General features: G+C 51.2%; 2 protein-coding genes across 4 annotated transcripts; both read right to left on the bottom strand.

The window, feature by feature from the left end:
* Positions 1-421: 421 nt before the first annotated feature.
* On the bottom strand, positions 422-28,022 carry DNAJC18 (DnaJ heat shock protein family (Hsp40) member C18). 2 transcript variants are annotated; one of them, XM_075900120.1, is made up of 8 exons: positions 27,838-28,022; positions 22,004-22,187; positions 18,837-18,982; positions 17,248-17,433; positions 15,036-15,115; positions 13,398-13,507; positions 9,469-9,641; positions 422-5,711 (listed from the first exon to the last, which is right to left on the bottom strand). In XM_075900120.1, the coding sequence occupies exons 1-8, from the start codon at positions 27,872-27,874 to the stop codon at positions 5,587-5,589; spliced, it is 1,041 nt and encodes a 346-aa protein (XP_075756235.1). In that variant the 5' UTR covers positions 27,875-28,022; the 3' UTR covers positions 422-5,586. The 2 variants fall into 2 exon arrangements, with proteins under 2 accessions (XP_075756235.1, XP_075756234.1); XM_075900119.1 differs by having other exon boundaries at positions 15,036-15,148; positions 27,838-28,019.
* A 3,922-nt stretch (positions 28,023-31,944) lies between these two features.
* ECSCR (endothelial cell surface expressed chemotaxis and apoptosis regulator) lies at positions 31,945-59,242 on the bottom strand. Of its 2 annotated transcripts, none has more exons than XM_006110351.4 (7): positions 59,089-59,242; positions 41,704-41,820; positions 40,764-40,877; positions 38,896-38,994; positions 37,552-37,588; positions 35,385-35,481; positions 31,945-34,413 (listed from the first exon to the last, which is right to left on the bottom strand). In XM_006110351.4, the coding sequence occupies exons 1-7, from the start codon at positions 59,144-59,146 to the stop codon at positions 34,405-34,407; spliced, it is 531 nt and encodes a 176-aa protein (XP_006110413.2). In that variant the 5' UTR covers positions 59,147-59,242; the 3' UTR covers positions 31,945-34,404. The 2 variants fall into 2 exon arrangements, with proteins under 2 accessions (XP_006110413.2, XP_075756233.1); XM_075900118.1 differs by lacking the exon at positions 59,089-59,242 and adding an exon at positions 43,279-43,419.
* Positions 59,243-60,071: the final 829 nt, after the last annotated feature.

The following is a 60,071-nucleotide window of genomic DNA, read 5'->3' as shown; positions in this document are numbered from 1 at the left end:
GGAATTATTTTGGGGAAGTTCTGTGGTTTGTGTTACTTAGGAGATCAATCAGATGATCACAATGATCCTTTTGGCTTTGGAATCTATGCAAGCACAGACAGCCTTGGCTGCACCTAAGCAGTACAATGGGTTTGGCTGTTGCAGCACCTCACAAACTCCACAGGGATAGGGGGCAGAAACACACTGAGCACTTATTCAGCTGTTTGTTCCCTAGATCTGGTTTTAGCCTTGGCCTTAGCACCTCTTATTCAGATCTTACTTAGCTCAAGCCCAAAATTGATGGCATGGTAGCTTCACCTGCTACTTCCCACTGATGACTTCTGATGGCATTAGCTTTAGATGCAGCCTTGTTAAATCTTCTAACCCAAAGGAGTGCTTCAGGAAGCGCAGTAATACCTGTGATTAACTTGCCAAGATGAAGTGTGACTCCAATACATTTAATAAAAAAAAAACTTTATCTTTTGGTTAAAAGTACACAAGTCCAAACAAATGACGGTCTTAAGAACGGAACTCATTATTTAGACCTACTGATCAAGACAGAACGGATTTTTCCCGAATTCTTACTATAGTAAGGACTCAATAGCTTATTTTCTACTTGTCTAGTATAACAGTACGGCGAGAAAATATACACAAATATACAATGTATTAAATAGGAACTGTACAGTCAAGGTTCAATGGATTGATACACTATTACAGTATGGCCATTCCGAAAATAAATACTTTAGCATCTCCTGCTGAAATAAGTTAAATAAATAAGAATACTAAGGTTGCACACACTTTCCATTAAATAAAAGTTTGAAAACAACAAAATAAATACTACATATTTTGATGTGTCATGCATGCTTAGGTAAGAAATAATGTATAATAATATCACCAGGAAATGCAAATCTTTAGTTTACACTACCAGCTATATTCACCCAGAATCTCTTTAGTTTGACAGATATTCAAGAATATACAGAATTAGTCCAGACTATAAACCTGCATGTTCTAACATTACTGCAGTTTGCAACAAAGTGCAAAACTGCCTCATATATCAATGAAGTGATTACTGTGGGCTGCTCCTACCAAAATCTAGTGCATCAGAAAAGAAGATCACACAATAGAGCCATGTTTCCAAAGCGTAGGGGGGCCAAATTCTCCCTTTAGATACAAGCATGCAACTCCATTGGCTTTGATGATATTTGTGCCAATACATCTCAGGATGAAGTTTGTAACTTACACTGTCTGGGGAGGCTGGCAAGAGGAAGAGAGACAGGGAATTTAAATGGATTTAGATAGGACGACAGTGTAATGGCTTGGTCTGAAATGGTAATCTAGAATCTTCAAGGACAGCCTTCAAAAACTGCTTTGCTCTCTCTGCTTGGAGGAAAATGTAGGCTTTTCAAGGGGCAAGCCTGCCTTGCCTCCTCCCTTCCCCTCTACTCTGCTTAAGCGCCAAGAGAGTTCCACTTTCACAAGAAACTGATGTACCACTGCCTCAGGGTTATGGCTACCAGTGGGACAGTAATTCATTTTTCATTACACGTCTTTGGGGAAATCATCGCACATCACCAATTTCACATGATAAAGGCCAAAACTCCATAACCACGTCTCTGTTCATATTCAGTATCTTTTCTTCAGGGGGTGCACATAAATTAGAATGTCAAATTTTTCGTTGCTAAAAATATAATCCTATTCACAAATCTATTGGAATTCTCAAAGAAACATCCCAAGGGATGTAAAAAGTTTCAAGCATTCTATTAAAAGTAATAAATAACCTTACACAGCTCATATTTATACCATAGCAGGAAATATTAGAAGCCTAAATCAAAATGAACACATCCTACTTGCTGCTTTAATTAAGAAAAACATAGAAATTAGTGACCAGGCTCGTTAAGGAAAGCAGTTAATTTTAAGAGTTACTGTTACTTTGAGAAATCTTTGACTAGATAACATCAATTGTAACAGAACTAGTGACAAACATTAGCACAAGATATTTTATGTTGTTAATTGTCTTTACTCATATAACCTAGAATACTGACATTGAAATAGTCTTGGAGAAGGATTAATCTTTACTGTCATTGGCCATGATTCTGAATACAGAACATCTTACTGTTTTTTAAAACATCTTTTTACTTTTCAGTCTTGTTTTCCACTTACTCATCTCTTCTTTAGTCTCACAGAAGTCTCCTAAAATGATGGGGCTTCTTGTAGATCATGTCCTGCCTCTATAAAACACTGAGATCTTTGGATGAAAAGTACAATACACAGCAAATGCAAAATATTATGTAGCTATTCAAGTTATATATGGTACATGTTGTATATGTCTAATCAGATTGTAGCATTCAATTTTCCTACCCCATTTTTATAGTACTTGGAGTGTAAATTAGAAATTAATGGAGGATACTAAATACAGTGTAAACACTGATCTGCTAGTCACATAAAATCTATTGTGGCAGATATCAAATTACAGACACAATGCTATATTAAAAACTTTATAAAAACATCAAGAACAGCACTCAGATTAGGAAAATCAGAATTAAGGTTGCCTGGGAAATGTTAATTTGGCACCCTTACTGAGCAATGATACAATCTTGAATTGTATGATGACATAGTGTTTCTCCCGCCCTCCCCAGGATCCCTGCCTTATTCAGAACACAGAATGGACAGTGCTTGCTAAATAATCCGTTATTCAATATTTTGTATCTTCATTGAGCAATCTGTGGCTTCCATTCTGATTTATACTGCACACCAGCAAACCCTGCACAAATACAGAATTAATTCCCTTGTGGGTTTTATATAGAGCACTATAGTACTGAATGCTTCACAACCAGGAATGAATGTATCATCATTCATTCACGGTACTCCCATTTCACGTCTCGGGAGCTGAGGAAAAGTTTCCTGTCAAAAGTGCCCAACGTACTTATGATCTGACGTTTCAAAAAACATAGCATTTTATAGCACTTTATATGTTCAAAACACAGACATTAGCTACAGTTGTGAGTGCTCAACACTTCTGCAAATCAGTGTCCGGGTGCCTCAAATCAGGCATCCAGAAGATAAATAAACTAGTGGCCAACTGTGAAAAACGTTTGGCTTAGGTCTTGCCAAGGATCACACAAACTCTGTGGCGGAGGCAGGGTCAGAATCCAAGGTCTCCAGCGCGGCACTCAACTATCAAACCATCTTTTCTCTTACTGTCATCTCATTTTGCACCTCTCAATGTCCTACAGACAACTGTCCCCTCTACATTTTTCCTCAGCACTGTACATTCTGTACACTGACTGTTTTAAAACCAGCATGCAACCCTGTAATTACAAATTGCATCATAATGCATATACACAGAGGCTGCGTTGGAGCTGCAGGGACAATCTTAATCCTGACATTGCTTAACTTTGCAGCCCATGATTTCTAATCTTACTGTTATTCTAATGTGGCGTTTTCTATTTGGTCTGCTAGATTTAAAAACGAGAAGCGATCTGTGGCTACCGGCATGACCTACAGCGAAATTTTAAAACAGGTCGAGTATGGGATTGGTTCTTAGGGGAGAGGTGTCACCACCTTCAAAGAGTTACCACCCCAACTAGAAGGGCAGCAGGGAGAAGCCTGCATTGCCACTCCCTATAATGTACCTAGTCTGTGGGAAAAGAGAGAATTTCATCCTCAACAAATTCTGTCGAGGTACGAAAGAGAGAGAAGAATGACAAGGGGCTACCCCTGCCGCTGCTAAGTCAAATCAAAGATTAATACAACAGTCCAGGACCTGGCGTGCAGCTCAGCTGTAGAGTCCTGTTCAGGGAGTTTGCATAAGGAGTGGTTCAAAGCCCACCGTTGGGTGGTCTTGATCCTCCTGTGATTGCATCTAGGCTGCTCTCTTTGTCCTAGTCAAGTGCAAGGGATTCTCTAATTTACACCTGGCTGCAATCGTTACAGGGGGATTGCCACGTTGCAGAAGCATCTTGGGTCGTGCCCTCTTTTTCCTGCTATCCTGGCAGCAGGTTGTGTGGCATGAGCCTCTCCATCAGCTCTAGTCCAGTGGAGCATCAACCCTACACCGGTTCCTATGCCAGTTAAACTAGGTTACAATGGTAGCACCGCACGCAGTGGCTACCCTGCACTAGAGAAACACAGCCAGTAACCTGATTATTTATCGTACCGTTTTGTTCTCGGCTGCTTATTAATACATCTCATTCTCTGCCTTCCATTAAATGCCAGATTTTATAAAGGAGGATTATAAACCAAGAGAGTAATAAATTAGTATCACAAAGAAAAAACCCTCAAGCTCTAGTCTAGAGTGAAACATGCATGACAATCCAACATCTAAGCAAGAAAGTATTAAATTAGAACTAGACCAGAAATGGTATGCAGACTCTCTGTCAGAGCAAGAAGAGAGAGAAGGCTTGGAGATAAAAGTCAAACTAGACAATAAGCTTTAAAAATAAAAACAATATGCCACTAAATAGAATACATGACAAAAGTGTATCTTGCTGCATGCTCTTTCTCCAGTGGCTTGGCAGTCATAAGAACCCATCTAAGAGTTCTTTCCTACTGGAAATCTAACACACAAATTACCCTCTTATAAATGTCTCATTATAATGAAACTCTCAAAGTCTGAACTGATTCTATTAGTGGTGGGAAAGTTTCTCTTGCACACTGCAAGAGAGACAGGACACACCTTTGCTTCACTAGGTCTACTGGCATCCTTCAAATTCTGCTACAGAAGAGCTGTCATTTTCACAGCCAACGTTAGAATTAAAAGTTTTCCACACGAGAGAAAAGGTTGAATGGGTCGGTTCAAATGAGAACGTGGGAAGAGCAGGGATTCCAAGACATCCCAGGTGCACAGAAATGAAAGTTAGGAACTGAACAATACTATTGCAAGAACAAACCATTTCCAAGTTCCTACTTGCAATCTGGGTTAATGACATCGTTAATTATAAAAGAACAGTGCAGGCTTGGATCTCAATTCAGCAAAGTACTAAACATACTTAATTTTGGAGCATGTGCTTATATCACACTGACTTCAATGAGACCTAAATACATGATTAGTACTTAACTGAATCAGGGCCTAGATGAGTATTGGTACTGAGAACTGGCAAGTGGCATGGAGCAGGGAGTATATCTTCTCTCAGGTTCTTTTCACAAGCTTTTTTGGATCCAGGGACATTGACTCCAGATGACTATGGGAATGCCAGCATATAACGAAAGAGTAATTGCCTGAATGAATGAATGAATGAATGAATGAATGTCCATGTCCAAATAAAATACCAAGCATATGGGATACGATGCTTCCCAGGAAAGTATACATCTATTGCTTGGTTGCAGAAATAGTCTCTCAAAAGGAAGACAGGTACCAAGCTAAGCTACATTTTAGGGAGTTCTTTTATATTGAATACGACTGGTCCTTGGAACCAAACAGAACATACCATATACTAGAGCAAATCCTGGCTCTATGGCTCATGGTTGTCCAATTCTGTGCACATTACAAAGTTACCAATTATTAAGACTCTCTGTATTAAGCTTTGTTTCTTCTTTTAAAAATAAATATAAAAGGAACTAGAAACAAGTTAAAACAGCAATAAATAACCCAGAATGTGTGGAGCCCGGTCAGCCCCCCTTGTGCAGTCCAATAAGATTGGCGAGCTTTTCACAGTGCTCGAGTTTCAGTGACTCCGCTTTCTGTTTTAATCGCTCATCTCTGTATAATCTGGCCAAATTGGACAAGTCGGATTCTGAAAGATGAAAAAGTAACATTAGAAGAAAGCTAGTGAGCCCGATGTGGACAATATTTTTAGCACCTCATTTTCCTCGATACATTTTTGTACGATGAATAAAATCCTATCCTGTGGTTTTCTTTAGCAGTTATCTTTAGAAAGAGACCCTGTTCACTAACATTGGACTGGGCATTTGGGAAAGTAAAAACAAAATTTCCAGCATCATTTAAACATTTAACCATATCCAATAGGCTGTCTCCTGCAGCGTTTGCATAGGAACCAGAAAATGAAATGGGGTAGACATCAAAAATGAAACTGATTGTCTATTTTCATTGTACACAGAGAACAATGCAAAATGTAAACAAACAGCATGGTGCAGTGGTTTCTAGACTGTGGGATGTGCACCCCTTGCAGGCCATGGAGGAACAATGATGAGGGCAGGTGCATGGCAGGGAAAAGAAAAAGGGAACGACTATCCCACTAAAATCCTCTGAGTTTCCTGAAAATGATCTTTCAGACTTTCTGATTAGCTAAGAAGTTTCGCTAACGTAACATTCTCCTTTAAAATGTACCGCTTGAAAACAGTGTTAAACGTACATATGGAGAATGGGAAACATGAATTTCTGGACAAGGCAGAAAAATGTCCTTATGCACAATGTACCTCATGACATTGGCCACACATTCAACAGGCAGATTCAGAATGGGACGAATCTTGCAATGTCTACTCTGTCCCACTGAAATCTATGGGAGTTTTGCACAAATAGGGACTATAGCGCTTTGTATTTACAGAATGACGCTATAGACTGACAAAGCATCAAGGATTTTTATTTTGAGTCAAGAATCCATTCCTCCATTCCCTAACCCGGAAAATACCATCCTGCGCACAACACGCACCTGACAGACACTCGCCGATTTGCAGCAGGCACGTGTATCAGAACATGTTTTCAGATGTTTGACAAGACCAGGCTAGTCTCAGCACAATGGGACTCCTTGCTGGTATGAACATCATGTAAATTTCCTATTCTTTATAGGATTCTTAATGCTGATTTGTCCTTAATTTTTAATAGCCAGTTACTTTTTATAAAGGAAAATAATGTAATATGGTATTCACATAGGTAATGTCCTATTTGAACCCTCTATTTTCAACGGCCTTTATTCAGTGTTCTTTGATTACTGAAGTTAACAAAATTCAGAATGTGTAGAAATTGCCCTACCCAAGGAACCAACTGTCCATCCAAACCTGTATCCTTCCTCTGCATTGGCCTAAAGCAGATGTTTTAAAGGAAGACAAAAAGCCACAGCACCCGCCGCCTAATGTGCAATACTAAGCCACAAGAGGAGAAATGCTCTCTGCAGCTGCCAATAAATCTTTTTAAATAGACAAGAGTCACTAAAAAAGTAACAAGTGGAGCTGTGTAATTGAGTGGACTAGAAGGCTGCTGAATGACTAATTTACAGACTCCAGTAATGAGATAGGCAGACACAAGACAAAACTTTTCAGTTGTCAGATCAAAGACATGCAATATCTATTGTTCCTATAGTTTTAACTCTGCAAAATTGCGTATACCTATATCCATCATCAACAAAACCTCCATTAAGTAAAAAGTTCCCTACTACCAATAATTACTCATTTAACAAAATGCATGGCCCAAAGGAGGCTAAATATCTGAGCAAAAAGGAATTAATGGACCAAAGTTACAAAATAGCTGATTAAAGGTCTCCAGAGAACTTTTCACTGTGACTGTGTTTTGCATTCAACAGAGTTTATTTTTAGTCTTGGATGTACTAAAGTTAGCACAGTCTCAGCTGTATTCATTATGGGCACACCGGACCAGATGATAATCATTCTTAAACGGTTTTTAATTACGGTGATACCCTCAGGCAACTGCTAATCTGAAACACTGTAAATATATTTGCAGATGTGTTTTTAACCTATACCTGGCTAACTGTGGGAGCATGTTTTCACTCTGTAATTAATGAAATGGCAAAACAGTAACGTTTTCCTTTGTTGGACATCTCTCTCTCAGATTAACACTGTATGTTGATTTTAAAGAGAATGTCAAATTCAGCTTTAAACTTGCAGACCCTCAACTGCAGTAGATCTGCACTGAAATCAGCAGATCTCCACAATTTACAGTAGCTGAGGATCTGTTTCCTATCACAAACATATGTTATCAAAGAGAAGGGTATAGAGTGATTCGATGACAGTCTATGAGAACTGACCTGGGGAACAGAAACGTTACAATAAATGGTTCACAATCTAGCAGGCAAATATATAATGGTTGGGAGTTGAAGAGGGAAAATTCAGACTCACGATAAGGCAGACATTTTTAACAGTGAGAGGCCTTAGCCACTGGAGCAATTAACAAGGTTGTGGTGGATTCTGTGTCACTTGCAAAGTTAAAATCAGAAGGTTTGTAAAAGACAGCTGTGGCTGGACTAGAGCATGTTGGACTGAAGCAGGAATTCACCTAGGGAAGTGCTACCTCCTACGTCATGCAGGACATCAATTCAGCAAATCTTTTTATGGCAAAGGAAAAGATCCAAAGCCATATTCAAGTATACAGCTGAAGTAATTTGCAATGCCCTTTAAAATGCCACAGGTGCCTAAAGGCAATGCTGGACCAGGCCAAGGTAGGCCACCCTCAAAGCTGCTGAAAGCCAGTAACAGCCTATCGGGCAGCAGTTTTCAAACTGTGGGTCATGACCCCATTTTAATGGGGTCACCAGGGCCAGCATCAGACTTTCTGGGATGCAGGGCTGAAGCTGAAGCTTTAGCTCTCCCCCTACTGGGAGCAGTGGGGCTCTAGCTCTGGTCTCTTCTCTCCCCAGCCAGGGCAGCAGGGTTCAGGCTCTGGCCCGATCCCCAGGGTCACGTAGTAATTGTGGTGTCAGCCGTGGGTTGCAGATTTCATGTTTAGAACATTGCTGATCTGAGTTATCCAAGGGTAAAAGAAAGCACCTAGAAACATCTGTCTTCTGCTGAAAAACATTTCACACTCATCTCTTACCATCAGCCAAAGCAAATGAGGCCATGCTTCCAACAACAAATTTACCAGCTGACAAAAGAGAGCAAGGGTGGCATAAGCTGGTGCAAAGGTAACTCAGGCTGAGAACTACTGCTCTAAACAGTGGCCACGGTAGGCCCCGCATGCAGATCTCTCTCTTACGCGAGCTGCATCTGTACAATACCTACTCTACCTGCATGGCCCAAGGACGTCGCATGGGCCGCAGCTCTGTTCTGCCTCGGCTGCAAGTTGAGAACCAATGGTTTAGACCAGGGCACCTCGACTTTGGAAGCCCTGGGGGCCACAACGAAACTCACAGCACATGCCAAGGGCCACAACTTAAGTGTGGTTGCGTATACATGCAAATACATATGCAAATATACGCAAATAGCTTCTTTCACACTGACGGGCATGAATACAAAGCACTTCCCACAAAGCCCCGACACTCCTCCCTGGGGACTAATAACACCGACACCCTGTACCCATTGGCTCCGGACAGCCTGTCCACTTGTGTCTTTCAATGCTCACCCCGCCTGGAAGATGCCTGCCGTTGTAGAGCGTGTTCCCGGTGGAGGCCATGTTCAAAGGATCCACCCACGGGCCGCATGTTGAGCCCCATGTAAATCCAGGTTGAGTAGCCCTGGTTTAGATGGTTACTTATTCCTGTAAGCTAGGGCTTAATAATGGAAGTACCTTCCAAAGCAAAGCCACGCTCTGACTTTATGTGATGTGAACCAACACACTTCTAAGGAACAAAGATTACTTACTTTGTTGTTTCTCCTTCCAGCAGCTGGTCTGGATATAGTCTATATAATCCTTTTCAACAGCTTTCTCTAGCTCTTGAAGTTCTGCTCCTTTATAATTATGTTCAAAGTATTTATCAACATAATAAGGCACCTGCAGGTTTTGTGTTTCTCTAGGAACAGTGTGGCCTATGGACCTGTGAAAACAGCACAGAGACACATTTTTAAGGCAGCTTGGACATATCAAGGCATGTTAAAAAGAGCAAAGAGAGATGTGCTCCTTCTTTCTAATACTGGCAGCAGGAAATGCCTATAGCTTCTTCACAGCAGCTGTTGTAGAGCTACAGCGCCCTCACCCATTCACTAAAGAAAGTACACATCACTATTTACACCCTCTGAACAGAGGGGATGAAATAAACACGACTGGCTAGAAAAACACCGCAACGACACAATAGCTAGAGATTTAAAATGAAAAAGGAAATAAAAAGGAGCAGCCTCCGAACAGACAATGCCCAAACTCAAGTGCAGTGTGCATTCATGACACGCTACATTGTTCTGAGGCATTCTTGGTAACAAAGCCAAGTCACTTCCAAGACAGAAGAACAAATATAAAGGGGTCAAAACATCCCTTTGTTTTGGGTTTGCCTGCACTTTCCAGCAGCCCCTGCCCACGTCAGCGTGAAATGACTGGACAAACTTGAAAGGACAGCAGTCTTCAGGCTACACACAGGGCGCAGGGCCAAGTTTCTGAGGCTGCCATGTGACTGTAATCATACAGACCATTATTCCATGCAGCTTTTTCCCACATTACGTCATGTTCTTTAGCCACTCGCAGGCAAACGATGGAATCCTGTGGAACGCTGCCTAAGCCAGGGTAATCGGGGTTCCACACCCTGCTAGTGTTTTGAAATTGCCTGCAGTCAGGAGAGCTGCATGGAGCCGGCCTCTCTGCCTTGCCCACAGCTTTAAACCACGTTTTTCTTTCTAATCGTCTCGATTTGTCTCCTCGCATCGTCAGAATTGTTGCCCTGGACGAGGCTCAAGCAGCCATGAAGGGAGAGTCACTCTGACCTGCCTCTCCCTCCTTCCATAGCGCAGCTTGTCCCTTCCTTCTCGGGTTATTAAAAACCCTCATCTCTTCCCCCTCGCCAGAACTGAGGGGGTTCTTCTCTGCATTAACAATGGAGTTGGAAGGATTCCTAAAGCTCAGGATTAGAGGCAGGGTGTGCGTGCCTATCTTCAGGGCTAAAGCGTGAGTCTCCTGCCCCCAAGGGCCAGAGGCGTAGGGGGACTGCCTAGTCTGGAAGCAGCCAGGGTGCTTCAGTTGGGGTAGGATTGGCACAACTCCAAAGACTGGCTGAGGGAATCTCTTGCTGTCTGCCCGACATGCGAGCTGACACCCAGTGGCTGCAGTGATAAGAATGCTGGGGCAGCTGGAAGAACAAGGCCTTGTGAAAATGGGCCGAAAGCGAGCCTCAGTTCAAGCTCCCCCCAACAGGACATCCGTGAGGCTGGGAGGGCAATTCTTGTGAATGCCCCCCACCAGTTCTCCAGCCCAAACTGGCCTACTCTTCTTGGGTAACATTTCTCCTTGAGCTGGGTGAATGGGTAAGTGGGTTTTCCCCAACCCCTTGTGAAGTGCCTCAGGCCCTGCTGCCGCTAAAGGAAGCATGCGACTGAGGACAGGCAGAGGCAGAAAGCAAAGCCCCTCCTTCAGCATCACTGTCCCTCCCTAGTGCTGGGGAAGGGGCGAGGAGGAATCCTCCTCCTGGGCTCCTGACCTCTGGGCCTGCGAGTACCTTGCAGCAGGGGCCATCTGCAGCTGGCACAGCCCGTGGGGTGGGCACAGAGTAGCCTGGCTGCCAGGCATCTGCCCTGCTGAAGGGAACATGCTAGGACGAGCCGCATGGGAGTGGGGGCTGGGAAAGGCAGGCAGCAAATCCCTCAGAAATTCACTGAAAAGCCTGGAAACGCCAAGCCACGCAGCAGGACAGGGAGCAAGCTGCCCACAAGGGGGCCCTGGTGAAACCCTATCCTGCCGGTTGCCTCTGAGCTGCCCAGGAAGGCTGTCTCTGCCAAGAGGATGGAGGCGGATACAAAACTGACAGTAGCCTAGTGGCCCGGGGATATTGTATTCGTGTCGTGGTCTCTGACGGAGCCCCTCGATCTCAGCGCTCACCTCTGTGCCAGCAGGTGAGCCGCTTGCAGTGACTGGATTCATCTCTCTACTTCACTGGCCCCTAAATCCCGCTTTCATCTATGTGCGTTCCCTTCAGTGACAGAGGCCAGACAGCTGACTCCTCCCTTGCAGCTTGCCAAGAAACGGAGCACAAAGCAAAGGCGCAGCCTCAAGCTTTTCCCCTCTCTCCACCTCCAGTTACTTTATCATTAGACCTTCACTTTAGTTATCTTGTCACACAGCAACAGAAGTTCATGATTTTTGGTCCCATTTTTCAAATGAAAGCAAAATATGTTTTAAATCAAGGGCTCCAGAGAGACGGTGGGTTTTGTTGTTGGACTCTTGTCCTAAGCCAGGAAGGTACCAGGCTGAAAAGAAGGTCTTAAAAAGTATGGTGTGATCACTGAATGTCATGCCTTTAGAGTTTCAAAATAAAAGACAGATGATCCTGTACAATCGTTTCAGAGAGATCTGGCTGCTGTGTGAAATGCACGGCTACCTGTGCCAAGACTAAAAGACTGACACGTCAATGTGTGGGATCAGTAATATTTTGCTACATGTTTCCTGTGTGTTCTGAACTTAGCTGCTTTATAAGCTTGAAAGTTAGGTTGTATTTGGTACGGGTCCTAGGCACAGATTCCTTTAGTTTGGTACTGTAGAAAGCCTATATACATTGTTAACAATGATACAGGAAATAAACACAACAAACACTCCTGACACAGAGAGATTTTTATCCTTAAAAAAAAAAATCCAAGAGCTGCCAGGCACTTAAGCAGTCCTTGGATTCCTGCAAGAAGTCCCTTCCTGCATCCCCTTGAAATGGCCCCCCATCCTATAAGAACGGCCAAACTGGGTCAGACCAAAGGTCCATCTAGCCCAGTGTCCTGTCTGCCCACAGTGGCCAATGCCAGATGCCCCGGAGGGAGGGAACACAACAGGTAATCCTCATGTGATCCCTCCCCTGTCACCCATTTCAACTATTCATTCAACTGAAAGATACCTGCAGGCAGGCCATCAACCTCACCAGCCCAAGCCCAGACATATCTAACTTACACTGGCCGTATCAATCAGCCATGCACATCCTTCCTACCATTCAAATCAGCAATACCCTCACAAAACCTCTGCATAGTCCTTTGTTGCTCCCATCTCTGCCATCCTAAGCATATAGGAGTTCTCATGCTTCATTGTTCCAACCAGGCACCACCCAGAAAGAGAACTAGTGGATCTGGGTGACTCTACTCTTCCCACAGTGAAAATTCCCCCTCCCCTCCACCAGTTCTCCAGCCCAAACTGGCTTACTCTTCTTGGGTAACATTTCTCCTTGAGCTGGGTGAATGGGCAAGTGGGTTTTCCCCAACCCTGCCTAGAACAATGCTAGGCATTCCTCACACCTTCCAGGGCTAACCAGGTTGCTCTGTAATGCTCCAGATCGGCTGGCATAGAAGGTGCTAAATAGTATTAGATCACCTTATGAAAGTGTTTTAAATCAGATGGTGAGCTCTCTGGGGTAGGGACAGTCTTCTGTTACCTGTCTCTATGTAGACTGTCACCATAGGGCCCTGCTCTTGGATGGTTTTGTATTAAGGTAGTGCCTAGGAAAACCAGCCAATAAAAGGGGAAAATCACCCCAGTCCCTTCATTACACAATAATAATGCTTTCTGCAGAGAGTGGGTGGAAAAAGTTAGTGAATTCTCTGCTATGTTCAACATCCCTCTACCTCCCTACCCGAAATAACCTGAACCAGAACAACAACTTTTCAGTAATTGGACTTACGATTTGTAGAACAGGCTGTATGGTGGATTAGTGGCCATCAGCTGAGTTATAACTGACACAACTACGATCACCAAAACTGGCAGCAACTGAATAAATGCAGAGTATGTGTTCTGAAAAGGACAACCATAGTTAGTGGATGAGGATGCGGTCTGTAAGTAAAAGGCATAAAAGGCAAGATGCAGTCTGTAGATACACAATGTATCAGATGGTTAGACAACAAGGACAGAGACGCCGCTTGAATTTACAGATGAAATATGACATTTCAATTTCAAACTAGTTACATTTCAAAATTACCTTTACTAGAAAAACATTTTAATAGAGAAAATTATTTATTGGAAATTTAAGTTAAGTCACATGTTCGTAAAGTGTCTTTAATGCACAGTTCCATCCAGTTGTCTAAGACATGGTCTCTCAGAAAGTAAGTGCACACTGCGCTGCTAGAAGGTAATGCAAGGCCAGGACTTCCCTGCTTGGATACAGTTGTCATCTACAGATTCCCTGCAGTTTCTAAAATTGACAATGTTTATTTCTCAAATCCCATAAAATGCCTAAGATTTATTTTCTACCCACTGACGAAAACTCTTAAGAACGTCACAGGCTAATAAGCAACACATAGTGCACTCTGGCACTAGGTAGGTGTATTTTCTTTTATTGATTTGAATATGTTTTTCAAAGAAAAGTGAACTTAGTGCAGGTGAAACAGTGATAGCTCAAGGGACAAAATTCTTCTGCTACTCCATAAAACAAACAGCATGGGCAGTAAAAGCCTAATTTTCTTTTTACACTGTTCTGCCCACCTGCCTCAACCTTCTCCCTTAGAGGGAAGAGCAGAAAGCAATCTGTAGCTAGGCAGTCGTTGGTGTCTGGCTCAAGATTACCAATAAGAATGCTCAGTGCAACAGTATGTGATGTGTTCACTTGTCTGTCCACACCACAAATGCATTTCCCATTAGGCTACACAACCGACACTGGATTGTAATGACTTTCAGCCCCTACTGGGCCATTTCAACTGATGAGAAGACATTGCTCTTTTCTGAGTCCACCACGGTAAGATACATTTTGAAAGGAGAAAATAAAGTGTCAAATGCACTTTTTAAAGTGTCCCACATAAAAAGTCCATTCTGACTGTAAACCTATTACTGGTTCTAGAGGCATTCCCCATTTGAAGTTCACTAGAAACTCAGAATTATGAACACCTCTGGAATGGAGGTTATTTGTAACACTGACAGGTCAAACTGTGAACAAAATGTTCTGGCTGTTCTGTCAAAAGTTTACAACTGAACAGTGACTTAATACAGCTTTGAAACTTTATTAAGTGGAAGAAAAATGCTTCTTCTACGCATTTTAATTTAAATGCAACAAGCACAGAAACAGTAGCTTGTTACATCTTTTTTTTCTTTTAAAAGTGTACCTGTAACCCAGTACTGTACTGTATTTGTTTTTTGACCCCGCTGCTGCCTGATTGTGCAGTTCTGATTCCAAATGACGCATGTGGTTGACTGAGCAGTTTGTAACACTGGTATTCATAACTCTCAGGTTCTACTGTACTGGGAATGCTGTTGACACCAAGATGAACTTCAAGTGTGCCCACTGAACTTGTGAACAATAGTCAAAGCTAACAGCTCCCTCCTATGGTACCTGAGGCCTGTTTTCTTCCTCTTCTTTCTCCTGCGTCCATGCTCTCTCATTTCGGTGTCGTCGTCGATAATAGTGGGCATCTGGAGTTATATTTGAAAACATATGAATATTTCCTGTTAAAAACAAAAAAAGATGTGAACTAGCTATTTTCATTCAACTGCAGACTCCTCAGAGATTCTAGTTAGCTAATCCAACCTTATAGTAAATGAGTTACCAGGCACAGTCATCAGAGGTCAGATTATAAACCTCACATAACACACCTCAGAACTGAGATTTCAAAACAGCACCTGGGAGCTAGCCAGTATGCAGCATCTTGGGGCACTGGTGCGGCAGGAGAAAGGGAATGTTAAAAAAAAAAAAAGAAGCAGAGCAAAACTTGATGTAAAACTCTCTCATTTAATTAAAAAAACCAGAGATCCATTAGGGTTTTAGTACTGCAGCTCCTGCTTTTACATCAGTTTTAACATGTCATTTTGAGAGCCTCATTGCATGGGAACCTGGGGCTCTAAATATAAGTAATAGGTTTTGTCCATCCAATTAGGATTTTGTAATGAGGGAAGAAACTACAGAGAACTACCTCTTTGATAAAGGGTGCAATTCAGGGTTTCCTTTCTTTGTAAGCTAAAGAGAGACACTATATGTAGTTGATTTACTTTAGAACTTCTAAGATGGGGGAAGAAAGCAGCACAGACTGGTGTTAACAAGCTCTACCAATTTTGAAAGCCATGGATTTTACATCACATGAACACTGGAATAATGATGCTCTCTCTATTAATTCAGAGCTCTTTTGTAGTATGAGCACGTCATGGCTGGCCATGCAGTATATCACAAGCACCCAATCTGAGCAGGAATGAGAGGTGTCTGACCTGCTGCGTGCCATGAAAAGAAACCACCTCAGATTACTTTTACATTCACGGAGCAGCTGCACACAGTGGACAGTTGCTTTTGGGCTCAGGAAATGAGCCCTGAGTGGTGAGGTCACCTCATTACACAGTTCTGGGGTGATTAATAGTGACTGCACAACTTTCAGATGCAGAAAGTCACCTTCTGGAACTGTGTACAGAGCTTGCCCCAAAATGTACAGAGCTTACAATAAAGTGAGAGCTGCCCTCTTGGTGGAGACGCACATGTGGATTGCTGTGGGGAAGTTGGTATCTCCAGACTGCTCCCAGTCAGTTGAAAATCAGCTGGGATCAGGAAGTTCACTGGTGGGGCTGCATTAACGCAAGTGTGCAGGGCCATTAACTACATCCCGCTACGAAGGACCAACACACTTAGCAAAGGGCGTGAAATCCTGAATGGCTAAGCGGCAATGGAATACTTCAATTTCAGTGGGGCGGAGGTGGTATGCATATTCCAGTTGTGGCCCTCAACCGTCTTACGATAGAGTATAGTATTGGGAGTCGCTTGTGAATAACAGCGGGCACTTCACTGACATCAACATGGGGTGGTCCTTCAGCTGGCATCACTAACATCTAAATTCCTCCTGCAGTTTGAAATGCTGTTCCACTTCCCAACCGAAACTGCTGTGTAATGTTGCTGTGTGCTGTTGAATAGCTGCCACATGCCAGAAGTGGTTGTATTTTATGACTGGGGTAAGCAGGTGTAACTTCCAGCAAAGTCAATGGGAATGATGCCAGTTTATGCCATGAGGCATTTGGCTCAGAGTTTGTAAATTTGCTGGTAACATTTGTAAAGGACGTTGCTCTACAATGAAGGAAATGAAGGATGCTATAACAAATGTAGCTCCCTCCTCTGCTAGAGGTATTAGTGATTACGGTGATGTCTGTTTGACACTACACAGGTGCTAAACATTGTGACATCAAGAGAGGTCTGAATTCCAGCATTACAAAGGAGAACATCTTTTACCCAGTGCATCTTCAAAATGCATGATTTTTTAGCCAAAAACGGAAGAGTAGCCAGGTGGCGCAAGGGGCTGGGTTGCCTTTTTGGCTGGTTAGACCAGAATGAAGAAAATATTTCCATGGTCAGAGCAGCCAATTATGAAGATGGCTTTATTACATCAGCACAGCAAGAGAATTAAATCGGTTAGAGAAGCATTGCAATGTGTATACCTCCACAGTATGGTTGACGTAAGCTGCCTGTATCCATTTAGCTGTGTAATGTAGACTTGGAGTTACATTCCTGAGCAGTATCAAAGCTAACTTTCCAACACTTGACACTTTACAGACACTATAGACAGAACACTGACCTGTAGGGAAATGCCCACCAAAAAACATGTTGAATATTTCTTCTGGTGTGATGTCTGCTTCAAATTCCCTGTAATAATCATAATTCCTGGCCCGGGGACTGCTAAAAGTGTCTTGCTCATCTCCAAACTGATCATATCGTAATCGTTTTTCTGGGTTGCTCAGAACGGCAAAAGCATTACCTATTGCTACAGAATAAAAGAGAACAATTTTACACATGTACTTCACACAATCTTTTTAAGTCAACATGCCTTTCATAAGCTGAATTAGCTATAAGTTGATAGAGGCTCATTTTCTGCTGGACAAAATGTAAAACCCAATCCTCTGGACAGAGAGCCTAGATATCCATTGGAGGGGTCATTCTTAAAAGCAAAGTGAGTGTTCCTTTCAACTTATTCTTGTGGATATTGCATTAGCACTGATGAAAGTCGCTGACTCATTTTGGATAGAAGTGGGAAGTTAAAACATCTCCTACAGCATATGGAAGGACTGAAAATACTCAAACTTAGTGGGGAAGAGGCCAATCTGGGAATCCGTTAAATGGCTGAGTGATAATACAAATTTTTACCAAGTCTAAAACCAGTTAGTGACATGGTAGGCTTTAGATAAAACACGTGCCCTCACACCTTTGTATTAATAAGCAGAAGCTTTCAAAATTGCCCAATTTGCTTTTTAAGGCCAAAGACAATCCATTAGCCATATTATGTTGAGCACTGAAATGGTGTTGGAGAATGAAACCTTTCTTCATATATGAAGTACATCACAGGCAAAACTTTAAAAACAACAAATAGTCCTTCAGCACGTTAGAGACTAACAAAAATGTAGGCGGTAATGTGAGTTTTCGTGGGCATAACCCACTTCTTCAGATGAAACTGGCAGTTACTGTTTTCCACATGCCTCAACTCCAACCTACAAGAGCCACCATTAGGGCAGGTTTGATGTCCATGATGCCTCTTCAATCTGTAGCCACTTCATTGAGACGGAAAATAAAGGTACAAACTGATACACTTGGGTGTCTACCAGGACCTGAAATATGAGAGTGGTTTCACATTGGTCACCATGCAGGTAGCCACCCAAGCTGGCTCTAAACTAGTGCCCCAAAGAGGAAAGACCCCATATTTTATTACTGAACTCTTCAGCCACTATGTCTCCCAAAACACACCAACATCTTCAGATACTAATTTCTGAAGGTCAAGTAGCTGTACAGGTTGAACCTCTCTAGTCCGGTACTCTTAGGTCCAGCAACATCCGTGGTCTGGCATCATTGGCACATGTCCACTTACCATGGGTGCAGCCATGTTTCCTCATAGCCCCATGAAGTTTGTTTATAGCCAACAGTCCTGGCTCAGTGTTCTGTGCTGCTAATTTACCCCTACATGTCTTTTAAGAGCCCAGTAACCAGTGGAAGTGTTGGTCGTGCTGCTAGACCACATTGACCTCCCGTGCTTCGACCAGTTTCTCTGGCTCAGCACTATCCTTGCCTAGGAAAATTACAAGCTGTCTATATTTCTATGAAGTCTTCTTGTCTATAGTTCTATGAAGCCTTGTTGAAAGATCCTTGTTGAAAATCTCCTTCCTTCATCTCACATACCTTTAAAAGCTTCTGTTGCTCCAGGAGCACAGTTCTTGTCAGGGTGAAATTTAAGGGCCAATTTTCGATAAGCTTTTTTCAAATCCTCCTCATTGGCATCTCTTCCAACTCCCAAAATTTCATAATAATTGCTACACTTCTTTATTCTGAAAACCAGACAAAATTGGAATTTTTTAAATCTAAATGACTCTCTCAATACAGCTGAGAGAACATTTTACAAGATACCAGACAGCACTTAACATAGGCAAGGGAAAAGCAGCAGTAGACACAGGCTGTATGTTGCCAAGATGCATGAGGAAGCAGAGCACTCTCTCAGGGATGGTGGTCATGGGTATACCTTAACATTCACTTACTAAAAATTTAAGTGCTGAAGAAAGGTGCCAGATTGTGCACCCTAGAAAGCATAGTCCCTGCTTAACCACAAAGCAGTTACAACGTAGGCAGAGGTAATGCAAGCTTCTCCCACCAGTCCAGCTAAACCTCTACCGAAAGGAGATCGAAAGGGATTGGATGTAATTTAGTCTTCATGTTCATCCATCTGTTGCAAACCAAAGGAAGTATTTCTTCACACAACACACAATCAACCTGTGGAACTCCTTGCCAGAGGATGTTGTGAAGACCAGGACTTTAACAGTATTCAAAAAAGAGCTAGATAAATTCATGGAGTTTAAGTTAATCAATGGCTGTTAGTCAGGATAGGTAGGGATAGTGTCCCCAACCCTAGCTTGTCAGAAACTGGGAATAAGCGACAGGGGATGGATCATCTGATTATCTGTTCTGTTCATTCCTCTAGCGCAGCTGGCATTGACCAGTCCGAAGACAGGACACCTAGCTAGATGGACCTTTGGTCAGACCCAGTAAAGCCATTCTTATGTTCTTATCCTTTGCAGAACAGCAGCTTATTTAAATTACTTTCACAGGAGAAGATTAGATTTAAAATCCTGACATTGATCAACAAGTGAAAAGGAGTTTAGTGTTCCCCTGTTATTTCTATTTCAGAGCCCCCCCTTCAAATATGCTCACAACAGCCTGTGAAGTAGGGAATAGGGATGTTAAAATGTGTTCAAGTAAGCATGTAACCACTGCTGACTTAATTTTCAGGGGTTATATGCAGAGAAGAGGGGGAGGTGGTTCCCACCTGCCTCCCCACACAACTGCTGCTGCTGCTACAGAGGCCACACAGCACAGGGGTAGGGTTGAAAGAAGGTAGCTGGTGCGTGCCAGAAGATGGCTTTTAAGCAGGTAACCATGAAGGTTAACAGATCCGTTAACCATGTAATTTTCACATCCCTAGTAGGGAAACACTATTATTCCCATTTTACAGATTGGGAATGAAGGCACAGAGAAGACTAACTGACATCCAGGGATTATGCAGGATGTTTATGGCAGAGCAGGACCTGACGCAGGTCTCTCAACCCAGACTAGCGTTCTAACCACTGAACCATTCTTCCTCAGTCTCTACTCAGCTTGGAAGAGCTAAATTTGAGGCAAACACAAGAACAGCCATAAGGAGTCAAACCAAAGGTCCATCTAGCCCAGTATCCTGTTCTCCAACAGTGGCCAATGGAGGGTGTCCCAGAGGGAATGAATAGAACAGATAATCAAGTGATCTCTTCCCTGTCGCTCATTCCCAGCTTCTGGCAAACAGAGGTTAGGGACACCATCCCTGCCCATCTTGGCTAATAGCCATGGATGGACCTAACCTCAATGAAAGGGAAGTCAAGAGCCTCCCCACTGGGGGTATGTCTACACTACCCCGCTAGTTCGAACTAGCGGGGTAATGTATGCATACCGAACTTGCTAATGAAGCCCGGGATTTGAATTTCCCGGGCTTCATTAGCATAAAGCCGGCTCCACCATTTTTAAAAGCCGGCTAGTGCGAACCCCGTGCCGCGCGGCTACACACGGCATGGGCTAGATAGTTCAAACTACGTAGTTATTCCGAACTATCTGTACGCCTCGTGGAACGAGGCGTACAGATAGATCGGAATGGGTACGTAGTTCGAACTATCTGTACGCCTCGTTCCACGAGGCGTACAGATAGTTCGGAATAACTACGTAGTTTGAACTATCTAGCCCATGCCGTGTGTAGCCGCGCGGCACGGGGTTCGCACTAGCCGGCTTTTAAAAATGGCAGAGCCGGCTTTATGCTAATGAAGCCCAGGAAATTCAAATCCCGGGCTTCATTAGCAAGTTCGGTATGCATACATTACCCCGCTAGTTCGAACTAGCGGGGTAGTGTAGACATACCCTGGGAGATTACAGACACAAGACCCCACTGAGATGCACTGACAATGCAGAGGGCAGGAGACTGAACAGTACTTGACTGTACTATCCTGTGCCTCAGCCAGGCTTCATTTTCCTGAGCAGGACCCCAGTCCAGTGAAGCACTGCACACACATATCCACACAGAGCCCCTGTGAAGTCAAACAGAAACAGGGGTCTGTCCCACGTAGAGGTCCTTGTAGGAATGAGGCCTTAAACACACAGTTATGCTTATTTTCATCAAATCTTCCTTTTCAGGGAGTTGTTTCAGCTGGAAAAATGAGCTTAGGCTGAAACTTCAAGTCTCAGCTAGAGCTCAGGGCTCCTCCGCTCACACAAAAATTAAAAATGGTTCTACCTTTTAAAGTTTAAAACCTCGTAAACTAAAAAAGGAAAGGTTCTGCTCCTGTAACTTTCAAAAGACCAAAGTGGCTGCCGTATTTTTAGTAAACATTCACAGCTATATTTAGCAAGGCAAAGTGACTAACGTTTGGAAATCAGCTTCTGCTCACATACAGCAATTTCTGTTAATCACTTATTATTATGCACATCCTTCCTATGATTGTAACGGCTGCATACAGATAATCATAATACACATAATTGTTCATTATTTATGACTTAGACCCATGCGAACTCAAGGAAGTTTAAGTCAGGGTTCAGAATATAGTTGATACTGCAGATCTGGCCAGTCACAGATACAATAAAAGGGCCTAATTTTCAAAAGGTACAGAGCATCCACAACTCCTATAAAAGTCATTGAATCAGACCACATGTGCACATTAGTTGCTCTGGACTATAGCAGCTTTGCAGCTGAAATGTGGTTACCAAAAGATCACCTGCGTGAGACTTTTCCCTCCACCAATACAATTTAACGTAGGATCCACTGAAAATAGTTTGTTTACCTTCGTACCCCATACAACTGCTCCTCTGTGTAAGTCATACTAGCCTCTCCAGAGCACGTCTGACCCCTCTCACTGTCACATTTCTTCTCCTTCACTCTCATACAGTCGCTGCAAGCACAGAAGTCAGAACTCTCGCTGGTTTCCTCTGTTGGGCAGGCATTCCTTCTGAGTGCGTCAATTAATGCTGCAAAGCAACATGTTCCTGTTATGAATGTATTACCAAAAATGCAGTGACACATTACTGCATTGTTTACTGTACAATATAAATTAGAGAATTAAAATTAGTGTCAATTTGATTTAAAAAAAGTGCGGGAAAAAAAAGACCTTAACAAGACCTAAATGAAGGGTCTTGAAACTAATGATAAGGCTGGAAGTAATGAAGAAGGGAGGATGCCTCATTCAAAGAATAAAATGAGGGGATGTTCCCAAGAAGAAAGCCTCTGACCAATAGCAGTGACCACAGATGGTTTTAGAGAAGACAAGCTATCTTAAAAATAACCACTAGGGATCTTCCCAACCCACCTATTAGTGCCCTCAAGAACTGGGCCCTGTCTGAACTTAAATGCAAAGGAAAAACTGTTATCAAGGAGGAGACAGCAAGAAAAGGCCTTAGGAAGAAAGGCACTGAAGTTAGCAATTGACTTCTCTTGTTGAGTGACATCACTTGTTAGTTAAAGGGTACAGAAAGGAAAGCTTTAGAAGGGGTCATTGCTAATATCTGCCTAACCAACTGACCAAGTTAGAGCCTCCCATTACGAGTCTATGCATCCCTGGGTTTACCCCATTTGTAACTATCTTGATCAAATGCTTATAAATGTTTTGTTATTGTTTGGAGTAAGTAGTACACTGCTTATTAAGGAATGTTTAGAGCAACTGTGTAACTACCAGTCAGCCTTTGTATTCAATAAAAGGATTTATGGTTAAATTAGTGTTGCATAAATAACCTCAGTATTCATTCTAATGGAAACATCTTTTCACATACAAAAATGCATGAAATAAAAATCCATCCTTCATCACAGTCTTATCTATGGATTATCTTTAATGGGTTTTTTTTGGGCGCGTGGGTGGTATATCCAAGAAACACTTTCCACAGAGCAAGTAATAGGTAAAACAAAGGTTAAATTTCACCAGCTATATCAGTTAAGCAAGTTGCAAATACACAATGCAAATTAATAAAATAGAATAATATAAATGATGCAGGGACTGCAGACTACAGCTCAAGGGCAATGTTCCCTCAGGGTGGCTTTTTAATCTCGCCTGCGGGGCAGTCCAAGCACTCAATTTACAGGGAACATTGCTCCGGGGCCTGACTGCACAGAATGCAATGCAGAGAAAAATGCAATGCAAACCCTTGCCCTTCCTCACACCCCCACACTAACATCCTGCCCCCCCCATGACCCCTCCCCTCCTGCCCTTCCTCCCCACCGCACCCACTGCCCATCTCCCCCATGACCACTCCACTCCTGCCCATCCCCCACAGCTCACCCTGCCCACCTCCCCCATGACCCCTCCCCTCCTGCCCTTCCCCCCACTGCCCATCTCCCCCACGACCCCTCCCCTCCTGCCCTTCCCCCCATTGCCCATCTCCCCCACGACCCCTCCCCTCCTGCCTTTCCCCCTACTGCCCATCTCCCCCACGACCCCTCCCCGCCTGCCCTTCCCCCCACTGCCCATCCCCCCACGACCCCTCCTGCCCTTCCCCCCACTGTCCATCCCCCCCACGACCCCTCCCCTCCTGCCTTTCCCCCACTGCCCATCCCCCCCCACGACCCTTCCTCTCCTGCCTTTCCCCCCACTGCCCATCCCCCCCCACGACCCCTCCCCTCCTGCCCTTCCCCCCACTGTCCATCCCCCCCCCACGACCCCTCCCCTCCTGCCTTTCCCCCCACTGCCCATCCCCCCCACGACCCCTTCCCTCCTGCCTTTCCCCCCACTGCCCATCCCCCCACGACCCCTCCCCTCCTACCTTTCCCCCCACTGCCCATCCTCCCCCACGACCCCTTCCCTCCTGCCTTTCCCCCCACTGCCCATCCCCCCCCACGACCCCTCCCCTCCTGCCTTTCCCCCCACTGCCCATCCCCCCCCACGACCCCTCCCCTCCTGCCTTTCCCCCCACTGCCCATCCCCCCCCACGACCCCTCCCCTCCTGCCTTTCCCCCCACTGCCCCTCCCCTCCTGCCTTTCCCCCCACTGCCCATCCCCCCCCACGACCCCTCCCCTCCTGCCTTTCCCCCCCACTGCCCATCCCCCCCCACGACCCCTCCCCTCCTGCCTTTCCCCCCCACTGCCCATCTCCCCCACGACCCCTCCCCTCCTGCCTTTCCCCCCACTGCCCATCCCCCCCCACGACCCCTCCCCTCCTGCCTTTCCCCCCACTGCCCATCCCCCCCCACGACCCCTCCCCTCCTGCCTTTCCCCCCACTGCCCATCCCCCCCCACGACCCCTCCCCTCCTGCCTTTCCCCCCACTGCCCATCCCCCCCCACGACCCCTCCCCTCCTGCCTTTCCCGCCACTGTCCATCCCCCCCACGACCCCTCCCCTCCTGCCTTTCCCCCACTGCCCATCCCCCCCCACGACCCTTCCTCTCCTGCCTTTCCCCCCACTGCCCATCCCCCCCCACGACCCCTCCCCTCCTGCCCTTCCCCCCACTGTCCATCCCCCCCCCACGACCCCTCCCCTCCTGCCTTTCCCCCCACTGCCCATCCCCCCCACGACCCCTTCCCTCCTGCCTTTCCCCCCACTGCCCATCCCCCCACGACCCCTCCCCTCCTACCTTTCCCCCCACTGCCCATCCTCCCCCACGACCCCTTCCCTCCTGCCTTTCCCCCCACTGCCCATCCCCCCCCACGACCCCTCCCCTCCTGCCTTTCCCCCCACTGCCCATCCCCCCCCACGACCCCTCCCCTCCTGCCTTTCCCCCCACTGCCCATCCCCCCCCACGACCCCTCCCCTCCTGCCTTTCCCCCCACTGCCCATCCCCCCCCACGACCCCTCCCCTCCTGCCTTTCCCCCCACTGCCCATCCCCCCCCACGACCCCTCCCCTCCTGCCTTTCCCCCCACTGCCCCTCCCCTCCTGCCTTTCCCCCCACTGCCCATCCCCCCCCACGACCCCTCCCCTCCTGCCTTTCCCCCCCACTGCCCATCCCCCCCCACGACCCCTCCCCTCCTGCCTTTCCCCCCCACTGCCCATCTCCCCCACGACCCCTCCCCTCCTGCCTTTCCCCCCACTGCCCATCCCCCCCCACGACCCCTCCCCTCCTGCCTTTCCCCCCACTGCCCATCCCCCCCCACGACCCCTCCCCTCCTGCCTTTCCCCCCACTGCCCATCCCCCCCCACGACCCCTCCCCTCCTGCCTTTCCCCCCACTGCCCATCCCCCCCCACGACCCCTCCCCTCCTGCCTTTCCCCCCACTGCCCATCCCCCCCACGACCCCTCACCTCCTGTCTTTACCCCCACTGCCCATCCCCCCCCACGACCCCTCCCCTCCTGCCTTTCCCCCCACTGCCCATCCCCCCACGACCCCTCCCCTCCTGCCTTTCCCCCCACTGCCCATCCCCCCCCACGACCCCTCCCCTCCTGCCTTTCCCCCCACTGCCCATCCCCCCCCACGACCCCTCCCCTCCTGCCTTTCCCCCCACTGCCCATCCCCCCCCACGACCCCTCCCCTCCTGCCTTTCCCCCCACTGCCCATCCCCCCCCACGACCCCTCCCCTCCTGCCTTTCCCCCCACTGCCCATCCCCCCCCACGACCCCTCCCCTCCTGCCTTTCCCCCCACTGCCCCTCCCCTCCTGCCTTTCCCCCCACTGCCCATCCCCCCCCACGACCCCTCCCCTCCTGCCTTTCCCCCCACTGCCCATCCCCCCCCACGACCCCTCCCCTCCTGCCTTTCCCCCCCACTGCCCATCCCCCCCCACGACCCCTCCCCTCCTGCCTTTCCCCCCCACTGCCCATCTCCCCCACGACCCCTCCCCTCCTGCCTTTCCCCCCACTGCCCATCCCCCCCCACGACCCCTCCCCTCCTGCCTTTCCCCCCACTGCCCATCCCCCCCACGACCCCTCCCCTCCTGCCTTTCCCCCCACTGCCCATCCCCCCCCACGACCCCTCCCCTCCTGCCTTTCCCCCCACTGCCCATCCCCCCCACGACCCCTCCCCTCCTGCCTTTCCCCCCACTGCCCATCCCCCCCACGACTCCTCCCCTCCTGCCTTTCCCCCCACTGCCCATCCCCCCCACGACCCCTCCCCTCCTGCCTTTCCCCCACTGCCCATCCCCCCCCACGACCCCTCCCCTCCTGCCTTTCCCCCCACTGCCCATCCCCCCCCACGACCCCTCCCCTCCTGCCTTTCCCCCCCACTGCCCATCCCCCCCACGACCCCTCCCCTCCTGCCTTTCCCCCCACTGCCCATCCCCCCCCACGACCCCTCCCCTCCTGCCTTTCCCCCCACTGCCCATCCCCCCCCACGACCCCTCCCCTCCTGCCTTTCCCCCACTGCCCATCCCCCCCACGACCCCTCCCCTCCTGCCTTTCCCCCACTGCCCATCCCCCCCACGACCCCTCCCCTCCTGCCCTTCCCCCCACTGCCCATCCCCCCCCACGACCCCTCCCCTCCTGCCCTTCCCCCCACTGCCCATCCCCCCCCACGACCCCTCCCCTCCTGCCTTTCCCCCCCACTGCCCATCCCCCCCCACGACCCCTCCCCTCCTGCCTTTCCCCCCCACTGCCCATCCCCCCCCACGACCCCTCCCCTCCTGCCTTTCCCCCCCACTGCCCATCTCCCCCACGACCCCTCCCCTCCTGCCTTTCCCCCCACTGCCCATCCCCCCCCACGACCCCTCCCCTCCTGCCTTTCCCCCCACTGCCCATCCCCCCCCACGACCCCTCCCCTCCTGCCTTTCCCCCCACTGCCCATCCCCCCCCACGACCCCTCCCCTCCTGCCTTTCCCCCCACTGCCCATCCCCCCCACGACCCCTCCCCTCCTGCCTTTCCCCCCACTGCCCATCCCCCCCACGACTCCTCCCCTCCTGCCTTTCCCCCCACTGCCCATCCCCCCCACGACCCCTCCCCTCCTGCCTTTCCCCCACTGCCCATCCCCCCCCACGACCCCTCCCCTCCTGCCTTTCCCCCCACTGCCCATCCCCCCCCACGACCCCTCCCCTCCTGCCTTTCCCCCCCACTGCCCATCCCCCCCACGACCCCTCCCCTCCTGCCTTTCCCCCCACTGTCCATCCCCCCCCACGACCCCTCCCCTCCTGCCTTTCCCCCACTGCCCATCCCCCCCCACGACCCCTCCCCTCCTGCCTTTCCCCCACTGCCCATCCCCCCCACGACCCCTCCCCTCCTGCCTTTCCCCCACTGCCCATCCCCCCCACGACTCCTCCCCTCCTGCCTTTCCCCCCACTGCCCATCCCCCCCACGACCCCTCCCCTCCTGCCTTTCCCCCCACTGCCCATCCCCCCCCACGACCCCTTCCCTCCTGCCTTTCCCCCCACTGCCCATCCCCCCCCACGACCCCTCCCCTCCTGCCCTTCCCCCCACTGCCCATCCCCCCCCACGACCCCTTCCCTCCTGCCTTTCCCCCACTGCCCATCCCCCCCACGACCCCTCCCCTCCTGCCCTTCCCCCCACTGCCCATCCCCCCCCACGACCCCTCCCCTCCTGCCCTTCCCCCCACTGCCCATCCCCCCCCACGACCCCTCCCCTCCTGCCTTTCCCCCACTGCCCATCCCCCCCACGACCCCTCCCCTCCTGCCCTTCCCCCCACTGCCCATCCCCCCACGACCCCTCCCTGTCCCCGGCCCCACAGCGCCCCCTGCCCTCAGCGCGCGCTACCTTCGGCCCAGCGCTCCCCGCTGCCCAGCCCCGCCATGTTGTCCGGGGGAGGAGGGGGCGTGGCGCGGAGCCCCCTGGGTAGCGTAGTCCCGCCGCTGGACTCCACTTCCCAGGGACGCCGCGCGGCTGGGGGTGGGGGGAAGAGGCGGGAAGAACGTTGGGCGCGGGCCCTCCCCTCGCTGGGACCTCGCGGTGACGTCATCGAAGTAGGCGGTGGCATCATTGAGGCTCTCGGTGACGTCACATAGGTGCCCCGCCCCGCGGGCGCAGCGCGCTGAGCTGGCTGGGAGGCCGCTCCCGCCCCCCCCATCTCGAGGGGTGTCAGACCCCGCCCCCCCAGAAGAGCCGCCGCCCGCGCCGGGGACCCCCCCCCGCCGTGCCTGCCCGTGTGAACAGACACCGACCCCCCCGGACACGGCTCGCTGGGGCCCTCGGGGGGCTGGCTCGGGCCACCGGTCCCCCTGCGCTCCGGCCAGACTCGCCCTGCGACCCCCGGACCCCCCCGGCAGATACGGGCAACCCCCCGTACCCCTCCCCCGGCAGATACGGGCAACCCCCCGTACCCCCCCCCGGCAGATACAGGCAACCCCCCGTACCCCTCCCCCGGCAGATACGGGCAACCCCCCGTACCCCCCCCCGGCAGATACAGGCAACCCCCCGGACCCCCCGGCAGATACGGGCAACCCCCCTGTACCCCCCCCGGCAGATACAGGCAACCCCCCGGACCCCCCGGCAGATACGGGCAACCCCCGTACCCCCCCCGGCAGATACAGGCAACCCCCGTACCCCCCCCCGGCAGATACAGGCAACCCCCCGGACCCCCCGGCAGATACGGGCAACCCCCGTACCCCCCCCGGCAGATACAGGCAACCCCCGTACCCCCCCCCGGCAGATACAGGCAACCCCCCGGACCCCCCCCGGCAGATACGGGCAACCCCCGTACCCCCCCCCGGCAGATACTGGCAACCCCCGTACCCCCCCCCGGCAGATACGGGCAACCCCCGTACCCCTCCCCCGGCAGATACGGGCAACCCCCCTGTACCCCCCCCGGCAGATACGGGCAACCCCCGTACCCCCCCCCGGCAGATACGGGCAACCCCCCGTACTCCCCCGGCAGATACGGGCGACCCCTCTGTACCCCCCGGCAGATACGGGCAACCCCCCATACCCCTCCCCCGGCAGATACGGGCAACCCCCCGAACCCCTCCCCCGGCAGATACGGGCAACCCCCCTGTACCCCCCCCGGCAGATACGGGCAACCCCCCGTACCCCCCCGGCAGAAACGGGCAACCCCCCGTATCCCCCCCCGGCATATACGGGCAACCCCCCCGTACCCCTCCCCCGGCAGATACGGGCGACCCCCCCGTACCTCCCCCGGCAGATACGGGCGACCCCCGTACCCCTCCCCCGGCAGATACGGGCAACCCCCTGTACCCCCCCCCGGCAGATACGGGCAACCCCCCGTACCCCTCCCCCGGCAGATACAGGCAACCCCCCGTACCCCCCCCGGCAGATACGGGCAACCCCCGTACCCCTCCCCCGGCAGATACGGGCAACCCCCCGTACCCCCCCCCGGCAGATACGGGCAACCCCCCGTACCCCCCCGGCAGATACGGGCGACCCCTCTGTACCCCCCGGCAGATACGGGCAACCCCCCATACCCCTCCCCCGGCAGATACGGGCAACCCCCCTGTACCTCCCCCGGCAGATACGGGCAACCCCCGTACCCCCCCCCCCCCGGCAGATACGGGCAGCCCCCGTACCCCCCCCCCCCCCGGCAGATACGGGCAACCCCCCTGTACCCCCCCCCGGCAGATACGGGCGACTCCTCCATACCCCTCCCCCGGCAGATACGGGCAACCCCCCGTACCCCCCCCGGCAGATACGGGCAACCCCCGTACCCCCCCCCGGCAGATACGGGCAAACCCCGGACCCCCCGGCAGATACGGGCAACCCCCTGTACCCCCCCCCCCGGCAGATACGGGCAACCCCCCGTACCCCCCCCCGGCAGATACGGGCAACCCCCCGTACCCCCCCCGGCAGATACGGGCAACCCCCCTGTACCTCCCCCGGCAGATACGGGCAACCCCCCGTACCCCCCCCGGCAGATACGGGCAACCGCCCTGTACCTCCCCCCGGCAGATACGGGCAACCCCCCGTACCCCCCCCGGCAGATACGGGCGACCCCTCTGTACCCCTCCCCAGCAGATACGGGCAACCCCCCCCCGGCAGATACGGGCAACCCCCCCGGCAGATACGGGCAACCCCCCTGTACCCCTCCCCCGGCAGATACAGGCGACCCCCCTGTACCCCCCAGCAGATACAGGCGACCCCCGTACCCCTCCCCCGGCAGATACGGGCGACCCCCCTGTAACCCTCGGCAGATACGGGCGACCCCTCTGTACCCCCTCCCCTGGCAGATACGGGCAACCCCTCTGTACCCCTTCCGCAGATACGGGCGACCCCTCTTTACCCTCCCCCCTCCCCGGCAGATACAGGCGACCCCTCTGTACCCCCTGGCAGATACGGGCAACCCCTCTGTACCCCCTCCTCTGGCAGATACGGGCGACCCCTCTTTACCCCCCGGCAGATACGGGCAACCCCTCTGTACCCCCTCCTCTGGCAGATACGGGCAACCCCTCTGTACCTCCTCCCTCGGCAGATACGGACAACCCCTCTGTACCCCCTCCCCTGGCAGATACGGGCGACCCCTCTTTACCCCTTCCGCAGATACAGGCGACCCCTCTGTACCTCCTCCTTCGGCAGATACGGACAACCCCTCTGTACCCCCTCCCCTGGCAGATACAGGTGACCCCTCTTTACTCCTTCCACAGATACGGGCGACCCCTCTGATACACCTCTTCCCCTGGCAGATTTTATGGCAAAAGTGGATCCTTACAGACGTGACTGATGAGGGGAAGGGGGCCCCAATGCTGTCCCTGCCACCACCCTTATGACCCTACCCCCTGCAGTGTAACTTCTCGCACATGGTGCCTGTGAGGTCATGCTGCATGAGACACCATTTTGCAAGGGACAATTAGCACAAAGGGACAGTTTTTCCCATGCACATGCTATCAGCGGCTAGAACAGGAGTGGGCAATAACACGGCAAGATTAGCCCCTGGCAGGCCACCGCCATTATATTTTCCTGCACAGCTGCAGCGGGTACCAGTGATCACTGCTCTCCCTGGCTGCACATCACCATTCCCGGCCAATGGGAGTGGCAGGAAGTGGCGCAGACCGGGACAGCACTTCCCACAGCTCCGATTGGCTGGGAACAATGCCCATGACCAATGGGAACTGCAATTGCAGATACCTGTGGGCCGGCTGTGCAGGTAAATATGGCAGTGGGGGCCAGCCAAGAGCTAACCCTGGCTGCACTGGATCTAGCCCATGGGCCAGTATTTGCCTACCCCTGGGCTAGAAGTAGAATTCTTAGAATTTGACCCTCACTGTAGTATTCAATATTGCAAACATTTTTACTCTATTTTTGTAATTTCGTTTTAAAAGTGACCTACAGAGGTGGGGCAGCTGGACAGCAGGCGCTGCATCCCAACAAAGGGTGGCAGACACACGGTCTGCCTGATAGTGTGTCTGAGAATCTCAGAGCTCAGAATAAGGACCCTGCTCTGCCCAGAGTCAGACCCAAGTATTTAAAAAATACATGGACTCCAGTCTTTGATGTCCACTCATAAGAGACTGATGTCTGTCCAGATCAGACTGTGACAGCCAGAATTTTCAGTGGGGCAAAAATTCCATTTTAAAACCAGCTCCAAACTACATGCTTTTCCCTTTCATAATTTTACAGATGAGTTTGGCTGGTTGTTTAAAAAACACCTTTGCAGTCCACCTTTTAGACACATTTAAATTATAACCCTAATGGATTTATTTAGAAACTCAATCGATAGTTACTTGTGAAAATGTTGCTTTTATTCTTTATTATCTTCTGTAAAACCTGACTGCAAGTCAATAATTGCTATCAGCATGTTTCAATCCTGCAGTCTCCAGAATACATCCTTAAATCACCCTATGAAATTAAATCAAGCTAAATGATTGTGCCCCATTGACTGGTGCAATGGAGTATGTGTAACAACACATATATTGACACTGTCATTGAAAGCGAGATTTATTTTTCTTTCATTGCCATCAGTGTTTATCTTGAGGGTCGATATAACTTGACGTTCACCTCAAGGGAAGTCGAGATCTGCACGTTTTGCAGTATATAAATAAGGCGTTTATAAAAGTCTGTTCCTTCAGACTATGAAGCAAGTTAAGTTTATTAGCACAAGTCATGAGTGTAGGCTGGGCAGAGAGGAATGTCGTTATCAGACATGGAATTTGGCTTTAAAATGTTCAATTGCAAAATATAGCACCCAAGAGTTTCAAAGTTACCTAAGGATCTGAGTGATAAATCCTCATTGCAATCAAATGGGAACTGGGGGTCCAGATCCCCTAGGCAGCCTGGGGAATCTCAGCTAGTATGTGTGTGTTTTCACTGCAGACTAAACTTGAGGGAACGACATCTAGTTCTGGACACCTGAGTTAGTCTAAGCTGAGTGAGAGCAACTGCATTGCCCTACCCAAGCTACTGCCTCATCACTCACGCAGCACACGTTGCATGCAGTGAGAAATCGGAGATAGGGCAGCATTAGGCATCTGGGTCCTTCCAGGTTCTGTGGTGCTCACCCAGGAACCTTTCTGATGGCGTGGCTGCAGGAACCTTGGCTGGGCCATTATCCCGGTGGAGAGCACTAAAGAAATGCCTAGGCAGAGCGTCTCGTTGGAGTTTCCAGGTGTTCCTAGCCTCTGTTTGTCAGAGGGTGGAGATGGATGGCAGGAGAGAGATGGCTTGATCGTTCCCTGTTCTATTCACTCCCTCTGCGGCACCTGACATTGGCCACTGTCGGATACTGGGCCGGATGGACCTTTGGTCTGACCCAGTGTGGCTGTTCTTATGTAAGTGCAGTATAAGTACTGTAAGAAGGGAGTGGCTTGTTCCTTTTTGGGCCAAGGAGCACCGGGCCCTGTTCTGGAGGGAAGCCCCACAGACAGGTGCAGCAGATCAGCTGAACAGCAGCTAATGATTGGTCAGATTCCCAGTTGAGGGGCATCAATGAAGGTCTAGGAGAGAGTCCAACGCACCCTCTCCCGTGGCTACAGCCAAAGGCTCTAAGGGGCAAGCAGACCCGCAAGGTTGGAGAGGATTAGACCTTGAAGGCCAGTTGTCAGTCAGGACCAGGACTGTTGCTTGTGTCACTGTTCCACCTTTGTGTGTGTTTGTTTGTCCCAGGCTGGTGTTTCTGTCCACCAGTGAGCAGTGATTATGCGCCAAAGTCTCTCTACCTGAGGACTGGGTCTACATCAAAAAGATGGGAAACCCCACTGTGTCGTTCAGGGATGTGAACAATTCACACTCCTAAGCCAGTGCGAGGCTGAGAGAAGGATGCTTCTGTCTACCTTGTGCCGCCTGTCGGGCAGGCGGATTAACTACAGTTATTAACTCCGGTTGTTGTAAGTACCGTTGAAGCGCTACAGCGGAGGAGCTGCAGCAATGCTGCTGTGGCACTCTAAATGGAGACATAGCCTTACACCCGGTGGCTCGCCGGCACTGTTAGCGAGGCCCCAAAGTGGCAGAAAAAACAAGACTGCACGCCAAAAAGAGTCTTTACTTCTGTTATTCCAAGTACTTGAACCATTTTATTTGCCAGCTGTTGCTGAAATAGAGCAGAAGTGGCTCATTCTGTCGCCATTCAGAAAGGATCAGAGCCCAGACCTGTTGGAAGCATCACCTACTCAGAGACCACATTTGCCATCCGATAAGGCTTATGGGTATTCCCTGCCTGGAGCATACTGTGCTGATCTGCCTGGCTGAAGGTTAATTCATAGTAAAGATAATAAAAATACTTTGCACTTCTCCAGCAGCTCTCCTTCATGGATCTCCAACCGCTTTCCAGGCATTCATCAGTGCAGCCTCTCCACACCATTGGGAGGTAGGTAAGTATCGTTCCTGCTTCAGACAGGCAAACGGAGGCACAGAGAGGGACTTTCAGCAATTATGCCTCGATTCAGCAAAGCAGGTAAGCATTTGCTGAAGGCCCATTGACTTCAGGCCTGCTTCACACTTGCTGTAGTTAATGGGCGTCTTTCTGTTGGTTTCAGTAGCCTTCGGATCATGCCTTTCAGTGCAAGGCTGAACTGGGACATCTGTGAATGTGATCAGCTGTGGGACAAACCACTGACTGTCTGGCAGGGATGCCAAAGGGTCATTAAGGGAGTGGTCTTTGTCACTGGGTTGTTTGGCTCTCCTCCCTCTAGAGCTTCTAGAACACACAGAAAGTTCTGTGCTTACCAGAAATGTAGTTAGAACATCAAACATTGCAAGAGGCTGAAGTCAGCTGGAGAAAACTCTGATAGCTCCCATAGGGTTATTTTGCTCGGCCTTAGGATACATGCATTCACTGGAAAGGATGTAATAACTTGCAAAGGGAAAGCCTCCCCCTGCCATAATAGAAAGTCAGTCCGGATTAGCTAGCTGTGTTTCCTCATGGCTCCCGTCACAGCACTGTCTTCATAGCACCTACAAAAGAACCAAGACACGAGGATTCGGCAGGCGTCCAACAATCCCAAGTCCAAATGCTCGAGTAGTTGTCCAATAGTAACCCCCCTGGGGAAGTGAGGCCGTGTCTACACTAGGAAAGTGTTTTGAAATTACTAACTTCAACTTAACCCCCAATTTCACAAATTCAAACTAGACTGTCCACGCTACAGGAAAGCCTCAAAATGAGTCCGAAGCAGGCTCCGTTAATGTGGACGCGCTATCTCGACTTGGCGCCCCAGGAAACACTGGGGAGTTTGAATTACTCTGGGGAGTAATTATTTCAGAATAGCAGCCCCGGAGCGTCCACGCTACCTCTATTTCACAATAACTATTTCTGAATTAGTGCTACTCCCAATGAAAGGCAGGAGTACAGATTTCAGATCTGTTATCTGTTCAGGTCTGTTCAGGTCTGTTATTTTGAAATAACGGCCTTGCTCATGTGGACACTCCCACTTATAAATTCAGCCTTGGGGGTGTTATTTCGTAATAAAGTCCTAGGGTAGACCAGGGCTGAGGGACCAGTTGTTGGGGAGGAAGATAATGTGAATGAAACCATGTACTGGAAACACCAGCACCGATCCCAACCCCTGTGAGAACAGTGATCCCTGATCTCTTAAACAGCCCTCTTGAGCTGAAGAAGAGCTCTTTTCGCCTGACTAGTGGTAGTCCCCCCCAGTTGTGTTGTCATCTGGCCACTAGATGGCAACATAACCCTCCCTTATACCCACAAAGACAGTACAGGGCTTCACAGGTCAAATAGTTCAGGTGAGTTTTGGATAAGCAGCCAATTTCGTCCTTGCTGGTGTGTAGCAACGCAGACCTCTGCATGTGGGCATGGACCTGCTTATTACCACTTTTCCAGCGGACGAAGAAAACAAAAGGATCTTCCCCCTCGGGAGAGAAATGACATCCCCAGCAGCTCTTTACAAGGAGAGGCTAGAAAGAAAAACCTTTTCCGAAGTGGGGTAAGTTGCACTGTTGTTCATGCTCAAGTCCTTCATGGAGATCAGGGTGACGCTGCTCTTCTTAGCTGTCGCTGCAGAGCAACTACGGAACAAGAGAAGGTGCAGGTCAATTACGGTCTTTGGGAAACTAAGGCAACTGTCAGAGGAGAGAGGGCTTCCCAGCACAATCAGACCCAGCTAGGGAAACGGATGATGACTTCAGTGGACTAGAACTAGATGCTGGCGTTTTTCCTCTCTTGTTTACTGGTTCATTTCTAATCCACTACCAGAGAGAAGCCCAAGCTGTAGAATTCAAATCTGGCTCTTGCTCTCCCCCTAGTTATGGCTTCTGGATTAATGGAGCCAGCTGGGTCAGTGAGTGACTGACTATGAAATTTGGATCTGAACTTGGAATCGTTCTGGTTTGGACCCATCTCTGCCAGTACAAATGAAAGATCTTCTCATGCGGCATGTCCTTGTCGGTCTCTGGGAACGAGTTGTGGTTTCACACCAGTTCCTCAGTAGATAAATGTGCACGGAACAAAACTCTCGGCACAGGTAGCACCGGTTTGGGCAAACTCAGTGAAGAGGCCAAGGACACAATGAACGGATGGAGCCTGAATTGCCCTTTCCCCACGTGGTCCTTCAGCATCGTGGTTGAACACATTGCTAGGCCTGGGGAGTCGTGCACTGACTTGCTCATGCTGCGTCCTGTTCCGGGGGCTACACAGAGTTCAGCCTCCAGGGCCTGGTTGTTCAAAGAACACCAGGAACATATTGTTTTAAAATGGGAGGAGCATCAGGGGTATCACTATAGTCCATGTAGTGGAGGAGCATGAAAATAGCGAGTCCAGCAGAGGTGTCCTTTACCGTTCCTCTGCTGACTCGTATTGGATTGTCAGACTAGAGAAGGGTGGTCCAGTGGTTGGGGCTCTAGCCTATGACTGGGGAAACCTGAGTTAATAATTCCCTGCCACAGACTTTCTGTGTAACCTTGGGCATGACCCTTAGCCTCCCAATCACTCATTTGTAAAGTGGGAATAAATACACTAAAGAGTGCAAGGTGCTCAGCTACTGTGGTAATGGGGGGCTGGGTTGTTATACAAAACCTAGGGTACGTCTAGAATACATGCCTCTGTCGCCAGAGACATGTAGATTAGGCTACCCGACATAGGAAAATGAAGCGGCGATTTAAATAATCGCCGCTTCATTTAAATTTACATGGCTGCCGCGCTGAGCCGACAAACAGCTGATCAGCTGTTTGTTGGCTCAGCGCGATAGTCTGGATGCGCGGGTGTTGACATCAAAGGTATTTGTCGACCACCCAGGTAAATCTCCTGGGATGAGGTTTACCTGGGTGATCGTCAAATACCTTTGATGTCGACACCCGCGCGTCCAAACTATCGCGCTGAGCCGACAAACAGCTGCTGATTAGCTGTTTGTCGGCTCAGCGCGGCAGCCATGTAAATTTAAATGAAGCGGCGATTATTTAAATCGCCGCTTCATTTTCCTATGTCGGGTAGCCTAATCTACATGCCTCTGGCGACAGAGGCATGTAGTCTAGATGTACCCCCAGTCTTTGGGCCCACTTCTGTCTCACCAAAGACATTTTCAAATCTGGGGGCCTAACCGTAGGCATCTAAATACATAGTTAGCTACTGGAATATAACTAGGTGGATTTTTCTGAGCTACCCATTGGCTTCAATGCAGCTCTGAAAGGAGGTACCCAAATAGGTATTTTTCCGTTAACTTTTCCATTAACTCCACGGGGGCAGGACAAGGCTCTGTGTCACTTTTCACCAATTCCAAATAAATCTCCTGACAGTCCCCTGCTAACCATTTCCCTTGCTAGAATGAGTCTTGGAAAAAAGGATATTGGGGTCCTAACTGTCAGGGTGGTTAAACACTGGCATAAATTGCCCGGGGAGGTTGTGGAATCTCCATCACTGGCGATATTGAAGAGCAGGTTGGACAGACATCTATCAGGGATGAGCTAGAATGATGCTTGCTCCTGCCATGAAGGCAGGGGCCTGGACTTGATCTCTCACGGTCCCTTTCAGTTGTCAGTGTTCTATGATGCTAATAGGCACAACAGCGCTACAAATAAATTGTGCCAATGTCGGCTCCTTCATCATGGGTGTTGCAGAAAGCTGCGATTCCCTAGCAGCCTTACCTTTCAGACACCACGGAGCTCCCCGGTTTCTGTTTATCTGTTGGAAGGAGGGGAAAAAAAGTTGGTGCTGTGTGGAATTCTATGACTGAGCAAAGTGAGATTTATTCCGAATGCCACTGACCACCACACGAGTCAATCAATGGAATGTTAAAGCCTCTGTCAGGTATTTCAGCCCAGTTAGAAAAAACGTCTCCAACCTCACGGTCTACAACTGAGTGAGCTGATGTTTGCGTTGCTTGTTTCGGTTAAGCCTTTTGGCAAACATTCATCTGAAGAAGTGGGCTGTGCCCACGAAAGCTCAGGATCCCATCTGCATGTTTTGTTAGTCTTCAAGGTGCTGATATTTGTTGTTTTTTAAGTTTTTCCGTTGCAGACTAACCTGGCTACCCCTCTGAAGCTACTGATCAAGTATTGTGTCAGTACTGGAGCAGCTTTGCCCCCTACTGGGCACTGCTTGCTTGAGCTGCAACATAGGCATCACCTGGAAATCTTACTACACTTTCCGTGCAAACATGGGAATGCAATGCTAATGCGGTGTGGAGCGAGAAGCTGAAACCCGGGAGACGTAGCCAATTGCATCGAGACAGCGCCAGCAGGCTTATCTCTGTCCCTTGTGTGTGGGGTTAGAACTTGGTCTTTCACTATGGCTATGTCTAGACTGCGCGCATTTTGCACAAATACTATGCAAATGAGGCGAAGCGTGGAATATCGCCGTACATCATTCAAAATTAATGAGACTCCGTTTTTGTGCAAGAGACTTTTGCGCAAGAGCTGTTCTTCCTGAAAAAAATGCAGAAGAACGGCTCTTGCACAGGAGGAGGGTTTTGCGCAAAAACGGAGCCGTGTAGACGGCTCCTTTTTGCACAAAAGCCTCTTGCACAAAAACGGCGCCTCATTAATTATGCAAATGAGGCATGGCGATATTCCACGCTTTGCCTCATTTGCATATTGTTTGTTCAAGAGGCTCTAGTGTAGACATAGCCTATATGTTCACACTGCATTGTTTTATTTACATAGGCAACAATGACTATTCGCCACTGCACAAGACAAAGCTGTTTTTAATAAAAGCATCTTAAACTCATTCCCTCCCCCTCTAGTCAAAGTAGGCAGATCAAGTTTTTTGCTAATTAGTAGGCGTAAAGGAGAAGATAATTGCAGGATGAGACCAAACATCACATGTTTCAGCCTACAAAGAATTTTTATACTACAATTACATGGGCCCAGTTCTGAAGTCCATCTGTGACTGAAAACAGGGATCTGGACCAGAAACACCCTTTATCTCCATACACAATCCACTTGTGGCCCTGCTGGAATGCCTGTAACCACACAAGCCCATACAAATACCTTCTGTATCTTTGGCACGAGTACACTTGAATCTCAGACTGACCACGCTGACCAGGATGATAACAACAACTACCAAAATGACTATGAAGCTGATGACACCTGAGGAATGGAGAAAGGAATAATTAGTCAATGATAACGTAACGGAGCCCAGTCTGACTCCTCCTGAAAGTCAATGAGTTAGCTGTGTTGACTTCTACAAGGTTTTGATTGTGTCCCCAAGGAAAAACATGAAGCAGATTTCTATTTCTGTTGTAATGAATATCGAAGTGTATTGGCCAGAGAGGTGATACTGACTAGAATGAGAAACCTCTTGCTCTTTTGTTTTAGCTGGTATTGTCCTCAAAGGACAATGTATCTTGATTTTCAATTAACCTTTAATTCAAAAGGCTGAGTTAGCTCCTGGGGCAGGTCTACACTACAAAGCAAAGTTGACCTAATTAACACAACTCCAGCTGTGTGAATATCACAGCAGGAATCGCCCTACCATAGGTCAAGTTACTGCAGGGTCTCTTCTGCTGGAGGGTCGATGGGAGAAACTCTCCCACTGACTTCCCTTGTGCTTTTTGATCCAGTGGAGTACCAGAGTCAACAAGAGAGTGATCGGTGGTTGATTTAGCGGGTCTTCACTAGACCTGTTAAATTGACTCCTGTGAGGGTTGATCACTGCAGGGCCGATCTCCAGTAAGTGCAGCCATGCCCCTAGTATAATTCTACTTGGTTGAAGTCACTGGAATTACAGCAGTAAAGAATATAGGCCAATAGTTCCAGTCCAGACTATTTGGAAATCTCTTCAGTATCTCCATAAATTCCTAAAAGCTTTGGAATGTTTGTTTTTAAAGTGGAGACAATATTTAGAGACCCTGAATAATCAGTCATCGGCCCCTGAGATGCCAACCCTAAATCTGAACAGGACATCTGGCTGACAAACAACAACAGTCTGTGGTAAATCAGAATGTGTTCATTGGCACACGTGATCCAATTGGTCAATACTGCTCCAGATTCCCGAGTGCTTACCTCTGTGGACATAAACAAATGAAATTTATTGAGTCAACACATGACTTTTCAGCCACTCAGGAGCAATGTTCCCTGTAATCTTTTCCATCCATGTGTGGATTTTTTCCCTCCATGTGTGGAATAATTTTATGTGCACTGAGGCATGTGCAAATGTGCACCACTAGGATAAACAAACAAAAACAATATCTAGCTATGGATGCTCTGCTAAAATCAGCTGGGTGGCATCTGAATTTCTCCCGAGGGGCCGCACAAACGCACAGCTTACAGGGAACACTGCTCATGAGCCAGGATTCTCCTACTTTACACGATAAAGAAGCAGATGCTTTTCGCTCTTTTCCTAGTGTGGGTCAATGGAGGCTACCGAATCCATGTTCACTTGTCATTGGACACTTATCTTTGGGCAGGAGGGGGAGGCCAATTGAAAAGCATCTTAAGGTGGATCATTATCATTTCCATTATTTTGGGGATGATCTACAGCACCTCTTTACCCCATCTTGTGCGTGGCATAAGGCAAACAGGGAGTTAACTGACACGAGTGGACAGGATTAAGCACAAGGCTAGGAGGGATGGTCCAATCAGGCTCTCAGCGAGAACAGGCAGCTGCTTGGTATTCAGGCTGGGGACAGGCAGAAGGCCACAGGCTGGGGGTTTCACCTAGGTTGCGTGTCCTAGTGATGCAAAGCCATTTTGTTTGTTTCCATGGGTCACACACACCGAGAAGGAAAGCTGATGAGCCAGCTGATGTGCTCCTCCAGGCTTTGAACCTGTGACTCCAAAGGTGGCTAGCAGACTTGGGGAGAGGCCAACGACATCCCCAAGCTCCACCTCCGCGCCCCCGAAAGCCTGGCCCTTACCAAAGGCTGCCATTGTCAGGGCAGATTTCTCCTCAGTCGGGGCAGGGTCGGGGAGGGCTGGGCTGGTGCTCCGGTCTGAGGTGGAGGCTGTAGAGGGAAGTTGTTCTGAAGCACCTGTGGAAAAGGCAGTTTTACCGAACGGCTTGCTTTCCCCTCAGAATCTGGGAAGGACGCGATTCCGGGGCCAGTGCCGCCGTTCGCCCACGGCGCTGTTTAGCCTGACTGCAGAGAGAGACTGAGCGGCTCCTGGTGAAGTCCACGCAAACTTCCCTTGGCCTCCAGGGGAGCAGGAGTGGGACTGTAAGTTGCACTTCTGTGCCCCAAAGAGCCACATGACTGAGCGAACGCTCACACCCTCCCGCTTCACAGCCGGCACAGAGAGGCAGAGGGACTTGTGGTAGGGAAGTAAAATCCCATTTCATTGGTTAACTGGTTAATCTTTAGCCGATTAAAGGGCGGGTCGGGGGACTGCTCCGGCTTGGCTGGGCTGAAGGAGCCCTGCCACAGCCAGGCTGGAGCAGCTTCCCTGCCACAGCTGGTGAGTGCTTAGAGCCTGTATCCCCAAAAGCACTGGGCATGCAACAGTCTGGCCTTCACTTCCCCTGCCTCCCTGGCATCCGTTGTACAAAAAGGCGCCCGCTGACAGGACAGGAGCATGGGGTGCACAATCTGACGCTCAGTGTATCTGTCCCTGCTAGGGAAGGTGAGCTTGTAGGCCTCCCGGGGGTAGCTTGACTCTAGCTAGCACAGGTACACAGTAACCGTGCAGACAGCACAGCACAGGTCAGCAACCCGACTGCATCTCGATGCCGACTAGATGAAGGCTGGGCCGGATCCGCCCACCTGGGCCAGTCTTACCCCGCAGCGCAGACATGCCCTGTGTGTGCCGTCACTGCAATGAAGCGCGCGGTACCGTGCTAGGAACACGGCAGGCACTTACCGCCAGCAGTTGGTTTCCCCTCAGCTGGGGCAGAGGGAGGGCTTTCTGCCATCTGCCGTGCGGGCCTGGATGTTGACGGCGTAATTAGTGTTGCTGAAGTCAACCCATTCGTAGCCTCTGTGGAATGAACGTAGGGTTATTTTTAAGTCGCTCTCATCACGCCGTGCTCATTCCGAAACAGCTCCCCTCAAGGCAGTGCCCTTCTCTTGAAGCCCTCCGGCCTCCTGAGAGTTATGGGTGGTCTGTTAGAAAGAGCTGCTTGAGGAAACCGCTTCCGGTTTTGCTTGAGGGACCAGGGTGCCTGTGATGTTAGCAGGAGTTATTGGGCAGGAAGGGTGTGCCTCCCCCAGCCCTGCGTTCACCTACTGCCCATGTGCGCCCCTTCTCCTCCCCAGGGGTTAGGGGTTTTTATCCACCAGCTGGTTCATCATATGTAATGTCGGGGAGCTCTTTGGGGCAGCTGGGGTGGGGTGGAGCAGGGGCAGGAAGTGGCGGGACAGGGAGTGCAGCAAGGGCAGGAAGAGGTGGGGCGGGGGGAGCAGGGGCAAGATGAGGCAGGGTGGGGGGTGAAGCAGGGGCAGAAAGAGGTGGGGCAGGGGCAGGAAGAGGTGGGCTGGGATCAGTTGCCCCCAGCCCCCCAGGGTAACTTTATTTTCTGCCGGTCTTTCATTGTTCTGTGCGTCCTTTCCAGTGGTTTGCATGGTGCAATAAGCAGCGACTGCCCACTGGTCCCGCTTGGCGGAGAAAGGCTGTTGGAACCGGCTTTAGAGCCACGGCCACAGTTAACACACGTGTGCAGGGGCCGTGTTCAGTCGGGACCCGATGCTGTTGAGCACTGGGGTCAGATATCTAGGGCTCCAAAGCTGCAGATCTCAGCTCCCCAAAGGCTGGGCTGGAAGCCAGTCCTCCCCCCACAGGCCTGGCCCATGGACAGGGGGTGAATTTCACACTCGCAGCTGATTTCAGCGCAGCGGCTGTTCTGAGAGGGGCTGAGCTCTTGGACAGCCGGGAGATGCAGTGCTAGGCTCTGCCTCTGGAAGAGAGAAGGCAGCTTGTCCAGGAAACCAGAGGCTGGCGTTTTCCTTCAGGCTGCCAGGGAGAGGGATTCTTTTGGCAGAGCCCCTCAGGCCATTCTGCCTCCATTTGCGGCAGGTCTCTCCAAATCCACCCCCAGGCGCCTGCCCCTGGGCATGCTGCGGATCAGGGGTGGAGAAGCAGCTGCAACCGGAAATATCTCGCCCGTCCCGATCCTGATGGAGGGTGTCACTCTCGTCTGTTCCTCCCTCCTCCCCCAGATTTCTGCTGGGGCGTAAGTCTAGTTCCTGGGGCAGCGCTGCACATGGGAGGCAGTGGAGCAGCACTGCCTCCTGTCACCCTTAGCCGTGCCCCCTTCCTCCGCTCAGCCTGGGGGTGACCGAGGTTACAGCTGCTTTGCACAGCCATAGCCAGGGACCTGCTGCTGCTGGAATGTCGGACGAGCACCCAACGGGTCCTGACTTTCCCGCCCCTTTTCTCTAGGCACAACCCGGCCTCCCACCAGAGAAGCAGAAGACGATGGAGGGAGCAGACACATACAGCTCGAAGAGCAGCAGATCCTGCAGGCGAAGCAATCCCTAGGGTCCTACTGCCCCAGGCAGTCCCGTGCACAGCAGGCTCAATGCATGTAATCCCAGCTCAAACAGGCCCCAGGCCCAGAGAGTTTGCACCCAGGCAGGTCAGGGCTTCAATACGGGGTGAAAACGGCTTTGCAGGTGCCAAGAGACAGAGCCCCCGGTTGCATCTGCCTCATGACAACACAGGAGCTGGGCTCGCGCATGTCCCCTAGTGCTGCTGTGGTTGTGCACACAGTGCGTGCGCACGCATACTGTGCGCACCCTGCGTGGTGGTGATCACGCACCCAGGGAGCCCATCTCGGGGGTGTTATCCAGCCCTTGTGCGCAGGCCTGTGCACACCCGCACAAAAGAGGAGGGGAAGATACAGCAGGAATGATAACAATCCCTTACAAAGGTCGCATTTTTTAGGCCTCCAGGCAAATGAATGACTGTAATTCCCTGGACGAAGCAGTTATGGAATGAAACTGCTGGGCCTCTCCTCCCACGCAGCTCAGCTCCCGGGGCTGGAAGCCAAGGAGCAGCCTGACAAGTGAGCAGCTGACACTGTGTTCTTGCATTGTCGCTGTGCAAACCACATTACTGCCATTGGTCCAGCGGGTTGGAGCAGGAATGAGAACAGCCCTAAGAGAAGGAACGGAGGGCAGGAGCTGGTCATGTGCCTGCCGGCTTCCTAAGAACTGACCTTCCACAATGCCCAGAATATGGGAGTTCAGAACCAAGAATAATTAACTAACAATGTTAACAGGAATCATTGGGGTTCCCTGGAGCGCCTGGCCTCTCCAATAGGCATTTGCTGTTTTATTCAAGCTCCAGCTCCCCCAACATTTGTGATTACGTGAGAATTGCAGCTTTCACGTGACTAATAAATCTTAGTGCGTCTGTCTGTCTGTCTGTCTGTCTGTCCGTCCAGCCTTCTGTGAGTCCGTGTGTTCAAGAATTCCTAAACAGTAAGAGCTAGATCCGTGTTTCTCAAACTGTGCTCCGCGGAGCACTGGACATCCCAGGGGTTCTGCGAGGTTGACAAACTGGAAACATCGATAGGTCAAACACATACAATCAGTGGACCGCTGGGGCTCCGTATATATTTTTACGCATGTAAAGGGCTCCGGAGCCCAAAAGGTTTGAGAACCACTGAGCTAGACCATCAAATTCAGTAGGCAGCTCCCTCTTCTCGTTACTTAAAGCCAGGGCAGGGTTTAGTTGTGCCAGGACAATGGGATGTGCCTGGAATTTGATTGTTTCTCATAAAATAGAAAGGGAGGGATCTGGTAAGAGGGAGTTATGCTGCAGAATGACTCACCACCAACTTCACACCCCACAACAGAAACAATAACCAGGACTGATCCCTGCGACAACCCCCATTGCCAAGTCTGGCTACCCGAGTGACACCCTCACAGGACCTAACCACATCAGCGGTACCATCAAAGGCTCCTTCACCTGCACATCTACTAATGTAATATAGGCCATCATGGGCCAGCAACGCCCCTCTGCCATATACAGCGCACACACCGGGACTTTGTCTTTATGCAGAAGAATAACTGGACACCAATCAGACATTGAAAGCCAACACACAACATGCCAACATGCCAAAGGCTGTGGGGAGCACTTTAACCTCTCTGGACACACCGTTTTGGACTTGCAAGGTGTCATTCTCAGACAGAAACCCGGCAAAGGTAGACTGCCGAGAGAAACTGCCGAGCTGGATTTCACGTGCAAATTTGACACCCTGAACCAGCTCTAAACAAACACATCCAGGTACCCTCGCCTTCTCACCACGGGCGGAGATGAGCCACATCCATTCTGATTTAATTAGCACTGACGTCACAGTCCCATCTCTGTCTTGTTTTTGTCCTCGTCTCTCTTCCTGTCTTTTTCTCTTCCGCACCCGAGGAAGTGAGTTGTCAATCTGTTAGTCTTTTAAAGTGCCACAACTTTAAAGTGTTGTTTTATTTGGGTGAGACACAGCCTGACCTTACAACTCTTTCCAGTACAAGGTGTTTGTTGTTGTTTAAATAAAGAGGCCATGCCTGAGCCTGAGCTGGATGAGGGTGGAGTCACACAAAGGGCCATTTTTCTTATTACGTTTATGCATTAAGGAAAACTCCCTGGACTTCATATAAGGGATGATCTTGCGATAGTGCTGGAGAGAGTAGATGCCTCAGGAAATCTTTTCCACCTCCCCCACTTTGCGTTTCAGTTCAATTAATGGGGTAGGGCCTCAGACAGAGAGTCAGGAAACCTGGCTTCTTTCCCGCCACTGACTCACTGGATGACCTTGGGCTGCTCACATCATCTCTCCTCACCTCTGTTTGCCCAGCTTCCAAACAGAACGATACTGACCAGCTTTTGTGATGTGCCCTGGAGCGAGGGACAGGGAAACACTGTGCCAGAGTTCAGCATTGCTGTGCCCGGGGTATGTTACAATGGGCGTTTGCCGTGCAATTTACAAAGAGAATGAGGTGCAAACTGTTACGAGTGGCTAATTATTGGATCGTCATGAATTCTTTGGCTTACTGGAGGGTTTGTAGAGATGCCCCCTGTGTGTGCATGTCTGTGCGGGCTCGGCCTCGGAGTGTGTGGGACCCTTTAATCCTAGACAGCTATTTTAGCCTGTAAATCAGACAGTCGCCACTGAGATGGCTGCCCTCACTGCCCTGTCCTCGCTCCATGCACTAGCTGTCACTGGCCGGGTTCTGCCCATCCTGCGGCTGTACAGTTCTAGGGGTGGGGATGCGTGTAGTTGCTCATGCAGAGATGAATGGAGGAAAAGGAAGGGGCATTGGAAAAGGTGCAGCCCAAAAGGAGCGGGAGGTGGTAGCACCTGCTGTGACCCAGTCCGAGATCAGAGTTGCCCCTGGGGCTGCTCTAACTTACAGCTGCTTCCCCACCACTGTCTTTGGACCTAAAATGTGCTGCAGACACACTCGCACCGTGTCCCCTCTGGCCCAACCTCTCATCCCCCCCCCCCCCCCCCCCCGCCCCTATGCAGGGCTAGAGGAACGGATCCTCACGTCTGTTACCTTCAGGGAGTTTCACGCCAGTGTGAGCAGTGGCTTAGTAGGTGGCATTTATCTGAGGCTGTGCCTAGCCCGGGGCTCCCCTGTGCTGCTGCAGGGCCCCTCTTTTTGGCCGGAGACCTGCCCCTGAGGCTGGCTCCAGCACCTGCTGATCATGTCCCACCACAAGTGATGGGGAATTGCATTCTGCCAGTCTCCCTTGCTTCTGGGCCCTGAACCAGGCCCAGGGCCCTTCCTCAGTGTTCCACATGGCTGCTGAATGGTGCTGTGATCTGCTGAACAGCTGCCGCTGAAATGCACGGTGGCGAAGCATTTCAGACGGGTGATCCCACAGGAGCGGGCCCTTCCCTCACAGACAGGATCATTTTTATAGAAGACCAGTCAGCTGGTGACGGACTCAGGAACACGCTCCACCCACATGCCCATGCGCTTTACCCCCACTAGACTCTCCCTGGGTGACATACCCAAGAACACTTATTCACCGATGTGTCAAAACCACACCCCTCGGTCTGGGGCAGTGCTGGTACGTGCGCTGTGTATCTTGCGAACCGTGTAAACCACTACTTGGCCTCTCCCACCAGCCACGCATGACCCCAGATGTACACTGCCTTCTCACTGACCTGGTTTCAAAGAAAGTGCACGTTACCCATTAGCTGGAATCATTTTTTTTTCAATCTATTCTATTAAAACCCTTCCTGAGTATCGTGTACAATTGCAGCCATTCTCATTATTGCTAGTCAAAAAGCTCCGGCACAGAAACATCATAACGGCAGAGACAGCTCGTTGGCAGCGCATGCCCTACACACCAATACCCAAACGGATACTCACTAGAATGCAAAGTCAGTAGAGTGCCAAAGGAACTTACAAACCGCCGGGTTCCACCAGACACCAAAGGGACCGACCTAATCCCGCCAGCTCAGCCAGAAATGCCCCGCAGCACCAAGGTATGTGAAAGAACGGGCCAGACTCCTCCTGGGCATAATCCCACTGCAGGAAGTTCTACCAGAACTCGATGACCGCCCAGTGATAAAGATCAGTCAGGCTGTGTATTATGAGGAACACTCTTTATTCGTCGGTTTATTTTTAAAGCCAGGTTCTGTGTAAATCTGGATTGATTCCACTGGCAGGAATGACTTCTGGGGAATGACTCGGGAGTCGCTCTGCTTTCTTGGACAGCAGTGTAAATGCAGAATCTGGCTGAAATTGTTCTGGAGGCTTAGATCTCATTGTCAGGTTCTCCCCTTGCCCGCAGAGAAGTGATCTAAACTAGCCCACTCCCTTGGGCAGGATTAACCCATCGCTGCACCCAAGCAGATTCCCCCACCCCCATCCTGGACCCCTCCCTGTTGGAGGAGGAAGTGATCTCTTTACCCAGCCCCCTGCTCTCTCCTTGGCAGGGTTGGGAGACGCAAAGGGGATCACAGCTGGGCGTGATCATCCACCGGGAACCAGTTTGCACGTGAATGGAAAGAACTTCCCTCCCTTGCGTGAGTGAACCCTCGGCCAAATGTGAGCGGCCTCACAAGATCGCAGCGCCATTCATGCAGGGGAATGAGGGTCTCTGTGGGCAAATAAATACGTTTTCTACATGTAGGCGTCCCAAGAACCTGGGCGGTAGGCACATGCCTCGTTTGCTTGTCCATTCATCTGGCCCTGGCTGTGCCTTCCACAGATTCAGATCTGCTCCCCAGCAGCACAACTCTGCCCGGCCACTGGAGGTGGCATCAAAGCTCCAGCCGCTCCCCTTCCGCACCAGGGTATGCCTTGCCCATCTGCATGGGAAGGGAGCTGTGCCCCAGCAGGGCCTGCCCTGATCCCATGAGCAGCTCATGCCGGGGAGCAATGAAGCCATGGACACTGGGCTGGGTGTGGACAGGAAATCCCATCCTGTCCCTGAACCCAGGCTTCTGCAAAGTTTTCGTCTGCCCTGACAACAGCCCCTGTGCTGCCATCTCTCCCGCCCCTGTTAGCAAGCATCAGGGGATAGTCATGGCCTAAGCATGGGGGGGTGTAAATAGCCTAACGATACTCCACTGCAAATGTTCCACAAAAGTTTCCCCCTCCCAAAAATATAGAGTTCTTCTTTCCCCACACTATCACTTTCCCAAACAGGCAGGGCACCGTCCGGTCACCTTGCCTGGAGGACTAACTGCCTGTAACACTGCATTTGCTTTGTAGATGAAGCCAAAAATGTACAGCATGCCCATCATTCCAAGCACTTGGAATCTCTACAGTAGCTGCAGTTTACACCTGGTCACGCCAAGCCAGCTTCGCCAGGGCTTAATGTTCTTTGGAAAGAACCAGCTTCCGAGCTGGCAATCGATGCATCTGACTTTCAGCTCACTTGAACAGAAGCCTTCAAGAGTTAAGCCCAGACATTGGAGACGTGGGAATGAGGAAGTGGGGGGAGGGAAGAGGAGGACGCTGCCTCCTAGTGAACAAAAGAAAGGGGAAGGTGACTGCGATGGCTACCCCAAGCCATGAGATCAGGGGCGAGAAAAACATGACCTGGGGGCTGAATGCAGCCCACGGGAGCCTCCACCAGGCTCCCTGCCTGCTGCTCAGAGCAGCTCTCTGAACACTGTGAGCCCAGAGGGAGGGGGGTGGTACATGCTGCTTCGCCCCCAGCATAATCTCACAGCTCCCACTGACCCAAAACCAGCCAATGGGAGCTTCCTGTTTGCAGGCCACGCAGTGCACAAAGTACCCCTCCCCCTTCAGGCTCGCAGCATTCAAAGCCACACATGGCCCCTGCAGGTGTAACCACCACTAGGCGGATTTGAACCTGGGACCTCTGAAGCAGAGATCTAGGAGCCTCTACCCTCCGAGCTAAAAGCCAGCTGGCTCCCAGCCTAAGCTGTAGAGGTCTCTTGATCTTGACTGTTGCTGTGGTCTAGGTACCACTTGAATTGCCCAGTAACCACACTAGGGCTATGGCTACACTCGCGGCTTCTTGCAGGAGTAATATGCAAATAATGCTAAGCGTGGAATATTGCCGAGCCTCATTTGCATACCTAATGAGCCACCATTTTTTTCAGAAGAGGCTCTTGCTCCAGAAGGAGCGTCGACACTGCCCCTTCTTGCGCAAGAAAAACCCTCTTGCGCAATGCCGTTCTTCCTGTCGAGTAATAGGTGTAACGGCTTGCGCAAGAAGGAGCAGTGTAGTTGCTCCATCTGGCTCAAGAGCCTCTTCTGAAAAAAATGGTGGCTCATTAGGTATGCAAATGAGGCTCGGCGATATTCCACACTTAGCCTCGTTTGCATATTACTCGCGCAAGAAGCCGCGAGTGTAGACATAGCCCAGGTGTGTGGGTTTCACAGGGGAATGAAAGGTATGGAGTTTGCACCCAATCCCCAGCACCCCTTCCTGCCCCAGGTTACAAGCCCTTGTTTGTTTAGCCTTCCTCCCCTAGGTTCAAGATCTCTTTATTACCCAGCATTCCCTGTCACAACGAAAGCCGTGTCTGCACCGGAGCTAAGCTTTCAATTCCATCTTGAATGGATCTGCCCCAAGAGAGACTGCTAAGCCCAGAGCTGGGGAGGAAGCGAAGGGCAGCTGAAGCCACAGAGCAGGAGCACAGCCACAAAGGGTGTGTACAAAGGAAATGCCAACCCTCCAGGCATGGCTCCAAGCTCGCCAAGCGGGGAGTCCTCGTGTGCATGGAGGGGAACGACGGTGACAAAGAACTTGTGTGTGGTATGTCGGGGCGTGGGGCGGGGCGAACTCCACTCGCTGAAGAATGTGTTGTTTGTCTGTAGAGGGCCTGTCCAACACACCGGGGTCCCATCCCCGACAACGGCCCCAGGCGCTGCTGAAATACAAACCCGTAACAGCAAAAGGCAGGCCACCTCCGGTAGGGCTGCAATTACGATTCCCATCGGAGCCGTTCCTATGACTTGCCCCTGAATTTAAGGGCAGACCCATAACCTGTTCTTGAGCCTGGAGTGATGTGTGGGGGCTGGGAGGCTGCTGAGTGATTCATGACAGGAAATTTTGCTCTGGCCTTGCTGTAACAGGAAAGGCCTGCTACCGCCAACCCCGGCTCCCCCCAGGGCTAGGGGTACATGTCACCTCCCTCCCTTAGAGAGAACTTTTTTAATTCCCCAAGGGTGGGAGAGCAGGAGAATTTGAGATTCTATTTGTGGGATTTCTTCTTTGACTTCATTCTGTAGACAGCAAGACATATCCATTAAAACCAGGAGTTGGTGGGTTTGAGGGATCCTCAGTCGGCTTTTATTTTTGGAACGTCAGCTGTTTCGAGAGTGTTTGCTCTCAGGCGGCTTTCCCAGCTGCAGCATAAGGAGAGACGCTTGATCTCTTTTAAGAGGGTTACAGTCAGCAGCAGCAGCGACGTAATCAACAGCTGGGGTTCAGATTCAGTATTTCACTGGGCTCTGAATTAGGCCTCAGATGGACTCTGCTCAGTGACGTGGGCTAGCAGGTTGCTGGATTCCTCAGGGAGGGGAATTCTTTTACTCATGAACAGGCTCAGATCTCGGATCTGTGCAGCGGGAGAGGTTGGAGGACATGGAGGGTGTTACGTCATTGGACTGTCATGGAAGCAGCCTGTTTGGCTGTGGGGTGAAAACCTTCCTTTCCAGATGTGCAGGGAGCTCCCACTCTGCTCTCTACATGGTAGCTACAGAGCCGGTGGGACCTTCTGGTGGTCCTCTCCACGCCCCCTTTGGGTTTTATCAGGTGGAGAACACGTGTGTCCAAAGAAGCCAGTGGAATCACGATCATCACCTCATTCTTTGACCTTTTGTCTCAGTTTTTCAAAGCGCTTTGGCCAAGCTTTTCCTAACTGCGAGCCTAACGGCAGCCTTCTAAATTCATTAGTCACTTAATAAGTGACCCAATTTTCAAAAACGCTGCCATGCAGCCACTCCTCGGGTGAAACACAGCAGGATTAAACAGCGCCCAGCAACAAAGAAGAACAGTTTACGATGGCAATAAAGGAATATCTGGTATCTCGCTGAAGTGACAGGTAGATGTAATCGGATGGGTAATCTGTGTAGTTTCTGCTGTGACATACTCCAGTCACATTCCGTAGCTCTGGGGGCCATAGGGTTTGGCGTTTATGAACAATGTATACATTGTTGAGGGTCGGGGATTGCACACAGCTCCACGGTGCGGGCATGGTGAGTAAGCCAGGCAAAGAAAGGGATTGCCTTCCCCAAAAAACTCTGGTGAGCATGAAAGGGGTAGGGCCTTGGGCAGGCTTTGGAATCTCCATCACTGGAGATATGAAAGGGCAGGTTAGACGGACCCCTGGCAGGGATGCTCTTATTTAGATGGTCCTTGGTCCTGCCTCAGGGCGGGGGACTGGACTAGTGCCCGGTCGCGGACCCTTCCATGCACATAGCAAGAGGAAAATTTGCTCAGAGCAGTCTGCCATCTAACAGCCAAGACAGAACATGGGTGGAAGAGAGGCACCCCGTTCCCCATTTCCTAGATGGGGGCTATGACCAGGGCTGGCCTTACCATGAGGCAAACTGAGGCGGCCACCTCAGGTGCCAGATTGTGAGGGGGGGGGCACCACTAGGACCCAGAGTGTAGAAAATTGTGTCTGCTGCTGTTAGTTCTCCTTTATTGGGGTAGGTAGCGGAACAGCCCCATGAGAGGAGCGGAACGGGAAGGAGGCAGAATTGAGACCTTGCAAAGTTTTGGCCCAAGCGAGAGGGCATGGGGGCGTCATTTCAGCTCCCCGCCTCAGGTACCAAAATGTTGTGGCCAGCCCTGGCTATGACCTAGACAAAGTGAGTCACCACAGGTCACGTGGAAGGTTTGCAGCAGAGGCTAGAATTGAGCCCCCTACGCCCGCGTCCCAATCAAGAGCTTTAACCACAGCTCCATGCTCCTGGCTGAGGGCCGGCTCGCCTGTGTCCACCCTCCCGGGGGCTGCTCTCTCGCGGCTCGGGCCGGGTTAGCGTTCTGTGGGAGGGCAGGGCAAAGCCATTTGGCTCTGAGAAGGGAGCAGCGAGCAACGCCAAGCAATGCCGGGAAGCGGCGTGCGTGGGACGGGCCAGCCGGGGCCGGGATCTGGCGAATCCGGGGCAGAGCATCAGCGAAGCAGCTAGCAGTGAAGGAGGGGCCTGGCGAGCGTTTGTCCGCCCCCGCGCCAACAGTCCTCAGCACCGCCAGCCGTCCGAGCACCACAGGCCTGCGCCGGGAAGCCGCTCGCTCCCCGGCTGCTGCCAGGCGACCCCCCCGCCCTGCTAGCGCGGCCAGTTTCCTGAGCACACGCGGCGAGCTGGCTCTGGGTTGCCATGGCAGCGGCGCTCTCGGGCCTGCCCCTCTCCGCTCTATGGCCGCTTGGGTCTGTCTGGCTGGGGCCCGGGGAAGGAGCTGCTGCTAGCCAGGCTGGCGTGCAATAGGCTGAGGAAAGCCTTCTGGCTGGGACCAGAAACCCCCGGCACGCCCCCCGTCCAGCGCCGAACCCTGGTGGGGCAGGGTTCTGACACCATTCCCTCGGAACATGGTACATCTCTTTGCCCCGGCCCCTAGCGCCCAGGATGGGGAAATCACAGAATCACAGAATACTAGGACTGGCAGGGACCTCGGGAGTCATCGAGTCCAGTCCCCTGCCCCCATGGCAGGACCAAATACCATCTAGACCATCCCTGATAGACATTGATCTAACCCGCTCTTCAATCTCTCCACAGATGGGGATTCCACAACCTCCCTGGGCAACTTATTCCAGTGTTTGACCACCCTGAGAGGCAGGAACTTTTTCCTAACATCCAACCTGAACCTCCCTTGCTACAGTTTAAGCCCATTGCTTCTTGTCCTATCCCCAGAGGCCAAGATGAACAAGTTTTCTACCTCCTCCGTATGACACCCTTTTAGATACCTGAAAACGGCTCTCATGTCCCCCCTCAGTCTTCTCTGCTGTGCCAGGCAGAGGCAAACGAGAAAGAACCAAAGTCCCGTCTCCAGGAGAGAGCACAGGGTGGGTTTCCTCTGTAACCTGCAGCAGCAGCTCTGAGAACAAAATGGCAGCCGATCCCTGTGGCTATTGAGCTGTAGAAGTGCTAAGGAGTAAGGGGGGGATACAGCCCTAAGGGCCAGGCGGGGCCCACACTGACACCCCCTCAGGCGCTCTAGGAGGGGAAGCGCCCCAGGCCAGGCAGCTCTGAGACGGCACAGCCACTGTGCCACGCCATAGGGGTGCAGGGCAAGCTGAGGGGGTGAGGGGTTCTGTCCCCCCCATTTTGGGAGTCATGCCTGCACTAAGGAGTGTGGCAGGACTGTGGCTAACCCCCTGCACGGGACCAGAGCAAAGGCATGTGTGAGCAGGGCGCCTGTCCGGTCACCCAGGTTACTAGTGTCCTGTTCCGTCTCAGCAAGACAAAGGCTTTCACTGTGAGCTCCCCTCAGGCTCCCGTACAGCGCTTACGGGGAGGGGCCGCACACGGCTCTGTTGTTGCTGCCCTGCCCTATTGCTTCCTGGCACTTCCTGCCCATGGGAAGCCAAACACCAGCGCACCCGCGGCTCATGCAAAGTTCCACCCGCTAGCCCCACCGTTCAATCCCGGCCCCCAGAGGCCTTGCCAGCCGGGGTCCTCTCACCAAGGTGCCTATCATCAACGACCCTGCCTCAGTTTCCCCCACTCCACCCCCATCATTGGGCTCTGTGCCAGAGCAGGTTCCTCTTATGACTGCAGCCGGGTCATTGTAGTCTCTCCCCCTCCGGGCAATAAGGACCCAATAATCGCAGGCCACTGCCGAGTCCTGACCCCTTTGCTGGGGGCTGGCAGGGGAGCCTAGCCTCTGCCCCACACTCTCCTGTGGCTTCCAGCCCAGGGACCCACAACCCATCGCATAGGCCCTTTGCAGACTCACAGTCTCGGATTCTCCCTCCATGGGGATCCGACTTCCTGCCAGGCTGCTGCCAAGGGCCGCGCCTCTCTGTGCCCTGGGTCTCTGGCAGCCTCCCCCTCCACTGAGCTGCAGCCTCTTAGCCCCTGGGCTGCGGCTGGCCCTGCACTTAGCCCCTGGGCTGTGGCTGGCCCTGCAATCAGCCCAGCTGAGGACAAGGCGCTCCTGCCCGTTAACCCCTTAGTGCCCGGGGTAGAATGGGTCTGTCCACCCCTGACAGGAGTGTGGCTAACTAGTCTGGTTATGGGGCCTGCAAGTCACAGCTGCTAGCTTTAGGCACAGACCTCCAAGGCAGTGATGTAAAATGTCTCCTGTCACCAGAGGACCTTTGCGCCTCTCGATGACACCCCCCAGCAGCCTGTGGCGTGCCCCAGTCCACCTCTGTGATTCACGTGCAATGGTAGAGTTCCCTCTAATCTAGTCCAATGTTCCCTCTAATCTTTTCCACCCATGTGCAGAATAATTTTGTTCAATGTGCACCAAGGCTTGTGCAAATGTGCACCACTGGTAGAAACATAAACCTAGTTGTGTGCGCTCTGCTAATCAGCTGGGTGGTATTTGACTCTCTCCTGAGTGGCCGCCCACGCGCCTGGCTTACAGGGAATTCTGCCCAGATCTCTGCAAACCACGCTTGTTTCTTGCCAAGATGGGCCTGGACCAGCCTCCCAGCCTGCACACTGCCAGACTTGGAGCAAGCTTGGCAGGGAATTCTTGCGGTGACATTGGAACGTGCCTCTTTCTTCTCTGCTACATGGGCCAGGACGGCCCGGCACTCCATGCAGCGGCTGGCTCTAATCCCCAAAGAACCCATTTCCTACATCTTCGGTGCAAATACACCCTCCTGCCCCACATCATCCTTGACCATGAACAGTGTCACAGGCCTGTGGTGCTCAGCCAGGAGGCTGGATTTAACCCCTTTGTCAGCACCGTACTTTCTCCAGAAGTGCCCTCAAAGCACAGCCAGCATGGGATAGCTGGCAGCCTCTGCCCAGGGACCCAAAGGGGGGCCGGTTCATCTCACCAAGCCAGCAGCAGGTGCGCTAAGCTTGTCCCAGCCAGGCTCTTGCATGGTTTGAAGCCAGTAATTCTTAGCGGTTGGGTCACCCGAGTCTGAGTGTCGGCAGCGAGGCCACTTGCTTACGGTGGACAGAGCCCGGCCCCTCTCCCGGCTCAGGGCTCCAGCAAAGATCCACGTTGGAAGCCGAGACGTCCTGGTGTTCACCTACTGGCACCATTTCCCCTAAGGGCACCTGTTGCTGACTCACGATGCCGGGACGCATGGCCCCCTGGTCATCGCTAACTGTTCGCAGAAGCCCCCTCGGCCCCTCAGAGGAACGTGGAGCATGTAACACAGCTAGGCTAGCTCAGGAAGTTCTGCATCGTGAGCAAGCCCTTTTGGCATATGGCTCTCCTGGGACCCTCCTGGTATGCACCCGCCCCCTTCCTCCTCCTCCAGACTGGCTGGGCTTTTTTGGCCAAGGAGCACAGGTCTTGCTGGGTTGGCAAAAGGGGTGGCTGTCCTGTGGGCAGGCAGACAGAGTGGTTGGAGCTGGAGTTCGCAGGAGGGTTCAGGATACCAGGAGGTCAGAAGCCAGGGACTGGATAGCAGAACCAGAAGTCAGTAACTAGACTCGAACTGAGCTGGGATACTGGGGGTCAGAGACTGGAAACAAAGCAGAGATCAGAGCCATAAGTCAGAGGTCTGGAGCCAGGCTAGGTCAGGGGGCCGGGAAGTCAAGTGGGGGGAGCAGGAGCCCCATGTTATGCAGTGCAAACCACGCTGAATCCCAGCCTCCTCTGTCTGTTGCTAGCTTAAGTAGAGCCAGCGGTCCAATCAGCTGCTCTGGGACTCTGCCAATGGGGCATCAGGGGTGGAGCCTCAAACCCTGTGTGAGCAGTTGCTAGGCGGAGGGTTGCAGCGTGGTTGCTCCTGGGGACCTGGGTTCAAGGCCTGTGGGTCATGAGGGTGGCCAGGGAATAACGCAGAGAGGCAGGTGGAAAAGGCTCAGCAGCAGCTTTGTGGAGCAAGACCTGGGATCTGACTCTGTTTCCCCTTGGCAGTGCAGTGAGCTCAGGACCAGAGCCACGTGTGCACTGTGAGCACGGCTGTGACTCCCCTTGTGCGATTGCACACTTACTTGCACAAGCTGTCGGCGCTGGATATGACTAGCAGCGGAGTTGCTAGAGTGACCACCTTTGAAAGGCAACAAAATTGGTGCCAACCCAGCCACGACCACAGGGCAACTCCAGGAGCCCCGGTGCTCCATCAGCCACCTCTAGAGCGCACACGTACCAAGAAGATGGAGAGCGTTGGGTGCTTCCTGCTCTTGGGCGACTCAGACCCACTCACACGCCTGCCTAGTGCCCTGGCATGTTGGCGGGCAGGGAACTGCCACCTTGTGCACGGGGCTGATCTGTTCTCACGTAACACTGGGAAGTGGGAACACAGCAGAGGGCAGGCGCCGTCTCGGCGCCCTGTGCTCCGAAGGCCAGTCAATGATTTTTTTGGGGTAACTGACAAATCCATTAAAAACCAGCCTGGCCAGCGAGATCCCGGGCAGCCCATCACCGGGCCAAGTGCCAAGATGCTGAACCTGGGGGGCACCTACTTGGCATGGCTGCGCTGTGCCTCAGCTGGGCTTATCCCCACCCTCGCGCAGTGAGAATGAGCAGGAATCGCGAGAAGGGGAGCCACACCCCTACTCGTAGGCACTGCAGCTCCTCCCCTCCCCCCCGCTACTTCCTTAGCCAGCACCAGATTGCTCGCAGGCGGCCCAGCCCACTTTGCAAGGGCCCATGCAATGGAGGGAGGGGAGACTCTGTTTTTCCTTGGGAGCACTGGCCACCATCAACCACGTGCCACGGCGAAGAGATTTTCCCTGCTCTTCTTCCACGTCCCCCAGGACGGTAGTTCTGTATCTCGGGACACGCTGAGCCCAGGGCATTCCCAGCCTGCCCGGCCCACACAGCTCTTCCGCGGGATCGCTGTTCCAAAACCAGACCCCAGCTACCCCCGGAAAATGATGTGCGACAGGCGGCACCGCAGTTTTCCCCCTGCCCTCTGCGCTACGCCTCCGACAGCCCCAGCTGCTCGTGTAACCCACACGCCTCCTGGGTGTGGTGCGCTGGCCCAGAGAGTGGCACTGAGCCACTTACAGACAGAGAACAAGTCCGCTCCCTGGCCTTAGCCAAGCGCCAGCTGGCTCTGAGCTTTGTCAGTAGCGGCTTATGCACCAGGCTCCAGAGGTCCCTGGTTCGGTTCTGCCTGTCGGTGCTACGCTAGGGCACCAAAATAAGGTGCAGCATAGGAATTTGCTCTGAAGCAAAACAGACAAGCCAGAATTGCGACATCCTGGACTGCCATGTCAGCGCCACGCTAACGAGACAAAATACGCCAGCATGTTAAATGGTCTCCCGCGGACCACAAGCTGTAAATGAGCCCCTAAAACGAGCGTACAAGTTGGATGGCAAAGGAAACACACAAGTGCCTAAGGTCGCAGGACTAGAACCCAGTTGTTCTGACAATCCAGGGCCCTACCCATTAGGCAAGATTGCCTCCCCACAACAGCGGTTGATGTGGTGGATACGTCCAAGGGGGGTAGTACAAGCCTGCTGGAGAGGAGTAAAGAGGCAGCTGGATTTGAGTTTAAAGGCCAGACTGGAGCCGGATGACGTGGCAGGTCTGTCAGGTCCCAAGAGAGAATTCTGAGCCGTAACTGCCATTGTTACCGAGAGACCAATTGTCCACAACTGCTAAAAAGCTTCCTAGCATCCTAAGGAGCCCATCCGAGTCTGTTAAAATCCCTCTCTCGTTCCCGAGTGGGCAAAATGCCTTCCTCCACTGAAGTCAGCGGTGCTACTTTGGGACGAATTGGGCCAGTCACTGTTTGGATACCATTGCAAATGCCTAGGCACTTGCTCCTAGGAACTAACGGAGCAGGTAGCAACTGAAGAGTCCAGAGTGTTATTCTTTGACAAGCACAGATTTATTCTCTGCTTTCTGCAAATCCTGTTATTCCCCCATCGCCAGGCCTCTACCTCTAGGCAACTCTTCCTAGGACTTAATCCTACAATCCAAACCTTCCAGCCCGACATGCAGGACTAGGTATTGTCTTTGCAGTCATCTGTTCTAGAAACAGCAGCGAGTAACTTTGCAGCCCCTTCTGCCGGCATGGAATACAGAAACAGGGCTATTCCCTGCTCGGCCGATACCACCCACACCCGGCGTGCCTAGAACAAAGGGGGACACCACAGGCCAGATTCGAAAACACGAATCTCTGGCTATGGAATTAACACTTGCCCCGCCTCACATCAAGCAGCATGTGTGAACGTGTAGTGAAAAGCTGAACTATTAACTAATCTCTATCTGCTGACAGGACTTTCTTTGGATAAAGATGGTAAATCATGTTCTAATGTCAGTGTCTTGTCTGCAGCTGTACATCATCTCTATTAACAGCTATGAGAAATGATTAGGGAATCAGTCCAGAGGCAAAATGCTTTGCAGGACAATAATACCTTGCCCATTTCAAAACACAGTAGCTCTAGTCATTCTATGTCTCTGCCGCAGCACGCATCAATTACTTAAAAACCCCCAAGCCCCTCCATGCCACATACACAGCCCCTTCGTTATCACAAGACAGGAGTTTCTTTTAATGTGAACCCTCTGAAATAAACTTCAGCGGAGTGAACATGCCCCGATTTCTAACACGCTGATCTCCCAGTGTAAGCACATAAGCAAATTCTCAGCTTTTCAGTTGGATCTGCTGGGGACTGGGCACCTCTGAGAAGCCGGACATTTCTCCTAAACAGGAGCTAAAATCCCTCTTTCTAAAATCCCCCCCTCCCCTCTGCAGTGGGAGGTAGTGGCCTTACCTAGAGAACACATGCAGCCAAATATCCACACAAGCAGAGGGACGTTCAGCGCCAGCATCTTCTCGGTCACTTGTGCCTGCCCAGCCTGCGCTGTCCATACTGGGAGGGAAAGAGGGGCGAGGAGAAATGTGCTGGCCAGGGTTGATTCTTTCGGAACTTCCTGTTAAATAATCGAAGGAAACAGACGGAATCCACAAGAGAGTCCGCGCCATGGAATTCTGGGTTTGCCCATTACGGTTTCAAAGGATATGAGACATCGTTTACTGAATGCAAAGGAAACTTGGCAGCATTCTGGTCGGGGGACTCTCTTCTCGGAGTGGAGGACAGCAATAAAAAGTGCACAATGGCTTGCTGTGGGCTCACACAGAGCTTCTGGCTGGTATTTATTTGTGTAGCAGCAATACAAGCACTTTGGTGTTGTGGCTAGTGGACGAAGCACCTGGCTAGGAGCCAAAAGGGGGTTGTGTTCTATTCCTGACACTAGCCTTGTGCAATTCCCTTCTCCTGCCTGACGCAGAGGTGAGTGTGTGTGGAAAGATGCGCATCATGGTAGTGGAAACCCCCCTCTTGGGGTGAAGGCTGGTTTTGTGGGGTGGCATCACATTGCAGGCAGGGGTTCTAAGTGTGGACACCCCCAAGAAGTGTTGAAAGCTGCCGGAGGCAGGGAAATTCTAAGGCCAGACAGGACTGTAGGGCATATGTAAGCGGGGGAATGGTCCCGCTATGGTGGGGAACTTTCCTGTCTTCTATACACCCCGGTGAAATGAACCAGCGAAAGGATCTGAGTCCCCGCTCCCACTTCCTTTACCCCACGGCTCCCTGATCCTGAGGGCTCCCCCTCCACTCTCCTGAGTAGCAGAGCCCTTGAAACCCCAACAAGGCTGGGCCCAGGTTTCCTGGGGCTTAATCCCTGACCTTGTAGTCACTAGGGGCAGGAGTTAGGGTGTCCCCACTCCGAGGTGCTCTCTTTACACTGCAGGCCT

Source organism: Pelodiscus sinensis, chromosome 17, assembly GCF_049634645.1.
Source record: "Pelodiscus sinensis isolate JC-2024 chromosome 17, ASM4963464v1, whole genome shotgun sequence".
NCBI lineage: Eukaryota > Metazoa > Chordata > Testudines > Trionychidae > Pelodiscus > Pelodiscus sinensis.
Note: the sequence above shows the minus strand (reverse complement) of the source record. Positions and strands in the feature narration are given on the sequence as shown.

Excerpts from the sequence above, each read along its gene's own strand:
- DNAJC18 (XM_075900119.1), bottom strand. The coding sequence starts at position 27,874 with ATGGCGGGGCTGGGCAGCGGGGAGCGCTGGGCCGAAG. Across the intron at positions 18,983-22,003 it reads CAGTTGTATGGGGTACGAAG|AATAAAGAAGTGTAGCAATT; the intron begins GTAAACAAACTA and ends TCTGGTTTTCAG. Across the intron at positions 15,149-17,247 it reads TGGTGGGCATTTCCCTACAG|GAAATATTCATATGTTTTCA; the intron begins GTCAGTGTTCTG and ends TGTTTTTAACAG.
- ECSCR (XM_006110351.4), bottom strand. The coding sequence starts at position 59,146 with ATGCTGGCGCTGAACGTCCCTCTGCTTGTGTGGATATTTGGCTGCATG. Across the intron at positions 37,589-38,895 it reads TCGTGCCAAAGATACAGAAG|ATAAACAGAAACCGGGGAGC; the intron begins GTATTTGTATGG and ends TCCTTCCAACAG. Across the intron at positions 35,482-37,551 it reads AGCTCCGTGGTGTCTGAAAG|TTGCTCTGCAGCGACAGCTA; the intron begins GTAAGGCTGCTA and ends CTTGTTCCGTAG.